The 72,089-nt window shown below is 41.6% G+C and overlaps 2 protein-coding genes across 5 annotated transcripts in view; both read right to left on the reverse strand.

Moving 5' to 3' along the window:
- Positions 1-1,791: 1,791 nt before the first annotated feature.
- LOC118400916 (transmembrane and coiled-coil domain protein 3-like) lies at positions 1,792-36,555 on the reverse strand. Its single transcript, XM_035797923.2, has 7 exons — positions 36,269-36,555; positions 15,358-15,558; positions 8,617-8,706; positions 8,187-8,491; positions 7,592-8,035; positions 6,747-6,882; positions 1,792-6,409 (listed from the first exon to the last, which is right to left on the reverse strand). The coding sequence occupies exons 1-7, from the start codon at positions 36,332-36,334 to the stop codon at positions 6,107-6,109; spliced, it is 1,545 nt and encodes a 514-aa protein (XP_035653816.1). The 5' UTR covers positions 36,335-36,555; the 3' UTR covers positions 1,792-6,106.
- An 18,405-nt stretch (positions 36,556-54,960) lies between these two features.
- Positions 54,961-72,089, reverse strand: part of LOC118400914 (nuclear receptor subfamily 2 group C member 1) — a 21,966-nt gene continuing 4,837 nt past the window's right edge. For 2 of the 4 annotated variants that reach the window (XM_035797916.2, XM_035797917.2), the window contains exons 2-14: positions 70,686-70,815; positions 70,175-70,411; positions 69,747-69,825; positions 69,464-69,643; positions 67,840-68,008; positions 66,603-66,699; positions 65,481-65,674; positions 62,342-62,495; positions 61,887-62,008; positions 59,838-59,980; positions 59,220-59,357; positions 56,599-56,704; positions 54,961-56,369 (exon numbers count right to left, since the gene is read on the reverse strand). In XM_035797916.2, the coding sequence (XP_035653809.1) occupies positions 56,198-56,369; positions 56,599-56,704; positions 59,220-59,357; positions 59,838-59,980; positions 61,887-62,008; positions 62,342-62,495; positions 65,481-65,674; positions 66,603-66,699; positions 67,840-68,008; positions 69,464-69,643; positions 69,747-69,825; positions 70,175-70,411; positions 70,686-70,754 (1,860 nt within the window). In that variant the 5' untranslated portion in view covers positions 70,755-70,815 and the 3' untranslated portion in view covers positions 54,961-56,197. The remainder of the gene's footprint in view (positions 56,370-56,598; positions 56,705-59,219; positions 59,358-59,837; positions 59,981-61,886; positions 62,009-62,341; positions 62,496-65,480; positions 65,675-66,602; positions 66,700-67,839; positions 68,009-69,463; positions 69,644-69,746; positions 69,826-70,174; positions 70,412-70,685; positions 70,816-72,089) is intronic. The other 2 variants (XM_035797919.2, XM_035797922.2) reach the window with 2 other exon arrangements.

Below are 72,089 nucleotides of genomic sequence, written 5' to 3' on the forward strand. Positions count from 1 at the left end.
TAATAAAACCGGGACAAACTTTGTTATAATAGAGGGCGAGGTGAAGATAAACATGTGCTGTTGCTATGACAGCATCAACAGGAAATAGGAAGGGTCTTATACTGCCAGAGCAGTTTAAATCATCGCCTGAAAGTTGGTTGGCGAGGTCATAACTTTCCCATCTGAGAAATAAACACACACACACACAAATTAAGGGATGGCATTGATGTAACATCAAAAAATGATTTTGATTTGACAATGAATTTGCACACATTGTCTAAACTTTCTCTACGAAAAAATAATCTCACCCTCACCCCATTCTCCTCCAGTAGCGCTTTACAGTGCTCACTTCCACGACCCATCCCCTGGCCTGCTGTGGTCACCATGCCAACCTGAGGAGGCTCTCCAGCCCCTCTGCACTGCGGCTTTGTCCTAAATTGCACCCCATTCCCTATATAGCGCGCTAAAGTCCATAGGTTCTGGTCAAAAGTAGCGCACTATATAGGGAATAGGGTGCCTTTTAGGATGCATCCTCTGTGTGTGTCTGTAGAGAATTGATGAAGTCCCAGGATAATTACTAGCTCATTATGAAGCAGAGCCAAGTTAATAGGCTGCAGCCAGCCAGCCACACACACACACACACACACACACACACACACACACACACACACACACACACACACACACACACACACACACACACACACACACACACACACACACACACACACACACACACACACACACACACACACACACAGCTGGGAAGTAATGAATGGAAAACACTCAACGATGAGGTTACATCCAGACAGCTCTCGCTCTCTCTTGCTCTCTCTCTTTATGTGCATAATAAACACAGCTTTACAGAAAACAGATTGGAGAGAATTGAGAAATGATTGCCCCTCCATTTATACCCACTACTTCATCTCTTAATCCCTGTGTCCCAGAGTGTGTGTGTAGCTCGTAGTCATATCCATGCTCATATCCATGCTCATACACATCTGAGATGCTTGTGTTTTCCCCTAGAGGCCTTCGCTGTTCCACAAAGCCAACCAGAGCTAGTCCACCCACACAACACACACAAACTGAGAGTGTGTGGCTGGCTGTTTTAAGCTCCAACCTCCCAGTCTATGGCTCCCATCCGTCACAGAGCTAGATAGAGCTATTACATGGGTACCAGTGATCCACACAGTCAGATACAGCTAGCTACAGTATCTTATTTTACTTTTTTGATACTGCTATCTATCTAGAGTTAGAACACTGTACTCATACATATCTATGTACCATCCTCATTCCTTCTCTCTCTCTCTCTGCACTTATTCCTGACATGCCGGTAGTCACAAATTCGGTCACGCAGGCTCAAACATACACACACACGGCACTGCCAGATAGGTGACCCACATCGCAGAGGCAGAGGAAATCTGTTTTCTTACCCCCCCCCGCCAGGCTAAGCAGCATCTCTTTCTGTGAACATCAACACTACACTAGAAACCCATGGATGGCCGCCCTGTTGGAGACAACACACACACCCCGAGAGAGAAAGAGGGGTCATTTTTGCCATAGTTACACTGGAATCGATCCACGGACAGACAGACCTTGATTCACTGCAGTGTTAGACGGAAACTAGACGGGAGAGAGCTTAGTAGAGGAATCATGTCATGATATATCATGGCCAGTCGAGGATGCTGTTGCACTGTTCAGGTAACTATTCATCAGGATTTATGTTGAAGCACTTACACCCCCTTGTGGTTATAGAACAGACCTGGACAGTTGACAGCTCAACTTTATCAATGGAGAAACCTCAGACATGAATGAACTAATAATTACTTTATTTCATTAGTTTATTCATTATTTTGACCATTACTGTCATTCATACCACTAAGGTGGTATTCCTGACTTTAATTTTTTTTTTAATCATAGGCAAATATCTGACAGGCAAGCACAAAATATCCCACTCGCTCAAATATCATGGAGTGGTTTGTTGACTACATTTTTTTGTTTAATTTAAACAGAATTGTTGCATACAAGAAGGCACATAATGTATGAGAGCAGATAAATCATATTATTATGCAGTGAAGATGAATAAGAGTCTGTAATGAATCTAATCCATGTTCACTGTAGATGAATAAGAGTCTGTAATGAATCAAATCCATGTTCACTGTAGATGAATAAGAGTCTGTAATGAATCAAATCCATATTCACTGTAGATGAATAAGAGTCTGTAATGAATCAAATCCATGTTCACTGTAGATGAATAAGAGTCTGTAATGAATCAAATCCATGTTCACTGAAGATGAATAAGAGACTAATGAATCTAATCCATGTTCACTGAAGATGAATAAGAGACTGTAATAAATCTAATCCATGTTCACTGTAGATGAATAAGAGACTGTAATGAATCAAATCCATGTTCACTGAAGATGAATAAGAGACTAATGAATCTAATCCATGTTAACTGAAGATGAATAAGAGACTCTAATGAATCAAATCCATGTTCACTGAAGATGAATAAGAGACTGTAATGAATCAAATCCATGTTCACTGAAGATGAATAAGAGACTAATGAATCTAATCCATGTTCACTGAAGATGAATAAGAGACTGTAATGAATCAAATCCATGTTCACTGTAGATGAATAAGAGACTGTAATGAATCAAATCCATGTTCACTGAAGATGAATAAGAGACTAATGAATCTAATCCATGTTCACTGAAGATGAATAAGAGACTGTAATGAATCAAATCCATGTTCACTGAAGATGAATAAGAGACTAATGAATCAAATCCATGTTCACTGAAGATGAATAAGAGACTAATGAATCTAATCCATGTTCACTGAAGATGAATAAGAGACTGTAATAAATCTAATCCATGTTCACTGTAGATGAATAAGAGACTGTAATGAATCAAATCCATGTTCACTGAAGATGAATAAGAGACTAATGAATCTAATCCATGTTCACTGAAGATGAATAAGAGTCTGTAATGAATCAAATCCATGTTCACTGTAGATGAATAAGAGACTGTAATGAATCAAATCCATGTTCACTGAAGATGAATAAGAGACTAATGAATCTAATCCATGTTCACTGAAGATGAATAAGAGACTGTAATAAATCTAATCCATGTTCACTGTAGATGAATAAGAGACTGTAATGAATCAAATCCATGTTCACTGAAGATGAATAAGAGACGAATGAATCTAATCCATGTTAACTGAAGATGAATAAGAGACTCTAATGAATCAAATCCATGTTCACTGAAGATGAATAAGAGACTGTAATGAATCAAATCCATGTTCACTGAAGATGAATAAGAGACTAATGAATCTAATCCATGTTCACTGAAGATGAATAAGAGACTGTAATGAATCAAATCCATGTTCACTGTAGATGAATAAGAGACTGTAATGAATCAAATCCATGTTCACTGAAGATGAATAAGAGACTAATGAATCTAATCCATGTTCACTGAAGATGAATAAGAGACTGTAATGAATCAAATCCATGTTCACTGAAGATGAATAAGAGACTAATGAATCAAATCCATGTTCACTGAAGATGAATAAGAGACTAATGAATCTAATCCATGTTCACTGAAGATGAATAAGAGACTGTAATAAATCTAATCCATGTTCACTGTAGATGAATAAGAGACTGTAATGAATCAAATCCATGTTCACTGAAGATGAATAAGAGACTAATGAATCTAATCCATGTTCACTGAAGATGAATAAGAGTCTGTAATGAATCAAATCCATGTTCACTGTAGATGAATAAGAGACTGTAATGAATCAAATCCATGTTCACTGAAGATGAATAAGAGACTAATGAATCTAATCCATGTTCACTGAAGATGAATAAGAGACTGTAATAAATCTAATCCATGTTCAGGAAAATTCTTCAGGTGTAATCAATAATATATGCCATTTAGCAGATGCTTTTATCCAAAGCGACTTACAGTCATGTGTGCATACATTCTACGTATGGGTGGTCCCGGGAATCGAACCCACTATCCTGGCGTTACAAACAGAGGAACATAAATCATCTCTGTACCCCCTGTTTAGCAGGTACTATAGTTAGAAATGAAAATGTTAAAACGCTAATTACGTAATAATTGCAAAATACCGGTAACTTTCCCCATATCCATGGTTGGAAGATTCCTGGAATCAAAATGGGAATAAGCAGAGAATTGGGAATCCTAATAAAACAGGATTTATGGAAAACATGGACATTTTGGGAAAGTTACCCGAGTCTTGCAAACACTAGAACCATCTTAAACTGTGCTGTAAAATAAAGTATTACCCAAATCTCATACTGTACATACAGTCAGCAGCAGGTAAATAACAAAAACCCCGTCTGTGCGTGACTAGGTCAATACAAACAAACAAATTAGAGGAAATGTTATTACAACAAACAAACATTAGACATGGTCTGTATCTGTCATGTTAAGTCCACATACAGATACTAGTCCTCGTACTAGTCGACCCCCCCCCCCCAGACGTCCCATAAAATATACTCCTTTTATGGCTTATCTTGAAGCAAACCTGTAGGGTCCTCTGTCCACTGTGGAGTATATATATATGTAAGGCTGCTCAATGCTCAGTTGCTTCTCATTGGACTAGAGTAGCTAGCGAGCCTATCACCCACTGGAACAGAAAAAAAAGTGTTTTGAGAGGAACAGTAAAAGAACCCAAAGCCTCATATGACAGTGTTATGGAGAGTCCACTACTTCCTCTAGAAGGTCAACATACATCAATCAAATGGTCAAATCAACCTTATCAGTCCCTCCTCCTCTCCGAGAAATACTTTCTCTATCTATTCATTTTTAACTATTGGCATTCGGTATTATTGAAATATGGAAATAGTAGGGGCGACTGAGAAAAACAAATTGGTGCAATTTCAGGAAGGGTGGCAAACAATAATGCAGGCACTAGGGATGGGGGTGTGAGCATGCTGTTTCCGGGCAGATGAGATGTAGTCATTGTTTGGCTGTGTCTGTAATTTGTTGTTCGTATGTATACGTTTCTATATGAGAAAATATATATATGATTCTTTTTTTTACATCCCCCAAAACCTTCAGACAGCATCCCGTCATTTCTCCATCTAGAGGGAAACAGAGAACATCCTTTCCTATAAACAAACAAACAAACAAGTGGCTGTTAAAAAAAAAGAAGAAGCAATCAAACATATTTCACTTTTAAAATGTATCCAATAAAAGAAGTAAACTAACCAAGTCAACAACAGTTGTAAAAGAAGGCTGACAAACTTCTGACTGCAGGCAAGGTAATAAAGAAGGAATGAGGATTGGCTGTAAGACATAAGCCTTAAGACATAAAAGATCAAAACAAGATGTCCACCTCCCTGACTCCTGTATTGTGGACTGTAAGGCTGAGTTGTGTGTGTGCGTGTGTGTATTGATGGCGTGGATAGGGTGAAGAACCATGAACCTCTGCGACCGTAAGACAACCGTGATGCAACCGTGCCTTCTGATGATTGTGTGCCGTGACCAACCTACCAACCCTCTCAGAGCCATTGGAGATTGTGATCCAGCAATATACTGTATAATGAACAGTCAGTCAGTTAGTAACCATGCTTTACCCAGCTCCCATCTTTCCCCAATCATGCTTTGCTCTATCGCAATTCTTCTGCACTATGCACGTGATCTGACTGTCTGGAAATTATTTGTTGCAGTACGATCTGGACAGCATCCCCTCTTCTGACCAATAGAGAACCTATATGTTGAAGTCAGTAGTCTCTCATGATGGACTTAATACTGCAAGACTTGTTTCTGGGAGCATCGATTAAACCTTACAATTGCGAGAAACAGCATTGATCAAGGATTACAACATTCTTAAGCAGTGTGGTTGTCGTTTCTGTTGTTGTGTCAGTCATTGTGTGTTCATTCACCCCACAATGTCTTGATATTCAGTGTTATTCTACGTGATGTGATTAACCAGTCAGTGACCATGCTTTGCTAGCTCCATTTCCCCCCAGCGGACTTCTTTTGCATTATGCACCTTCTGCATTTTACTACCCCAATAGGCTGTTTTGTTGGAGTTCTGAGATCAGTCCATAGATCATTTGTTGCAGTGAGTGACATGGACAGCATTAGACTATTGTCCCCCCTCAGGCTGGCACGAGGACCCTCTCCACAGCACACTGTAGATTCTCCCAGTTCCTCCAGAACAGCGCCAACAGACACATGCCCAGGAAGGTGCCCATCACGTGGCGACGGCTCCGCAGTAGGGGTGCGGCGAACTTGGCGGCCGTGGAGACGCATACAAGGATCACGGTGACGATGGCGAGCATGATGTTGATACTTTTACCCAGAAGCACCCTGGCATCACGGGACTCAAGCTGTACGGTTTGTTGCTGCTGCTGCTGGAGCTCTAGTTTAGAGACCCGCGTCTGGCATGACTCTAGGGCCTCCTGTAGAGGGGGAGGGAGAGGGGGAGAGAGAGGGAAGGAAGAACGTGGTCTATAAACCCTGTCTAGAAAACGTCGCCTTTGGGTTCAGAATTCAATTTCAACATAGAAGCAAGGATTTGTTTCAAATAAAAGCAGTTTAGAGAGTAATCTAAATTGTGTGCAGTGTTTCCCTATATTAATTTATAGGGGAAACTGCAAAAAATATGATGTCATTTTTTAAATATACATTTCTTTCAATTGATAGTCATTGGCTCTATGACTGGAAGTCTATGGGAACAGCTAGCTGCTGTCATTGTACTGACGACAGTAGCAATGCACCAGTGTGTGTGTACAGTACCTGTATGTCTCTAGCCCTCTCGTAGGCTTGGTAGGCCACTCTCTCCTCAATGCTGGCCAGCTCCTGTTTCAGGTCGGCTGTCTCGGCCTGGTGGAGCTCAGTCAGATCATTCAGCTGGTCCTCCAACCGCTCACACCTACCAGGAAATACAATTATATTTACACTGTGATTGGTCATACCTACCAGGAAATATAATTACAGAAACACTACAATTGGTAAATCCCAGTCTTAGATCAGTTAGGATCACCACTTTATTTTAAGAATGTGATATGTCAGAATTAAAGTAGAGAGAGGGATTTATTTCCGCGTTTATTTCTTTCATCAAATTCCCAGTGGGTCATTTTGCCACAACGTTGGAAGTATGCTTGGGGTCATTGTCCATTTGGAAGACCCATTTGCGACCAAGCTTTAACTTTCTTTACTGATGTCTTGAGATGTTGCTTCAATATATCCACATAATTTTCCTGCCTCATGTTGCCATCTATTTTGTGAAGTGCACCAGTCCCTCCTGCAGCAAAGCACCCCCACAACATGATGCTGCCACCCCTGTACTTAATGGTTGGGATGGTGTTCTTCGGCTTGCAAGCCTCCCCCTTTTTCCACCAAACATAACAATGGTCATTATGACCAAACAGTTCCATTTTTGTTTCATCAGACCAGAGGATATTTCTCCAAAAAGTTTTAGTTTTGTCGTCGTTATAAGTTATTGTGTGTAGATTGATGAGGGAAAAAATGATTTCATCAATTTTATAATAAGGCTGTAAAACGTAACAAAATGTGAAAAGAGCCATGGGGCCTGAATACTTTCCGAATGCACTGTATAGTGTATATAACTGTGACCTGACCTGTATCTCTCCTCTTGCAGCGTTTGGGTGATGAAGCTGTAGTCTTTCTTGAACTGGGTCTTGAATCCCTCCATGTCCTCCTCCAGCTGCCCCTGGGCCTCCCTGATCTCCCTAACCTCTTCCGTGGTCAGGCCCAGCCTCTCCTGGCTGTCCCCAGACTCCAGGATCTGCCCTGGGGTCATCACCGCCCCGACACCCACTTCTAGACCCAGGCCAACGCCCAGAGCCATTGCGTTCCCGTTGCTGTCCGCCGACAGGGACGTGCCCGAGGAACACTCATCATCGCTGGTGTACTTGGGCGTGGACGTGGCGGCAGGGGTCTTCCCACTCACTAAGGTGGCACTCCCACTCAAGGCCCGCCCTGTTCCTTCAGAGTGGAAGGGAGAGGGCGTGTCGAGGTAGGTCTTCAGGTGAGCGATGTTGTCGGCACTGCCAAACTTGTTCCTGAAGAAAAAGAGAAAAAAGAAGATGAACTATTATCTATCGTCAGAGATGAACAAATCTGTGTCCTATGGTGGCCTGATGAATCCATATCCACTGCAGCCACCGAGGATGTGCGATTCTGTCTGGTCAGCATGCAACACTGCATCGGTACCTGATGAGGTTGGCAAAGTCCCGGGGCTTGCTGAAAAAGAAGGGTGGCGAGAGCGAGACGCCAGGCCCTACTGTCTTGATCTTGTCCAGTGGGTGTCGTCCACTACCACTGCTCACGTTGCTCATGGTGTGGCTTAGCATGTCCTTTGAGCTCTCTTTAGAGATGCTGTGGTGTTGGGAGCTGGCGTCCTTCTCGCTGCTGTCCTTCATCTTCTTATGATACTGCTCAAGCTTTTTCTGCATGTGGGCAATGCTGTGAGCTGACTTCTGGTTCTTCTTCTCAAAGACATGCTTGATGCGCCCCACCTGCATCAACATTTACATAAGGGGGACACTTAGCAATCAGATTGTATTCTTGTAATAAAATACGAGTGTGAGTGCGAGTGCAAGAAAGAAAAGAAAGCACAAGCGTTAAAATGGTAAACAAACACCTGCTGCTTGTCGACACTGTTCACCAGTTTCAGGTACTCTATCACATTGTCGTCCCGTGACTCCTTCTCAATCTTCAGTTGCTCTGTCACCTTGGGAAGGAGAAGAAGGATACTTTATGGCCCATGTTCTTTACAGAAAAAGGTTTGTGGTCATATGCACATCTTTAAAAACGGTAGGTGTTGGGCCAATGAGGAATACATGTACCAATGAGGAATACATGTGCCTCATGTACCAATGAGGAATTACATGTAAAGAACAGGAAAGGCCTGCACACTGTTTAATGCTCCAAATTCACCGCTTTATTGACAACATTTCCACTCGAAATGGATAGTCATCAGGTCAAACAGACAGCGCTCGCATCGCAAAATATACACACTTCATACATGGCGGTGTGGAAACAATTCAATTCACTTTTGCGCATAGTCAATCATAATTAATCACAGAGGTACATACAGTGCATTCGGAAAGTATTCAGACCCATTGATCATTTTGTTACGTTGCAGCCTTATTCTAAAATGTATTCAATGTATTTTTCCCTCAACAAACTACACACAATACTCCATAATGACAACGCGAAAACAGTTTTTTGGAAAATTTTCCTAATGAAAATTGAAATGAAAAAAAAAAATTAAATAGCTTAGTTACATAAACTACCATTCAAAAGTTTGTGGGATATGCTTAACTTCTTATGGCTGGGGGGCAGTATTGAGTAGCTTGGATGAATAAGGTGCCGAAAGTAAACAACCTGCTCCTCAGTCTCAGTTGCTAATATATGCATAGTATTATTAGTATTGGATAGAAAACACTCTGAAGCTCCTAAAACTGTTTGAATGATGCCTGTGAGTATCACAGAACTCATATGGCAGGCAAATTCCTGAGCTTTGTATGTATTCACCAGAGTCCCCAATGAAATCCCCTTGAGATATTAATGTTGTTGCACTGCCTAGGGGTTCCACTAGATGTCAACCAATAATATACATTTTAACGAGACTTCTATGGTGTTGTGAGAGTGAATGGGAGCAGAATGTATCAGGTGTCTATCAAGCAGCCATTTTCTGATCACGCTTATTCCTCATGGTACCCACTTGCGTTCCCATGAAGACAAGAAGGAATACTCCGGTTGGAACTTTATTGAAGCTATATGTCAAACACATCCTAATGATTGATTCTGTACTTAGTTTGAAATGTTTCTTCCAGCTGTAATATAACTTTTTGAAGTTTTTGTCCGATGTAACGCTGACCAGAATGAGCGTTTGGATATGTATACCAAACACGCTAACAAAAGAAGGTATTTGGACATAAATAACGGATATTATCGAACAAAACAAACATTTACTGTGGACCTGGGATTCCTGGAGTGCTTTCTGATGTTGATAATCAAAGGTAAGGGTATATTTATCATGACATTTCTTGTTTATGTTGACGCCATCTTGCGGCTGTGGTGATTTTTACTTCGGAGCGCCGTCTCAGATTACTGCATGGGTTTCTTTTTCCGTAAAGTTTTTTTGAAATCTGACACAGCGGTTGCATTAAGGAGAGGTATATCTATAATTATATGTGTATAACTTGTATTATCATCTACATTTATGAGGAGTATTTCTGTTGAATCGATGTGGCTATGTAAAATCACTGGATGTTTTTGGAACTAGTGAATGTAACGCGCCAATGTAAACTCAGATTTTTTTAATATAAATATGACCTTTATCAAACAACACATGCAAGTATTGTGTAACATGAAGTCCTATGAATGTCATCTGATGAAGATTATCAAAGGTTAGTGATTCATTTTATCTCTTTGTGCTTTTTTTCCTCTCTTTGGCTGGTAAAATTGGCTGTGTATTTTAGTGAGTTGTTGGTGACCTAACATAATCGTTGGTGGTGCTTTCCCTGTAAATCCTATTTGAAATCGGACACTGTGGTGGGATTAACAACAAGACTACCTTGAAAACGATATAAGATACAGTGGGGCAAAAAAGTATTTAGTCAGCCACCAATTGTACAAGTTCTCCCACTTAAATATGAGAGAGGCCTTGAATTTTCATCACAGGTACACTTCAACTATGACAGACAAAATGAGAAACAAAATCCAGAAAATCACATTGTAGGATTTTTAATGAATTATTTGCAAATTATGGTGGAAAATAAGTATTTGGTCAATAACAAAAGTTTATCTCAATACTTTGTTATATGCCCTTTGTTGGCAATGACAGAGGTCAAATGTTTTCACAAACTGTTGCTGGTATTTTGGCCCATTCCTCCATGCAGATCTCCTCTAGAGCAGTGATGTTTTGGGGCTGTTGCTGGGCAACACGGACTTTCAACTCCCTCCAAAGATGTTCTATGGGGTTGAGATCTGGAGTCTGGCTAGGCCACTCCTTCATTGCCCGGGCGGTGTGTTTGGGATCATTGTCATGCTGAAAGACCCAGCCACGTTTCATCTTCAATGCCCTTGCTGATGGAAATATCACGATACATGGCCCCATTCATTCTTTCCTTTACACGGATCAGTCGTCCTGGTCCCTTTGCAGAAAAACAGCCCCAAAGCATGATGTTCATGCTTCAAAGTAGGTATGGTGTTCTTTAGATGCAACTCAGCATACTTTGTCCTCCAAACACGACATGTTGAGTTTTTACCAAAAAGTTATATTTTGGTTTCGTCTGACCATGTGACATTCTCCCAATCTTCTTCTGGATCATCCAAATGCTCTCTAGCAAACTTCAGACAGGCCTGGACATGTACTGGCTTAAGCAGGGGGACACGTCTGGCACTGCAGGATTTGAGTCCCTGGCGGCGTAGCGTGTTACTGATGGTAGGCTTTGTTACTTTGGTCCCAGCTCTCTGCAGATTTTTGCTCACCGTTCTTGTGATCATTTTGACCCCACGGGGTGAGATCTTGCGTGGAGCCCCAGATCGAGGGAGATTATCAGTGGTCTTGTATGTCTTCCATTTCCTAATAATTGCTCCCACAGTTGATTTCTTCAAACCAAGCGCTTACCTATTGCAGATGCAGTCTTCCCAGCCTGGTGCAGGTCTACAATTTTGTTTCTGGTGTCCTTTGACAGCTCTTTGGTCTTGGCCATAGTGGAGTTTGGAGTGTGACTGTTTGAGGTTGTGGACAGGTGTCTTTTACACAGATAACAAGTTCAAACAGGTGCCATTAATACAGGTAAAGAGTGGAGGACAGAGGAGCCTCTTAAAGAAGAAGTTACAGGTCTGTGAGAGCCAGAAATCTTGCTTGTAGGCCAGTTGAGAACAAGCTCTCATTTACAACTGCAACCTGGCCAAGATAAAGCAAAGCAGTGCGACAGAAACAACAAAACAGAGTTACACATAAACAAATGTAAAGTTAATAACACAATAGAAAAATATACAGTGGGGCAAAAAAGTATTTAGTCAGCCACCAAACAAAATGAGAAAATAAATCCAGAAAATCACATTACATTTGTAGGATTTTTAATTAATTTTGAATTAACCTCCAAATAAAGGTGAAGTAAATAAAGAAAAAAGGGAACCAAGAAACCGATGGTCACTCTGACAGCGCTCGAGAGATCCTCTGTGGACATGGGACAACCTTCCAGAAGGGCAACCATCTCTGCAGCACTCCATCGCTACTAAAGGTGCTTCAACAATGTTCTGAGTAAAGGGTCTGAATAATTATGTAAATGTAATATTTCCATTAAATTTGTTTTATTTTAATAAATCAACGTAACATATTCATGTAAGAAATGGCCTGACATCAAACTCTTGGTTCAGACCTTTAGGAGACATGTTGGAGTCCAATACAATTATTTCCTCAGTGATAGATTATCAGTATCTCCCCCCTCCTAGGAGCCTTAACATGTTCGATACCAATGTATCTCAGAGAGCTGATGTGACGAGCCTCCATGAAATGCGCAACCACAGGCGTTTTCTGATCAAGAGTCCTGATTTTACTCCTGTGTTCTGCATCCGGTGAAACATTTGATCTCAATACAGTTCTATGTTTTGAAAAATAGAATCTGTTTTGAACAGAGTGGGTTTCAAAAAAGTGTGTTGTTAAGAAGAAGTGCAAAGGATAATTCTAATATTGCACATGTGCACTTCAGAGTAGGACTTCACTAACGGAAATATGCAAATACATGCTAGAACGAGCCAATAGGCGTAATTCCCACGTTCAAGGAGTGTTCCGTTTTGATTTCCAAACGCCTGAAGGTACCAAGTTCATCTGTACAAGAAATAGTATGCAAGTATAAACACCATGGGACCATGCAGCTGTCATACCGCTCAGGAAGGAGACGCGTTCTGTCTCCTAGAGATGGACATACATACGAAAAGTGTAAATCAACCCCAGAACAACAGCAAAGGACCTTGTGAAGATGCCGGGGGAAAAAGGTACAAAAGTATCTATATCCACAGTAAAACGAGTCCAATATCGACATAACCTGAAAGGCCACTCAGCAAGGAAGAAGCCACTGCTCCAAAACCACCATAAAAAATCCAGACTACGGTTTACAACTCCACATGGGGACAAAGATGGTACTTTTTGGAGAAATGTCCTCTGGTCTGATGAAACAAAAATCAAACTATTTGGCCATAATGGCCATCATTATGTTTGGTGGAAAAAGGGGAGGCTTGCAAGCTGAAGAACACCATCCCAAAGGTGAAGCACGGGGGTGGCAGCCTCATGTTGTGTGGGTGCTGCTGCAGCAGGGACTGGTGCACTTCACAAAATAGGTGGCATCATGAGGGAGGAAAATGATGTGGATATATTGAAGCAACATCTCAAGACATCAGTCAGGACGTTAAAGCTTGGTCGCAAATGGGTCTTCCAAATGGACAATGACCTCAAGCATACTTCTGAAGTTGTGGCAAAATGGCTTAAGGACAACAAAGTCAAGGTATTGGAGTGGCCATCAGAAAGCCCTGACCTCAATCCTATAGAAAATGTGTGGGTAGACCTGAAAAAGCGTGTGCAAGCAAGGAGGCCTACAAACCTGACTCAGTTACACCAGCTCTGTCAGGAGGAATGGGCCAAAATTCCCCCAACTTATTGTGGAAAGCTTGTGGAAGGCTACCCGAAACATTTGACCCAAGTTAAATAATTTAAAGGCAATGCTACCAAATACTAATTGAGTGTATGTAAACTTCTGACTCACTGGGAATGTGATGAAAGAAATAAAAGCTGAAATAAATCATTCTCTTTTCTATTATTCTGACATTTCACATTCTTACAATAAATTGGTGATCCTAACTGACCTAAGACAGGGGATTTTTACCAGGATGAAATGTCAGGAATTGTGAAAAAAGGAGTTCAAATGTATTTGGCTAAGGTGTATGTAAACTTTCGACTTCAACTGTGTCATTTTTCATTTTATCCTTGTATTTAATTATAAGTAAGTCACAATTGAATTACAAGTATGTGCAATTTATAGACTCTTAATGATTTAATACAACAAAATGTTGTTTAAATGTTGAGCTCTTTATGTCCCTACCAGCCTATTGTGTCGCACTCGCAAATCTTTCACAATGTACTATAGCCTATATATAGCCTTGAAATAATATAGCCTAAATAATATTTGTTGTGTTCCTTCTTATGCTCCCTGTCTGGCTCCTGACCTATTTGGAGTGTTTATGTACTGTTTAATATGAAATGTAGTCCATTTAAAATGATGTTCGCTTCTTACATTCACCTTTTCATGTTTATTCAAATACTTTTCATTCAAACCCATATGGTTTGGTTTCAATACCTAAAGACAATTGTAGGTCCAGGTAGTCACAAAAAAAGATGGGTGTTAATTCAATTGTGATTTTAATTAATGGAGCAAATTTGGAGCCGGAGTTTTTTTCCTGTGAGCGTGGAGTGATTTTTAACGGAGCGGTAGGAAAGGACATGGAGCACCGGATCAGTGTCAGGCGGTGGTCTATTTGGGTTAGTTATGTAAATCTTTGATAATACCGTTTGTCTATTTTGTAGCCAGTATAAACTTCTTCAAAATAGTCAAGTAATCTAAGACGACTAAATAAATGTAATTTTAAAAAATAATAAAAAATTGATGAAGTAATCTTAGTTACGCAATTTTACATCTAACTAAGATGTTTGGTGCAGTATTTCTCAATGAAAAAATGTGCGTGAAAACGAGTTGCCTCTCGTTGAATGATAACAAAGACTTTATTGATGAATCCCTACTGTTGACCAGTCATCGGCGAAGGGTAGTAGACTTCAGCTACCGACTTAAGGCATGCTCTGAGAAAAAAATGTGTGTGCCCGAACAGCCATAAAAACACTTACTGAAGAAGTCCAAAACAAAGAAAAACGTCACAAAATGTTGTCATAATATATACACAAACTCTTTCGAACTGGGAAGCATGCGGACGCCTGGTCATACGAGGTGTAAATGTGTATATTTTGCGAAGTGAGCACTCAGTCCGTTAAACCTGATGAAAATTTGTTTCCGATCGAAACGTTGTCAATAAAGCATTAATTGGGAGCATAAACGGGCCTTCTTGTTCTTTACCATGTTCCTTACAGTACACAGAAATTCATTTTGATTTTAGCCAAACCTGCTAGGCACACAAACACGTTGTATAATGGCAGGGTATAATGGCAAGCGATTACATCTAGGATACTTATGCCAGGAACCCTCTTGCGGCCCACAAGATATTCCAATCGGCCTTTGGATTTGAACCAGCATCCCTCCCCCCTGTTGCTGGCCCACCACTCTAAACTCTAGGAAATCTTTATAGCCATTAAACAACAAACCCTGAGGATCTTCTGCTGCAAGCTGTTGAGTCCGGGGGGCAGGGAGCGGTAGGAGGAGTCTAGGCTGCGGTGGGAGGAGTCGAGGTAGCGTTGGGAGTCTGGGATGCCGCTCAGGTCCAGATCGAGGTTGTTCTCCAAGCTGCCGTGATGCATCGACTCCGGAATGTTCCGGGAGTTCCCTTCGCCACTGCTCCGTTCCGCCTGCCCGAGACAACCACAGAACCTTCAGTCAGACAGACACAATGCTATACAATTCCTCTGTATTTATCCATTATACAGAGACAATTGAAGTTGTTATTTTTCCTGTCACAGTACCCAGCCCCACCACACAATGGAAGTGTTTTGTCACACTTTAGATAAGGTACATAAGTATACTTTACATAAGGGTTTATAAACTAATCCACAGAGAGCTGCATAGGGCTGGCAACAAGATTAGACAATATTACAATGTAACATTCAATCCCCTAAATGACATGAGACATATTCCAAATGCCACTGGAAAGCTCAACCTTATCTACATTGACACAAAGGCTGTTTAAAAAATGTGTTCCAAACACCTATTTTTCTGGTGCTGTGTGTAGCTCGGTCATTATCTTTGACCTAGATGTACATGCTGCATTTCTCATGGTCCTTCTGTGGCTCAGTTGGTAGAGCATGGCGCTTGTAACGCCAGGGTAGTGGGTTCGATTCCCGGGACCACCCATACGTAGAATGTATGCACACATGACTGTAAGTCGCTTTGGATAAAAGCGTCAGCTAAATGGCATATATTATATTATTATATTATTATTATATTATAATCATAACACACAATATGACCGTCATATTTGTTGGACGCTACAGCGCAAGCAAATTAGAAGCTGGGTCCCAAAATATAACAGGTGCCAAATAAGGGTTTTACACACACACACACACACACACACACACACACACACCCTGTTCTTCTATCCCTATGGGCACCTAAAATGGATTTCTATTCAAAATCCTATTTTATAGGATAACCCTTTACTTTAACCCTAACCTACTATAACCCTAAACCTAACCCCTAACCCTAATTGTAACCCTAACCCCTAAGCTTATAATATCTGTTGTCATCATGGGGACGTGGGAAATGTCCCCACAAGGGATAATTTTCCTTGTTGGGACTTTTGGGGATGTTTGGTCCCCACAAAGATGGAAGAACCAATCTTCCATCCTTCGGTATGACACAGTGTTATTATTTTCCTATGGAATCAGCACATTGTTATCACGTTGATCCTGTAAGACAAGTAATAATGTTTTTAGATAAGTAAAATGGTGGTACTAATCAGATATTTACCTACCAGGCTGTTGGGCTATGGTTGGGACTAGAATCTACACCACAACTGACTAGAAACAACCATTGGGGTTAGGGTTTTTGTTGTTGCCAGTTTTTCAGTCTCTTGTTCATATAGCTTTCACTAAACTACAGTATCTTGTTCCTCACAGAGTTGAAGTGAACCATCTTGGCAAAACCTTGTGTGAGAATATTAAGTATGTGACAAGTTCGTCATTACGAGAAAAGAGAATAATTCACACTTCCGAAGTCATAGTGTTAATAATTTATTTACTGACTAAATATCAAAGCCATGTGAGATAAAAAGGCTTAAACTATCGATTTATATAATTACTGAAGCATACAAGGAAAGAGAAAAAAACACCCATAAAACTACTTCAGAATGCTGAAGCCTAATCCTTGATCAATATAGGTTCCCAACGGCACTTACTTTTAACCATTTTATAACACTGAATACCACCAAGGAAATGCGAGGGGGAAAATCACATAAGGGTCAGGGTTAATCCTAACCCTGTTGTAGCCTAACCCTTGATCAATGGACTAAAAACACAACTTGACATCTAGAGTTAAAGCTTCCCCTCTGCCCCATGACTGTCAGCTGAAACATTGAGAGGGTTCAGAAACAGCCTGGTTAAGTTGTTTTGACACACACACACACACACACACAAAGAGAGAGACACACAACACACAAACACACGCACATTCAGATACACACTTTCAACTCAGCGCTTCCTTTTTTCATTCCCATCACTGTCGGTACCAGTATTTTGGTATTTTGTAAAACTGTGTATCAAGCTCTTAGTATAGCACCAAAGTTGCTGACAACCTTATCTTTGTCTTCATACAACATTTATACTCCCACAAGGGTTAGATGTGTTTCGCAAGAACACAACAGAAGCCTACTCCTGCTTGGTTTTGAAACAGCAACATTTTAGTCTCTTTGACTCTCACTGGCACTTACTATCTTACCCTCAGTTACACTCAACTTGTCACACTAGGTTTCTTTTTTTTGTGATCAACTTTTTATAACTTTTTTTGTTGACAAGGCGCGTTATGTTCAGAAATCCACAAGCTCGAGCGGTCACGACGGGGCAGACAAATTCCAAATACTATCTATAAAGTTTGTAGAAACATGTCAAACGTTTTTTATAATCAATCCTCAGGTTGTTTTTACAATAAATAATCAATCATATTTCAACCGGACCGTAGCTTTTTCAATAGGAGTGAGAGAGAAAATGTCTGCTCCAAGCTGCTCACGCATGCAAAACTCTGCTGGCACCCAGCCATCCAATGACACGATGTGATCTTTCTCGCTAATTTTTCAGAATAAAAGCCTGAAACTGTCCAAAGACTGTTCACACCATGTGGAAGCCATAGAGAAAGGAATCTGGTTGATATCCCTTTAAATGGAGGGAAGGCAGGCAATGGAACAGAGAGGTTACAGGAAAAACAGCACTTCCTGGTTGGATTTTCCTCAGGTTTTCGCCTGCAGTATCAGTTCTGTTATACTCAGACAATAATTTGTCCGTTTTGGAAACTTTAGAGTGTTTTCTATCGTAATCTGACAATTATATGCATATTCTAGATTCTGGGCCTGAGAAATAGGCAGTTTCATTTGAGTACATTTTTCATCCAAACATCAAAATACTGGCCCCTAAGTAATGATTTCATACTGCCAAGTGTTGTTGTACACATGTTAATATTCTCTGATTTTGCAACATGCAACCGAGAGATCGAGAGTTCAACTTGAGCTATGTCCATTAGTAAATACATTTCTGATGTGGCAGAGTGTCTTGGCTGCTGTTGGGCCGGCAAGCCAAATCTTTCTCTGCCTGTATGTTATGATCAGTGAAGAGTCGTCATTAAACAGAAGCACATTAGGCAGACATGGGATGGTTTAGACAAAATGCCTGATAGTGATGAAGCCACAGAATGCCTAAAGGAGAAAACCTCTGGGCACTTCCAGACCATATGAATAAATGTGCCAAGAGTACCCTGGGGGCAGAGCATACAGACATATGTTCATCTGGAAAGTTTTGGGGAATCGCATAACTCATGGGCAAAATTATAGTGGGCGTTTTGGGTTTCTTGATGAAAATGTGATACTGGACCAGAGGGTACTGCAGTTAATATCTACTGCTGGTATATCTTTGTTCCATTATGAACAGATGTTTGTTTGAGTTGGAATATATATACAGTGAGGAGAATAAGTATTTGATACGCTGCCGATTTTACAGGTTTTCCTACTTACAAAGCATGTAGAGGTCTGTCATTTTCAACATAGGTACACTTCAACTGTGAGAGACTGAATCTAACACAAAAATCCAGAAAATCTCATTGTATTATTTTCAAGTAATTAATTTTCATTGCAGTAGAGTCCCAGGATGCAATGAAGCATTCAGCCGTGGTAATGTTCTGGAAGGTTAGCTGCTCTGTCGCCCGAGTCAACTTGATGGTTAATGGGTAGAGGAGGAAGGCTTTGGTAGCCGGCCTCCCGTGCCTTGTTCATCAGAGGGTAGCAGGAATGGTGTCTGCTCCTGGTGTGCGCACTGAAGTCATGGGCAAAGAGCACGGCTTGGCCGCAATATCCAGTGATTAATCCCTGGAAGCCTTGACCATGTGGTCGGCGTCAGTATACCGGAGAAGCTTCATTATCATGATCCTCTTCTTGTTAGGCCGAGGTATGCCTATGTGGTGACAGCACATACTTTAAGTTCTATGGGAGAACCAGACAGCAGTGGGAACAATTTGGGGATATACTCTGTTAAGTAGGAAATAGCATTGTTCTTTTCAATTCCTTCTTCTAGATTGATTGAGCAAGGAGAGAACCTTCTTTTAATCTTCCATCTCGAAAAGACTGGATTCTAGAAGTTCAAGCATGGGTTCTAGGGGTTCAAGTGACTTTCTGTGTTTGGTAATAGTGGCCTCGGATTTTCCCACGAGCTTTTGGACAAAGAAACACAGTCATCGCACAGCTCTTTGATGTATTTCTTGTATTCATTCAGGCCAGATTTCAGCTCATCCAGGCAGGCATTGAGGCTCGTGCGAAGTGTTTCTCCAGCTTCAAAAGAATTGGATAAAGTCTCTTTCTCGCACGATTCCATGCTGCGGGCCTCATCGAGCGTTTCTGGGGCATGTGCGTAATGGGGAAGGCTGAGTTTCCGTTGGCTATAACTGAAAGTGAATCTATTACTGCAAATAGCTTGGTGGTAGTTCAAACTATCATTTGGAAGACAAAGGGGTAGAGTAGCCTACGAGGAACTGCTAGGATGCCGTCTTTCTCAGATCGCGTCAGCTGATGCCTCTCCTTCCTGATGCCACACACTAGGTTCCTGTGTGATACAGCGAGAAAGCGTGAAGTTATGAACATCATGAAGACTATAACGTAGGTCTGCACAGATCTTGGTAGGATGTGGGGTTGAACCATTATGGTTTTACAGATACACTGTGAGAACTACTACCTGCAGCAGCCTTTAGTTCTTACGTATGCATCTACTCAGGCTTTATCTGCCATTCTATAGTAGCATGTGGCTCCTGTATATGTATAAATACTGTAGAACAAGAGACTGAACAGAACACTCTCTTCACAACCACATCCCTGCCTCCCTCTCTTTCTCTAGCCTCTCTCCCTCTCACTGCGTGTCAAGCTTCCCTAAACAGAGGCCTCATTCTTTGCAGAGAACAATTCATTGTCCAGCCTCTGTCCAGGACTGTGGTCCAATGGCCCAGCTAATGCATATGGATCATCTGTCCTGACTCAATCAGTGTCTTCTGACATATGGGCCCTGGGTGGGACAAGTTTAATCTTATTTTAATATCTAAGATGGTGCCCCAATACAACACTGTATTTTAATCCTTCAGAAACTCAAAATGGTACACTCTGTCAGACTCCGAGAGAGAAGCTGTCCTCTTTGATGAGGTAGTGCAGAGAAGTGTGTGCGTGTGTGTCTGGTCCGATTACCAGTGGTGTTTTTGAGTTCAGAGACAGACACAATGACCTGTCTGTTTCTGCCCCAGAGTTACCCAGAATGCACGGCATGTTAGTCTGGCTCTGGAACCACTGGAAAATGTTTGAGGCAACAGCTCTTTTCAGTTTGAGGACAACCCGTTTAGGCTATTTCTGGTTTAGATTGAAGCGTGAAGCTGCCATTGCAGTTATAGTACTGAACGGTGCCATGATGTGGAACGTAGAAATATAAATAAATTAAGGGAGAGGTTTGGTGCTCGGATTACTTCTATATTGATGACTCTTGGCTTGCAGCTGGGGCAAAACCTGACATGAGTTGGTGATCTTGGAAAGAATAGTACTCATCAGAAAAACAAAACAAGTAGGCTACATTCACCTTTACTGCACACCTGCTCCTTGTCGCGCTATAACTTAAACTGCCGTTCGTCTCGCGTTTCTACACAACTGACTCTCAAACTGCTTCTCAATCTGTACTTCTCTTTGGATGAAAGACTCTTAGAAATGAATAAGAAAGTGTACTGACTGTACTCCCAATCTGCCTTGGAGCTACTCTCATTTTCACCCAGTTTTTTCCGAAGGCTGCGCAGAGGTACAGTGCCTTGCGAAAGTATTCGGCCCCCTTGAACTTTGCGACCTTTTGCCACATTTCAGGCTTCAAACAGAAATATATAAAACTGTATTTTTTTGTGAAGAATCAACCACAAGTGGGACACAATCATGAAGTGGAACGACATTAATTGGATATTTCAAACTTTTTTAACAAATCAAAAACTGAAAAATTGGGCGTGCAAAATTATTCAGCAAACTCTCTCCAGAAGTTCAGTGAGGATCTCAGAATGATCCATTGTTGACCTAAATGACTAATGATGATAAATACAATCCACCTGTGTGTAATCAAGTCTCCGTATAAATGCACCTGCACTGTGATAGTCTCAGAGGTCCGTTAAAAGCGCAGAGAGCATCATGAAGAACGCCCAATTTTTCAGTTTTTGATTTTTTTTCAAGTTTGAAATATCCAATAAATGTCGTTCCACTTCATGATTGTGTCCCACTTGTTGTTGATTCTTCACAAAAAAATACAGTTTTATATCTTTATGTTTGAAGCCTGAAATGTGGCAAAAGGTTGCAAAGTTCAAGGGGGCCGAATACTTTCGCAAGGCACTGTATACTATTGGTGAGGAGGGAAGTTGGGGAGGCGAGTGGAGGTCCCTGGGTGAGGACCTATAGAAATGAAACAGAGAAGGGAGAGGATTCTACTGATGTAGGAGACAGCGATAGGCGAGTGATGTTGGGGCCTCACTGGGTCCAGTCTTGTGGGCCATTTCCACTGGAGGGATTTAAACCTGTGCTTGGTCTAAAAAGACTCAGACGTATGTGTTTCCATCATGGCTGAAACAGGGGGGGCCAGCCATGCATGGCCCTACTCTAACCAATAGGGTTATCACAATAGCAGTATCGCAATACATGGATATATTGTGGCAAGGAAACAAAACATGAAGCAGACTTATTTACCTGAGAAAAAACATTATAATGTTGCAAACACACCGCCTTCTGTCACGTGTCACATTTGTATTTTTCCAAGCTATATCACACAATATTTTACATACAGCAGGTTTTTAAAGGAACATAGAGGTAAGTCTGCTTTGTGTTTTCTTCTTTGCCATGGAAAAGCAAGTATCATGGTATCGTGATACTGGTATCGTTACCAAGATTGAGGACTTTCAGGGGAGGGAGCCTGCCTCGGCTGTAAAGGAGTATCTGCCTGCTCTTCTGTCCACTAGCAAGCAGTCTCTTCTCTGGCACAAGAGGCCCTGCTCCACACAGTGTTTACCAGTCAATTATAGTGATTCACATTGAATCACACACAGTTCAACGAAGGTGAGGTTTCTTAGTTTCAGGCATGGTTACATCTACCTGCCTGAACAAAACACATAACACACACGCACAAACACACACAAAAGCACACACAGATACACACTCGCTACAATTTTCAGTTCAGTGTGTCAGTCAGTAGTAGAGATGTCACATCCTGATCTGTTTCACCTGTCCTTGTGCTTGTCTCCACCCCCCTCCAGGTGTCACCCATCTTCCCCATTATCCCCTGGGTACTTATACCTGTGTTCTCTGTTGCCAGTTCGTCTTGTTTGTCAAGTCAACCAATGTTTTGCCTCAGCTCCTGCTTTTCCCCAGTCTCTCTGTTTCTTGCCCTCCTGGTTTTTGACCCTTGTCTGTCCTGACTGAGCCTGCCTGCTCCTGACCCTGTGCCTGCCTGCCGTCCTGTACCATTGCCCACTACTCTGAATTATCGACCCCTGCCTGCCTTGACCTATCGTCCGCCTGCCCCTGTTGCTATAATAAACATTGTTTCAGGTCTTACCTGAAACCTGATAGACAAGCCTGTGCAGACAGGGTGCACTGAGGCCAGACAGGGTGCACTGAGGTCAGGAGAATGTGAGCATGAGTGATGATTGTAATCCGGTGACTGTAATCAAGGCTGCGTCAATCAGACCAAACCCAGCACTACACAACCTTCCTAGCACTAGTCTTGACTCACACACTGAAATGAAGATTGTAGCGAGTGTGTCTGTGTGTGTTTTTGTGTCATTTTAACTCAAATAGAAAAACACATCAGGGACCACTTTTGTGGTCTGGGGAAAACAACAACTCAAGTCCATTGACAGACAACCTGTTCGGGTATATGGTCAGGGGCAGTATAGCACTAGAAGATATTGCTGTAATATCCTGTGCTACAATGAATCCCTTCTTGGATCAATGATCTGAGTTATAATCCAATTTCATGCAATAACAAACATTTCGCTCATGTGGACACAACAATGGAGCATTGAGAGGGGCCAGTTATACTGCTGTCGTAATCGGCTATTTACTTCGTTTTGATGCTATTAGAGCACAGAATCTGTCTGAATTGAAGAAGAACTTGCAGTTGATAATTCATATGCTTTCCCAACCCTACACCTTCAAAAAATGTGTGTAAGGACTAAGCTATTGAGTTGAGCAGCATAACAATTCTTGATTCTATCAATTGAAGCAAAAATACCAGTCAATTGAGCAGAGGGCGTAATAGATAGAGTTATGGAACAAATATTGAGTAGTGCAAAAAAAATGGTGTGAAAAAGCCATATACTAGGGGTGTGGTAACATATTGAGCTGTGTGATAAATATTGAGTAGTGTGTGGTTCGATGCTGACTGTGAGAATCTGCACAGTGAATCCATTGCTCCTCACCAGGGGGACGTTTCAGTAAAACACACACACGAAGCTGGCATCTCCCAGAGAGAGACACACACACACACACACACACACACACACACACACACACACACACACACACACACACACACACACACACGGGGGAGAGAGAGGAAGGATCCTGTGGTGCTTTATTGGTATTGCTACCAGGCAGCTGGCCAGTGCTGATCCTCATGGTGACACACACCACACTCCCCCCGCTGCTAGAGCCATCCTGCTAGTCTCAGTGGAAGACAAGAGAAGGAGAGAAGCGAGAAACAGACACACACACTCCCCCACCAGAGACCGAGCCATCCCGCTAGCGAGAGCGAGAGAAAGACAGAACAAGAGAGAGGAGACAGAAATATGGGCTAGCCTCCTCAGCACATGGTGCAGCGAGCAAGCAGCGGAACGAGAGGGGGGCAATTTCCTGGTTTCAACAGAATGATGCCGAGACAGATTTTTTCACTTTAAAATATATGACAAACAAAAAACATTGATTGCAAAGTTAAACGAACCATACTTAAAACAACCAACTCCATGCACAAGGACTACTTTCAAAAATGTCCACAAAAATGTTTACAAAAACATATACTTGAAGAACAGTGCTGATGTTACATTTTGTAATAGAATTAAATTAAAATCTCCCACTGTTTTTTTTTATGTGAACAAGATTTTCAAAAACTCGTTCACAAAAACATTTCTAAATGTAGTTAGACTGCATCTGTGCTGTATCTGTGACTCTTCATCCCCCGTCCCCTCTCTTTCCCACTCTTCCTCATGTGCATCCCGCAGCTGTCATTTCCAGTGTCATACTCATTATAAAACACCTTGTATAGTGTAGAGGACAAAACATGAATAACGAACACCACAAAATAAAAAAATAACAAAACTGCACTTGTGTAGTTATTTAACATTGTGCAACACACATTTGACTTAGACTAACTAAGGGATGCAAGAGAAAAAGGGAGACATCAGTTGAAGTGTCGAAGTTTCCTAACACCTAATGACAGACTAATTCTGAATAATGTAAGCACTTTTCCCAGAGTGGAATTTTATTTAGGCAAGTTAAATACGCCGCTGCTATCTCTAATAGATTCAATTAAAGTAAAACACTTTTTAAAAAGGGGTGAGTGCCACTTCATAGTTTAAATGCTCTACTCTAAATGTTTATCATCCTCTGTTTCCACACTGTCTACGTCAAAATGTGAATATGAGTGAAATACTGATTCCACGTCTTTAATAAACAAAAGCTGGAAAAAGGGGGATGAATGCTGCATTGAGACAGCGGAAAATGAAGAGTCAGAATATAGGCTAGGCCTAGACTAGTCTTGCATTGCCATACGTCCACAATCATGTCGTGGTCACGCCTCCCTTGGAAGTCTGGAGAATTTTGTAGTACATAAATGGATTGTCCACTCGCACCCAGCGGCAAGATTTTGATTGGGTGTTACATTTCACTGCTGAAACACACGTTTCAAGGTGGCGAGATTAGACCAAGTAGACGAATGAATCACCACATCGTCAAGGTAAGCAGTGCAATTTGCAATAATCGGTATCGGAGATGAAAAATCATAATCGGTTGACCTCTAGTTCTCAGTGTTAAAGATCTCATGAATGAGGTCGAGAGCCGAGAGTGGACGGCTAGGCTAATCTGACACCGACACAAAAGCAGGAGAACGTTCCACGAGAGAGAGAGAAGGAATAGGAGACAGGACATGGGAGAGTTGACAGCAACTTTTCACACAAGTGCGAAGGAGGAGTTACAATGTATATTCTGTGACAGAATGGATCACAAATCCAAATACTGTAATGAGTTAATGGTGGAAATGAGAAAAGCTGAGGAGGCAAGGCAAGTGTTGTGTGTCTAGGTACAAGACATACATCACCGAACAATCTGCACTCAATCAGCCAATCAGCGCCCAGAGTACCCAATGCGCAGAGACTCGCCAAGAATGCACAGGCCAATTGCGCACAGAGACATGCCGTGGAGAGCACATGGACACATCAGATGCTGTAGTTTCTATTTCACCAGGAAACAGTGAAGGTAGCACAGTATTACTGCAAACAGCTACAGTGTTTATACAAGTGCCTAAACAGAGTCAAGTAGCCAGGTGTTTTCTAGACGGGGGCGGCCAACACAGTTGCATTAAAAGACATTTCACGAGCACTTAAATTACCTGTAGTAGGACAGGAAGTCTTGAATGTGCATATGTCCGGCTCAGTTACACCCAAGAAAATAATCTACAGGAAAGTAAGGGTGCGTTTGAGAAATCTGAAAAATAGCCGCGGGGTAGATATAAAGCTATTGGAGACACCCCAAGTGTGCAAGTCAAATATGAAATTGGCAAGTGAAAAGATGAGAAGAAATCTTCGAAGAGAGAGGACTGCATGGGGCCCAACATCCCAATCAGAGGTATGAACACAGAAGAGTTGTCTATTCTAAGAGGAGGTGATCGTTATTGAAAAATTGCAACGGGAAGAATTGAGAGACTGAACGAAGGACTAGTGGCTCTGGAGAGCACAATTGGATGGCAAGTGCAAGGCACAGAAACATCCGTGTTATCAGTCACATATGAACCTCAAGACATTGGAGTAAGTTAACCTCTTGAACCTCTGGGGGCAGTATTTCATTTTTGGATGAAAAACGTTCACGTTTTAAACAAGATATTTTGTCACGAAAAAATGCTCGACTATGCATATAATTGACAGCTTTGGAAAGAAAACACTCTGACGTTTCCAAAACTGCAAATATATTGTATGTGAGTGCCACAGAACGAATGCTACAGGCGAAACCAAGATGAAATTTCATACAGGAAGTGAGACAGATTTTGGAGGCGCTGTGTTCCAATGTCTCCTTATATGGCTGTGAATGCGCAAGGAATGAGCCTACACTTTCAGCATTGTGACGTATTTAGGCATATCATTGGAAAATTGACCATAAGAGACTACATTTACCAGGTGTCCGCTCGATGTCCTCCGTCGAAACTATTGCGTAATCTCCAGGTGCGTGCATTTTTCCATTTTGAACAGAGGAGAAACCAAACTGCAACGAGTGATTTATCATCGAATAGATGTGTGAAAAACACCTTGAGGATTGATTCTAAACAACGTTTGCCATGTTTCTGTCGATATTGTGGAGTTAATTTGGAAAAAAGTTTGCGTTGTAATGACTGAATTTTCGGGGGGTTTTCTTAGCCAAACGTGATGAACAAAACGGAGCGATTTCTCCTACACAAATAATCTTTTTGGAAAAACTGAACATTTGCTATCTAACTGAGAGTCTCCTCATTGAAAACATCCGAAGTTCTTCAAAGGTAAATTATTTTATTTCAATGCTTTTCTTGTTTTTGTGAAAATGTTGCCTGCTGAATGCTATGCTTAATGCTATGCTAGCTATCAATACTCTTACACAAAAGCTTGTGTAGCTATGGTTGAAAAGCATTTTTTGAAAATCTGAGATGACAATGTTGTTAACAAAAGACTAAGCTTGTGAGCCAATATATTTATTTCATTTCATTTACGATTTTCATGAATAGTTAACGTTGCGTTATGGTAATGAGCTTGAGGCTATAATTTCGCTCCCGGATACGGGATTGCTCGTCGCAACAGGTTAAATGTGGAAGAAACATTTCAGTTGAATGCATTCAGTTGTACAACTAACTATGTTTTATTATCTCAATGCCATACTGTGTTTAACTGTGTTCGATCTTGCCAAGTCATCTTGTTTCAAGAGGACCACAATGGAAATAAGTCCCAGACTTTGTGTGTTATCCTCTATGATTTTACTCATGTGCATGTTTGGCCTTTCCCAGTTTTGTGTGTGCTTGTTTTTAAAAATGGTTTAATTAATAAACAGAACTAAACTAACACTAGGGATCCCCCTTTCCCTAATGCACATGAGTGGTGGAGAAGAGCAAGCGCTTCTGAGCAATAGCGCACATTTTGGGAAACGGAATCTATCGGTATTCACATGGAAAAAGAACAGAGTGCAACACAGTTGAATCAAGACACACTATAGAAGTTTGAAGGGAATGTGATGCACATCCACAGGAGATATCAAATGAGGCTTCAATCCAATTATGTAACTGCAGAAAACAGATTACACCAGCTGATGAGAAAGATGTTTCTCTGCATTACAGATGTGATTCAAGACTATATAAGCCAAGATATTGTAGAGCAGGTGCTTAGTGATCATTCAGATATCCCTCAGAGTAGTGTTTGATGCATCCTCGCATGAGAGAGATACTTTTGTATACAAAGTGTATGTGGACACTCCTTCAAATTTGTGGATTCGCCTATTTCAGCCACAACCGTTGCTGACAGGTGTGTAAAAATCGAGCACACAGCCATGCAATCCCCATAGACAAACATTGGCAGTAGAATGGCCTTACTGAGCACAGTGACTTTCAACGTGGCGCCGTCATAGGATTCCACCTGTCCAACAAGTCAGTTTGTCAAATTTCTGCCCTGCTAGACCTGCCCTGGTCAACTGTAAGTGCTGTTATTGTGAAGTGGAAATGTCTAGGAGAAACAACAACTCCGCGAAGTAGTAGGCCACACAAGCTCACAGATCGGGACAACCGAGTGCTGAAGCGCGTAGCGCATAAAAATAGTCTGACCTCAGTTGCAACATTAACTATCGAGTTCTAAACTGCTTCTGGAAGCAACGTCAGCATAAGAACTGTTTGTCGGGAGCTTCATGAAATGGGTTTCCATGTCCGAGCAGCCGCACAGAAGCCTAAGATCACCATGCGCAATACCAAGCATCTGCTGGAGTGGTGTAAAGCTCGCCGCCATTGGACTCAGGAGCAGTGGAAACGCATTGCCTTGAGTGATGAATCAGACTTCACCATCTGCCAGTCCGACGAACTAATCTAGGTTTGGCGGATGCCAGGAGAATGCTACCTGTTAGCACAAAGCCCTGACCTCAACCCCATCAAACACCTTTGGGATGATTTGGAATGCAGACTGCGAGCCAGCCCTCATCGCCCAAAATCTGTGCCCGACCTCGTTAATGAGCATCGTTCGTTAAATGACTGCTTACTAACAGGTTCAAATCTAAACCCTGACCTGTTGAGTATCCTAATTAACTTCAGGCAGCACAGAGTAGTGCTAATGACAGACACCACGAAAGCATTTCTGCAAATCTCACAAAACGAAATGTACAGATACGTATTGAGATTCTTATGGACAAGTGAAATCCCCATGTTAAATGAAGAAATCAAGATGTACACTCTTGACGAGAGTTCCATTCAGAGCACCTGCAAGCCCATTGCTTTTAGCAGCCACAATCTGAACAAGTATGAGGGGGTCTATACAGACATGGTAACTTTACTGATGGAATGCGTGCATGTTGACGACCTCATCTGCAGAACAGAGGACAAAGAAACAGCCTCTGATATAACCATGAAGGCTAAAGAGAGCATGGACAGCACAAGCTTGAAACTATGCAAATGCAAAACAAATTCACACTAGATGCAAACTGAACGGACAAAAGGAGAAAGTAATGGGGAAAAAATGTAAGCGAAAATTCAAACTCCTTCGAAAGTACTAGGATTAACATGGAGAACAGGCACTGACAAATTAGTGTTTGAAATGAAAGATTTGATTGAATTCCTGAAAGACAAGAAAAAAGCAAAATGAGGAGTACTTCTGCTGAACGAATATTTGATCCTATCAGATTTGCATTGGGATCAAGTGTCTATTCCAAGAAATGTGGCAACAGGGCCTGTCATGGGACGAAGAGCTTCCACAAAAATGTACATACATGTAGGCTTACATGTATGTACATTTCATCATTGCAAAGAAAAAGGCGCAACGTTCGCTCACCATTGAAAAATCTTTGTTTTATTCAAGCAAGGTTAAAAGATCAATGTTTTGGCCTACAGTGGCCTTCATCAGAATAACACTCAGATGAATACAGTCATGACACAAAGATGTTCGTTGTCGGCTTGTTCACAGAAAGTACAGCTTCTGAGCAGAAGACTAATTGAATCCTACAGACGAAGAACCATATATGTGACATTTAAAAAATATATATATTTTTAAAGAGAGATATACATGGAAAATCATTATTGGACACCCTTTTTCTATAGTGAACCGGTTTCACAAGCTTTCCACACGCTAATTAACAACCATTTTAAATTTAAAGATAGAATAACCGTTTATGTGCACCACTCAGAATGGACGGACAAGCGCACAACTTTTCGGTTGCTGATGAAAATCGCCGAAATGTGGGAAAACAAAACTAAAAGAATGGAAAGACAGGCAAAGGAAGATCTTACGGGATGCGGGAAAACCCTATTACAAATCGTAAGGGTCAAGAAAAAAACAAGAGGTATGTGGAAGAACCGTATATCAAACAATCAAGCTAGCTAGCTATAGAGTACAGTAACTGACATGTATGTTCTGGGTTGTCTCATTTGTAACTATAGAGAAAACATATTAGCTAAAGTTCGTTGGCTACTAACTTATACTTTATCGTTACAAATGTTATTGCTAGATTATAGAAGAAAACATAGCTAGCTACTTTTTCTCCATCCACCGGATGATTCGACATGGCTACAGTAGCTAGCTAGTTATATGTAACGTTACACTGTGTCCTGCAGGGAAGAGCGTGTTCCACGACGTGCAGAAAGGATTGTGGAAAGTTGACTGATGAGCGCAAGCTGAATCTGTTCAACAGTTTCTACACTGTCCCATACGAGAAACAACCAGCGTTGATTCTCTCCGGCTTAGAACAGGTTAGAAATAAGACAAAACGCCTATTATTATAATAGCTATATTGAACACTTGCATAGTTTAACTTTGACAGTAATGATACGTACATTAATGTTAACTCTAAAAGTGCAGTGTTACACAATGGTGCAATACAAACTCATTCTGTGTATAGGTTGGGAGTGTGTGAAAGATGGAGGTCCTGATCGAGCAATACCCTGAATGCGCTACAGTATATTCAATTCTGAATTTATCATTGTCAATTTTTATTGCAGCATGAGGTGAAACTGAGACGTAAAACCTGAGGATTACAAAGGAGAACAAACGACGGAAACAAACATTCAAATACCATGTACAGCAAGCAGGCCAGAGATTGAATGTGGAACAAGGTCACAAGTTACTTATTTACTGCTGCCACCTCAGTACAGAAGGGCATTTCTTGCCTTTAGCATGGGTTTAACGCAATTCAAAACTGAATTGCTGATCATAGTGTTAAACGCAAAGAGAATGGTTTTCTGAACGTTTTGTAATATTGACCTTAGGGACCTGCATAATGGACGTGCATATTGGCACATCACATTGATCCATATTTGATATGTACAAGTTGTGCTTGTTTTGATTTAATTAATTTAATTGTATTCTATTTTTGTAGTTATTCTGTGGTATGTTCACATTGAGGGCTTCATTTTAAAATGAGACTAAGATTTCAATACTCAACTTTTCAGAAAAGTCATCAGTGCTAAAGTTGATAGACCACCTTTAAATGAATCTCCATACAAATTAATTAACTACATATTGCATTTAAGTTATTTACATGAAGGGCATCAGTACTTGAAAGTACTTAAAAGAGGGCCACCATTGTTCCTGTTCCCAAGAAAGCTAAGGTAACTGAGCTAAACGACTACCGCTACCGCCACTTCCGTCATCATGAAATGCTTTGAGACTAGTCAAGGACCATATCACCTCAACCCTACCTGACACCCTAGACCCACTCCAATTTTCTTACCACCCAAATAGGTCCACAGACGATGCAATCAGCAGAGGGAACACCCCCCTATCCACATCGATGGAACAGTAGTGGAGAGGGTAGCAAGTTTTAAGTTCCTCGGCATACACATCACAGACAAACTGAATTGGTCCACCCACACAAACAGCATCGTGAAGAAAGCGCAGCAGCTCCTCTTCAACCTCAGGAGGCTGAAGAAATTTGGCTTGTCACCAAAAGCACTCACAAACTTCTACAGATGCACAATCGAGAACATCCTGGCGGGCTGTATCACCGCCTGGTACGGCAACTGCTCCGCCCACAACCGTAAGGCTCTCCAGAGGATAGTGAGGTCTGCACAATGCATCACCGGGGGCAAACGACCTGTCCTCCAGGACACCTACACCACCCGATGTTACAGGGAGGCCATAAAGATCATCAAGGACAACAACCCCGAGCCACTGCCTGTTCACCCCGCTATCATCCAGAAGGCGAGTCAGTACAGGTGCATCAAAGCAGGGACCGAGAGACTGAAAAACAGCTTCTATCTCAAGGCCATGAGACTGTTAAATAGCCATTACTAGTACAGAGGCTGCAGCCTACATACAGACTTGAAATCATTGGCCACTTTAATAAATGGAACACTAGACACTTTAAAAATGTCACTTTAATAATGTTTACATAACTTGCATTACTCATCTCATATGTATATACTGAAACTATACTATCTACTGTCTCACAGTCTATGCCGTTCTGACTTTGCTCGTCCATATATTTATATTTTCTTAATTCCATTCCTTTACTTTACTTATTTGTGTATATTAGGTATTTACTGTGAAATTGTTAGATATTACTTGTTAGATATTGATGCATTGTCGGAACTAGAAGCACAAGCATTTCACTACACCCGCAATAACATCTGCTAAACAAATAAAACTAGATTTGATTAGCAGGCAGTGTTAACATGCATGCATTCTGACATCACGTGCAGAAAGCAACTCACGCCGTTAGATATTTTTGGAACTCATGTGTGAAGAAGCTAACCTCACATTTTATCTGAGAAAAGTAGGCTGGCTATACCGAGAAAAGTACAAAACACAGACCTAGCATGCTTCTTACTGTAATTTTTGCGCAGCATCAAACAAATGTTGTGCTTCAGGCTCACTTCTCCAGAAAAATGCAAGATTAACTTTCAGCAAAACATTAGGAAATGTAGCTGGTTACATTCTCTCTATGATAAACATTAGAAATATGATGGCGATGCATCGTTTTTGAAAAAAAAACGGAATGTTTCACTAATGTATTTTCTGTGAAGGGAAACTATAGTTGCATGTCCCTCATTACTCTATTGAAGCAAAAAAACAACAACACTTTCAATATAAAATGCAACCCCTGGCTGGACACTGCTGGACTCACCTGCTCCCACTTTCTCCCGTTGTGCTATTTACAAACAAACACGTTACTGGCTACACTGTTCTGGGGAACTAAATGAAGATCTCTCCTCCACTTTCAGCCAGAAGAGTTTGACATGCATATTATTAATATTCGCTCTTTGTGTACATCCAAAGGCCAGCCGTGCTGCCCTGTTCTGAGTCAATTACAATTTTCCTAAGTCCTTCTTCGTGGCACCTGACCACACGACTGAACTGTAGTCAAGGTGAGACAAAACTAGGCCCTGAAGGACCTGCCTTGTTGATGGTGTTGTTAAGAAGGCAGCGCATCGCTTTATTATAGACAGACTTCTCCCCATCTTAGCTACTACTGTATCAATATGTTTTGACCATGACAGTTTACAATCTAGGGTTACTCAAAGCAGTTTAGTCATCTCAAGTTGCTCAATTTCCACATTATTTATTTAAAGATTTAGTTGAGGTTTAGGGTTTAGTGAGCGTTTTGTTCCAAATACAATACTTTTAGAAATAATTAGGGCTAACATATTCCTTGCCACCCACTCTGAAACTAACTGCAGCTCTTTGTTGAGTGTTGCCGTCAATTCAGTCGCTGTAGTAGCTGACGTGTATAGTGTTGAGTCATCCGCATACATGGACACTCTGGCTTTACTCAAAGTTAGTGGCATGTCGTTAGTAAAAAATTTAAAAAGCTGTAAAAATCTGTAAAGAGACTGAAAGTAGTGATATGCTGCTGGCAAGTAAATTAAGCAGCACTGCAGTTAGCCTACAGCTTGAGCAGTGTTGCATAACAGAGGGCCCCTGATCCCCTTATGCATCTAGTTTGTTTCAGGAAAAAGTGCACAGTCATTATCTGCAGAAAGAAGGGAAAAATGGAAAGAAGGAACGCATGAATGCAAGGTAAGGAAGAAGCAGCACCTGTCTGAGAACCAATCAGACAGACAAAACCTTGACTAGGCAGGTATAGCCTAGGCCCAGTGCATTTTAAAGTGTTGCCGTAACCCTGACTATTGGAGATTAAGTGCAGTCCATTCATTAGCTGCAGAAAGAAGTAAAGGAAAGCATGAATGGCGGGTAAAGAAGCAACTAAGAACGTAAGATGAAGAAGTATGACCCAGTCAAGACAGTTTACTTATGTGAAGCTCTTAAATTAGTGGCATTATCAAGTGGTATAACTGCTGGTAGAGCTTTAACTTTTTAAAATGTTGAGCTGTATGGCACAATGCCCTGTAAGGAAGAAGTATGAAAAGGTTTGACGGCTTGTGAATGTGAAACTTTTAATCAGTGGGGGATTATCAAGTGGCATAACCGCAGTGTGAGTTACAGCCATAACCTTTCACAATGTTCAGTCATATTGCACCCTGATTAAAAGTTGTCAGATTGGCAAGAACATAACTACATATTAAAATGTCTACATATCTGATTGCATCCCAGTGCAATGCATTAAGTGCATTGGTGTTACAATGTATTCATAATCCTTGACTGATTCCACATTTTGCTGTGTTACAGCCTGAATTAAAAATGGATTAAAAAACATTTTTTATTACCCATCTTCACACAATACCATAATGACAAAGTGAAAAGCAGAAATACCTTATTTACATAAGTATTCAGACCCTTTTGCTATGATACTGGAAATTGAGCTCAGGTGCATGCTGTTTCCATTGATCATCAAGGCAAAGGGTGGCTATTTGAAGAATCTCAAATATAAAATATATTTGAATTTTTTTAACACTTGTTTGGTTACTACATGATTCAATATGTGTTTTTTCATAGTTTTGATGTCTTCATTATTATTCTACAATGTAGAAAATAATGAAAAATAAAGAAAAACCCTTGAATGAGTAGGTGTTCTAAAACTTTTGACCGGTAGTGTATATTGCGAAGGAGAGGTGAGGCATTGAGTGCAGCAATCAAGGAACGTGTACTTGACACTTTAACAACCGGCTCAAGATGACATCCACCTCATGTTCAAACATGATAAACAGCTTGGAAATAACCAGTCAGCCAAACAGTCAACAGACGAACTGGCTAATCCTCAAAGGTGTGTGGTTATTTGGCCAGCAGGCATGATATCCTCCAGGATAAATAGAAACAACATGCTCTCTCTTTGACAGTTGAGTGATTTTTTTTTGGTTTTCACTGAGTGTTCACACATAACCATGGGACACACCGTGCTCCAGGCTCGAGGGAACGGGCATTCCAATGTGTGTGTGTCACTGTACTAGTACACTCGGTGTGTGTGTGTGTGTGTCTCATTAGGCCTACGAGAATACCAATCTGTTTTTAAATTTGTACAGTGGACTAGTATTAGGGACAATTTTCAACAGTGACACAACTATTTCCTTAAAGGGCCACTCTGTGATATTTCCATCCTTGTAAACTGTCTAACCCCATCATAAGCCAAAACATATGGTTGTTTTATACTCTAATGTTTTATACTCTATACTCTAAAGGGGTAAACTATCAATAAATGATCAAGTACTCCAGTCATTTACATGATGTGCACACGTCCATGTTATTCAATAGTACACTGGGGTTTCGATAATGCTTGTACAGCTGCAACATTGTAATAACATGGAATAGCTAACTGTATCCCACTGTGAGCCATATTTAACATTTTTATCTGAGTGATAACAGGTCTATCCAGCTGTCAATCGGAACAGCAACAACAGTAAGGTAACAGAACAGATAATAGAGAACAGAACATTGCTTTGGACACTAGAAAGTCATATTGGACCAAAACCAAGTGAGCGGTTTTCGTGGTGAGCTGCTAATCCTTTATATTCTATTGTGTTCTTTCAACTTTTAAAAACGGTAACAATTTATTTTTATGAAAGACCAATTAAACACAATTGTGTTATTTGAAATGCTCAAATAATAATCCAAATTTATATTAGGCAATACTGAACGGCATGATTGTGTTATTAAAATCCGTTGAAAATATTAACACGGTTATAAAGAATAGACTCCTCCAATCCCCCCTCAACATTTATATGAAACACAAAACAATAGTGTACACAGTGTAGCATACAATCGCGTAACGTTACTTAAAATTGCAACTAAACCCTATTCAGGGCAATAGTCGCATAGGCCATAACCCAGTGAATGATCAGATATGAGCGAGAAGTAGGACAACAGATGTTCACATACGGAGGCATTCGATCCGTTATGATGACGATTCAGTACAATGCCTCCAATGTTTGAGCAGCCTAACCCATAAACTATGCTGAGTAGAAGAAAGGGAAAACAAAAAAGTCGTCAAGTTACCATATCGTTCCGGCTGTTGAGGTATTTTTCGACTTGTGATAAACGTCTCACTGCTGCGCTGGGCATAATCACCGTGTTCGTCTCGCGGTCCGATTTAGGAACTATGATCGGTCTAGTGTTCCGTTCTCAATGTTTCATCATCTGTACTCTCCCACCATGTCGACCAACCCTTCACACACTGAGCTGACCACTCTCGTTTCTCCTTTCCAAGACCTAAAATACAAGAAAACAACGTGCACTCCGACACCGCCCACTTTAAGGTCTGCCGAACGCGAGGGTGATGAGTTCAACTATCGTTCCACCCTTCACCTAGTCCTAGCCTCTGCAGAGTGGTCGCAACTAGTTACCACCCTTTCTTTTCAATTTCTGCCTAAAATGACATACCCAAATCTAACTGCCTGTAGCTCAGTACCTGAAGCAAGGATATGCATATTCTTGACACCATTTGAAAGGAAACACTTCGAAGTTTGTGGAAACTTGAAATGAATGTAGGAGAATATAACACATTAGATCAAAAACATGCGTTTTCAAAAATGCAGCATCTTTGAAATGCAAGAGAAAAGGCCATGCAGTTATAGTTTTAGGTGTCGTTGGGCTGTTGGCCACCCGATGGCCGTAGTGTGTGTGCAAAGTTTCAGACTGATCCAGTGAAGCATAACTACATAACTATATAGAACATACGAAAATGCTATAGTAATAAAAAATGTAAGTCCACACACTCCTAGGAATGTCATACATGATGGATAATTAACATCCCTACAGAAAATACACTAACCTTTACACATCTAGATGGCCGGGAGGGGTGGGTGTTTAGGGCCTGAGACAGCAGGGGTTCAAACTGTAGAACCCAGTTACTACATTTGAATCTAAAAGGGGATTTTAATCAAACAAAACTATGCTACCTACCTTTTATCTCTGGGAACCTCAGGATCACAAATCAGAGCAAGATTACTGAATGCAAGTACATTATTTACCTTCAGAGGTGAATGTAGCAAACCAGTTGCAGTGATAAGTGTTTTGTTGTTGTGCACTCTCCTCAAACAATAGCATGTTATTTTTTTCACAGTAGTGACTACTGTAAATTGGATAGTGCAGTTAGATTGACAATAATTGAAGCTTTCTGCTCATGTCTATGCCCTGGAAAGTTGGCTGTTTACTTACGACATTCTAGTTACATTAGCGCACATTAGCAACAACCGTCCTGGTTTAGGGACACCAATCCCGTAGGATGTCATATTATTTAGTAGATTCAATGGTTGTAAAGATGGGGAGAAGTCTGTTTGTAATAAAGATATGCTTAGTTTTTTTGACCCCACACTCCACGAAGCAAGTCCTGCAGGCTCTAGTTTGATCTTATCTTGATCATTGTCATATGGTCAAGCGTTGCAAAGACCTGGATTAGCTGCAGTTGGCCTGGAACTGAGCGGCACATCTTGCTCTTCATTGTAATCAGAGGGCTAATACTAATGCTATGCATCCCAGTCTCTCTTGGCTAAGAGTTGAGGAGAGACTGACTGCGTCACTTCTCGTTTTTGTAAAAAAAAACATGTTGTTTGAAAAGTCCATTTACACTCGGCACAGACACAACACACTTACCCAATCAGACATGCCACCAGGGGTGTTTTCACAGTCCCCAGGTCCGGAACAAATTCAAGGAAACGTACAGTATTATACAAAACCATGAGTGCATGGAACTCCATTCCATCTCATAAAGTGCAAGTGATCAGCAAAGCTGGTTGAATTTTTTTATTTTTTTAAAGCACCACCTCTCCCCCATGTGATCTACTTGTGTGTATGTACTGAGATGTATGTGTAACTGATAGATGCACACACACTACACGTTCATGTTTTTCAATGTATGTCAATTGTAAAGTCTTTTTTGTCTGTAAGAATAGTTATGGCCATTGGTGTCGGCTAATGAGGATATTACTAAATCAAATCAAACGCGAAGGACATAGAATATGCTGGGACGGATCCTGCAACACAGTCAGCTTGCCTCAGCCGTGGGGAACCTGAATAATATATTTTCAGGTGTGTTTTAACTCCACCAGTTACATGCCATTTGATTGGGAACTATTATGGTTGTCTTGCATTGCATTTGATGTGATACTGTACAGCTACAATGTATTTGTGTATTAATACTTCTCATCCCTTCCTGTGCAGTGCCTGAGTTAGCGGCAGAGCTAATGTAGGGCCACCGCAAGCTCATGAACCCGGAGGGCTCATGGAATGACCTCATGTACGATCAGCACTGCATGGGCATCAAGAACACGCACAACATGAACCTCATTCAAAACTACTTTAGCAAAAGTGCAGGGCCTCTCGGGACGACCTGGTCAAGCAATTGTGTATAGTGCTGCAGTGCACCATGAGCAAGGCTGGAGGCCACAGTGAGCAGGGAAGTTGGTGCAGTGCTTCCCAACAGGTTCTTGACAGGTTCTTCAAGCTCTACCACAACACTGTGTCCATCAGGGTGCAGGAACTGGCTGCAGAGGACCTGGCAGCAGAGGACCTGGCAGCCGACACGATCGTGTCCCTCCTCACCTGGTCCTCAATTAATACTTACAAAAGTAAGTCTGTACTGCCCTCGGTGACTCATGTAGCATCAGAGATATCTACACACCAGTCCAATCATTCCTTGCTATGCTAATGTTGCTGACAGTGGCTTTTACTAACTGCGTAATAACACAATTTGGACTGATGCCCAGATATCGCCTGCAGGAACTCTTTTGGAGGACTCTGATGATGAGGACTTCCCTGGTTTTGAGTAGTATGAACCTCGCCTGCCAAAGCCTGCATTGTCTCGGTTTCTACAGGCATGGTTTTTTAATGTGGGGGAGGAGTGTGGCGAAATCCTGCACAGAGCCTTTACCGTGCGTTGCCACTTTAAGAGTGCACCCGCTGTCAGGAAGGAGGAAGTAATACAGTTATCCTACCTGTGTGTGTGAGCTCTCTGAAAACTGCTGCGCTGACAGTGTCTATGCAACTCAGTATTGGCGTATTTAGATTATAAAAGGTAGTTCGCCTGTGTTATCGCTCTACTCTCGACGTGTTTGGAACCTGTTGCGGTCGTTCAGTCATTTCATCTAATGGATTACTCATGTGAGAATGCTGTTCATCGACTACAGCTCGGCATTCAACACCATAGTACCCTCCAAGCTCGTCATCAAGCTCGAGACCCTGGGTCTCGACCCCGCCCTGTGCAACTGGGTACTGGACTTCCTGACGGGCCGCCCCCAGGTGGTGAGGGTAGGCAACAACATCTCCTCCCCGCTGATCCTCAACACGGGGGCCCCACAAGGGTGCGTTCTGAGCCCTCTCCTGTACTCCCTGTTCACCCACGACTGCGTGGCCACGCACGCCTCCAACTCAATCATCAAGTTTGCGGACGACACAACAGTGGTAGGCTTGATTACCAACAACAACGAGACGGCCTACAGGGAGGAGGTGAGGGCCCTCGGAGTGTGGTGTCAGGAAAATAACCTCACACTCAACATCAACAAAACTAAGGAGATGATTGCGGACTTCAGGAAACAGCAGAGGGAACACCCCCCTATCCACATCGATGGAACAGTAGTGGAGAGGGTAGCAAGTTTTAAGTTCCTCGGCATACACATCACAGACAAACTGAATTGGTCCACTCACACTGACAGCGTCGTGAAGAAGGCGCAGCAGCGCCTCTTCAACCTCAGGAGGCTGAAGAAATTCAGCTTGTCACCAAAAGCACTCACAAACTTCTACAGATGCACAATCGAGAGCATCCTGGCGGGCTGTATCACCGCCTGGTACGGCAACTGCTCCGCCCTCAACCGTAAGGCTCTCCAGAGGGTAGTGAGGTCTGCACAACGCATCACCGGGGGCAAACTACCTGCCCTCCAGGACACCTACACCACCCGATGTTACAGGAAGGGCATAAAGATCATCAAGGACATCAACCACCCGAGCCACTGCCTGTTCACCCCGCTATCATCCAGAAGGCGAGGTCAGTACAGGTGCATCAAAGCTGGGACCGAGAGACTGAAAAACAGCTTCTATCTCAAGGCCATCAGACTGTTAAACAGCCACCACTAACATTGAGTGGCTGCTGCCAACACACTGACATTGACACTGACCCAACTCCAGCCACTTTAATAATGGGAATTGATGGGAAATGATGTAAATATATCACTAGCCACTTTAAACAATGCTACCTTATATAATGTTACTTACCCTACATTATTCATCTCATATGCATACGTATATACTGTACTCTATATCATCGACTGCATCCTTATGTAATACATGTATCACTAGCCACTTTAACTATGCCACTTTGTTTACATACTCATCTCATATGTATATACTGTACTCGATACCATCTACTGTATGCTGCCCTGTACCATCACTCATTCACATATCGTTATCTACATATTCTTTATCCCCTTACACTGTGTATAAGACAGTAGTTTTGGAATTGTTAGTTAGATTACTTGTTGGTTATCACTGCATTGCCGGAACTAGAAGCACAAGCATTTCGCTACACTCGCATTAACATCTGCTAACCATGTGTATGTGACAAATAAAATTGGATTTGATTTGATTTTGAGCAGCATTGTTGTGAAGCCTAGAGAGAAAAAGCGAGAGCACAAGAACAGTTCTGAATATTGTCAGACTGCATCTGTGAGACTCTTGAGCAGTTTACAGACATTAACAAGTGTCTGACAAATGGCTCAGCCTATCCTATCACTACTCCAACCGTAACAAATGTGCAACAACTGAAACGGATGACACCATGGTAAAATTCTGAAAATCTGAAAGGACAAAAGCAGACTGACACTTAATCTCTATCTCTCGCTCGCATACACAAAAACACATACATACACACACACGTACACATTTCACACTCACTTATCCACTCATTATCTAAACCTCCACACCCATAGCCTATTCCCCCCGAAGCCAGTATCAACCAAACACCAAACAGAGCCCTCAAAGCAATTAAGGATTAAGGATTTATCAGGACATTGGCTTGAGTGTTAACTCTTTGCTCAGAGACCCACCCTACCAGGACCAGAGTCCATGGGATTGGGAAAAGGCCAGCCATTCCAGACTAGTTTATCTTGCATCATAAATTGCTTAACTTTCTTTACAAACAATTGTTACTGTTCTTAGATTTGAAGGTGTTTGAAGGCTTACTACCTGAATAGGATACCTTATCTGGAGTTCAAACAGACATGCTGTTGTTACGACGTCTCCTGTTCTGTTGGCGAGGCTTGGGTTGTGTCTGAAATGCAAAACTTCTTATGAGTGAGTGGTCACCAGTATGGACACAGACAGAGAACAGGGCCCATACTCACAAAGAGTCGAGGTGCTGATATAGGATCAGTTAAGTATGCAACAGGTCAAACATGTATGACAATTGTGAGACACAGTAAGCAGAAAGAGACACATTAAAATTACACTACAATCATAATGAATATGATTGATTATATGGACAGAGAGGACGTGATCTTACTCAGAGATGCTTCGTGCCCAGTGCAGTAAAATAATAGTTCCAATGCCAAAAGGGGCAAAAGGGAAGTTGATTGATAATAGGGATATCCTTGTCACACCAATGTGCCGGTAGGGATATCCTTGTCACACCAATGTGCCGGTAGGGATATCCTTGTCACACCAATGTGCCGGTAGGGATGTCCTTGTCACACCAATGTGCCGGTAGGGATATCCTTGTCACACCAATGTGCCGGTAGGGATATCCTTGTCACACCAATGTGCCGGTAGGGATGTCCTTGTCACACCAATGTGCCGGTAGGGATATCCTTGTCTCATCGCGCACCAGCGACTCCTGTGGCGGGCCGGGCGCGGTGCACGCTAACCAAGGTTGCCAGGTGCACGGTGTATCCACCGGCACATTAGTGTGGCTGGCTTCCGGGTTGGATGCGCGCTGTGTTAAGAAGCAGTGCGGCTTGGTTAGGTTGTGTATCGGAGGACGCATGACTTTCAACCTTCGTCTCTCCCGAGCCTGTGTAGCGAAGAGACAAGATAGTAGCTACTAACAATTGGATACCACGAAATTGGGGAGAAAAAGGCGGTAAAATGTATTTATTTTTAAAATAAAAAAAATAAAATTAAAGTATAATATGATCGGCGCCGTGCAGAAGCGGTAGAATCAGATATGAGGATATTAGATCCCTGGTTACGTGACAATGGAATCTAAAAACAGAAGCCAGCAATGTATTCACTAGGTCATCAAGTTTTAATGAGAGTTCTATTTTTAGGAGACATTCACCAGGTGACAACAGCAAAACAGGGCTGACATATGTCTGTGCTTGTATCACTACTACCCCATTTGCATCAGCCTGATAAAATATTGATCAACCAATAGGACTAACTTCCACTTTAAGACATTTGACTCGGATAACACAAAGCTGTTAGGCATGTAAAGACATGTAAATCATCTAGGCCTATGTGAATAACATTTACTGCTGTTCATTATGGTACCAACATAATAATGCTGAGTTTAGACAGGCAGACCAACTCTTTTTTTTTCTCTCCAATAATTGGTCTTTTGTCCAATCACAATAGATCTTTCACATCAGATCCTTTTCAGAGCTGATCTGATTGGTCAACAGATTTCATTCGTGAAAGAAAATGACGGTCTGCCTGTGTGAACACAGACCAAGAGCTGTAACGTAATCTGGATCTGGGGAGACTTGCCTATTTGTATCGAATTGGTCACCATTTATCACCTCTTTGCAAAAACAATAATAGATATTCATACCTCTGGCATAGTCCGCTGCAAGAACAACGTCACAACAGGATAAGCCGCATAGTCATAAGAAGGTCAAGATTATCTACACACAGTATAATAAGCAATTATACTATATATTCTTCTTGTTTTGATGTCATAAGGTGAATGCACCAATTTGTAAGTCGCTCTGGATAAGAGCGTCTGCTAAATGACTTAAATGTAATGTAAATGTAAGCAATGCAATCTGAACAGAAAACCCCCCAGAAAAGTCAGTCAATATTATTGGGGAATATGGTAATCCAGGTCAGAAATAGCCTCTTGGACCTTGGGAAGGTGACTGCATTGTGGGTAGATAATTGCCCCTTTTCTGATACTCACAGAGAAACCTTTATGGTGCAGATTGTTGACCTTCTCAATTTATTGAAACAGTGGGTACGCAACATCAGTCCAGCAGCATGATCCATAGAAATGGCAATTTCTCATTCTGTGTCTCACCTACTCAAACCTTATTGAATGACAAATTATTTTTGTGACATTCAGCACTATCAATTCTCTCAAATTCTGCAGCAAATCACATGCGTATAGCTTTTTAGCTATACTCTTATAGCCTATATACACCTATAGCTGCTTATATACATTCTTAGCTAAAGCCTCTCATAATACAAGTGAGTGTATGGGTTGATGGGACACTTGGTATTACCATTTAGCTGAGAGCATGTGGTTAACTCCATTTCACCTCATGTAGAGATCAATATCAGCAACAATGAAAATACACTTGACTCCAGGGAGTCCATTAAGACATTACATACTATACCTTTTTGAATATGAATAAAAGCTTGGGGTCACCATCAATTACTTCTACATGCAGGTTCTCTCAACACAGACTTAAGCATAGTCCTGGATTTTTAGTCCAGGCTTAATCTGGATTAGATTTAATCTGTGTTTGGGAAACCAGCTCCATATGTAAAGCAATTTAACTCTGGAATCTCCCCATTCCTCTGCCTCATTTTCTACGGATTTACATTGAATTGACCTGGAATTACTGCAATTCATTCATTTAAATTAGCCTGTACAGACCAGGGGCCAGTTTTTCAAAAATGATCTGCTAGGATTTCCCCAAATGTTAGAATTGGGTTTTCAAAACTGAAAAATGTGATTCTGATCATCTGGATAGGGATAAGGATTGGGTCATCCAATCTCACCTTTAAATCAGGATTAAATGTTGTTTTTACATTTTTCAAAGCTCTAAGGTAGTGATTCGGATAAAATGCACATTGAGAAAGACACCAGTGATAATGCCTATGGAAGGGCAGAAGAGCAGACTTGTTGGCTGAAGATCAAGTTGTCATGCTCCAACAAAGAGACAAATCTTTGCATTCGCTTACTCCAAGCACACTTGAAAGATGCCCAAATTGCGTTTTCAGATGATAATATGTATTTAGAATGAGGTGGTGATTTTTCAAAGCACTGAAAATCCAGATTGTAGGACGTTGATATTGTGACATCTGGATCAGAATGATCCACAAGAGGTTGGTGGCACCTTAATTGGGGAGGATGGGCTCCTGGTAATGGCTGGAGCAGAATCAGTGAAATGGTATCAAACATGGTTTCAAGGGGTGCTGCAGCATCCTCTGCACCCTTACTTCCCTCAGCTACAGTGGGGCAAAAAAGTATTTAGTCAGCCACCAATTGTGCAAGTTCTCCCACTTAAAAAGATGAGAGAGGCCTGTCATTTTCATCATAGGTACACTTCAACTATGACAGACAAAATTAGAAAAAAAAATCCAGAAAATCACATTGTAGGATTTTTAATACATTTATTTGCAAATTATGGTGGAAAATAAGTATCTGGTCACCTACAAACAAGCAAGATTTCTGGCTCTAACAAACCTGTAACTTCTTCTTTAAGAGGCTCCTCTGTCCTCCACTCGTTACCTGTATTAATGGCACCTGTTTGAACTTGTTATCAGTATAAAAGACATGTCCACAACCTCAAACAGTCACACTCCAAACTCCACTATGGCCAAGACCAAAGAGCTGTCAAAGGACACCAGAAACCAAATTGTAGACCTGCACCAGGCTGGGAAGACTGAATCTGCAAATCTGTCTGAAGAAATCAACTGTCCCATATTGTCATATGGTCAGATGAAACCAAAATATAACTTTTTGGTAAAAACTCAACTCGTCGTGTTTGGAGGACAAAGAATGCTGAGTTGCATCCAAAGAACACCATACCTACTGTGAAGCATGGGGGTGGACACATCGTGCTTTGGGGCTGTTTTTCTGCAAAGGGACCAGGACGACTGATCCGTGTAAAGGAAAGAATGAATGTATCGTGAGATTTTGAGTGAAAACCTCCATCAGCAAGGGCATTGAAGATGAAACGTGGCTGGGTCTTTCAGCATGACAATGATCCCAAACACACTGCCCGGGCAACGAAAGAGTGGCTTCGTAAGAAACATTTCAAGGTCCTGGAGTGGCCTAGCCAGTCTCCAGATCTCAACCCCATAGAAAATCTGTGGAGGGAAATGAAAGTCTGTGTTGCTCAGCAACAGCCCCAAAACATCACTGCTCTAGGGGAGATCTGCATAGAGCAATGGGCCAAAATACCAGCAACAGTGTGTGAAAACCTTGTTAAGACTTACAGAAAACGTTTGACCTCTGTCATTGCCAACAAAAGGTATATAACAAAGTATTGAGATAAAATGTTGTTATTGACCAAATACTTATTTTCCCCCATAATTTGCAAATAAATTAATTAAAAATCCTACAATGTGATTTTCTGGATTTTTTTTCTTCTCATAGTTGAAGTGTACCTATGATGAAAATTACAGGCCTCTCATCTTTTTAAGTGGGAGAACATGCACAATTGGTGGCTGACTAAATACTTTTTTGCCCCACTGTATGTCTGTCATAGGATGCTGCTGAGGGTAGGATGGCTCATAATAAATGGCTAAAATGGAATGGAAACCACGTGTTTGAGTATGATACCATTCCATTGATTCGGTTCCAGACATTACTATGAGCCCGTTCTCCCCAATTAAGGTGCCACCGGCCTCCTGTGATGAGTGTGCAACTTCTGCAAGCGCTTATGCTCTACTGCTCTGTGCCACTACGCAAAAGTGATGAAAATGCATGCAATGCTTTATTATTCAGTATGGAGACAAAGTGGAGTCGCAATTCAATGGCTCAGACACGAGATGTATGTAGCAGGGATTCCAGACAATCATGGATTATAAAGCAAAAACAAGCCACGCCGTGGACACTGACATCTTGTTCCCGGGCAAGCTAAACACCTTCTTCACCTGCTTCAAGGGAAACATAGTGCCACCACCGCCGACGTAAAACATTTAAGAGCGTTAATCCTTGCAGGGCTGCCGACCCTGATGGCATCCCTAGCCGCGTCCTAAGAGCATTCGTAGACCAGCTGGCTGGAGTGTTTACGGACATATTCAATCTCTCCCTATCCCAGTCTGTTGTCCCCACTTGCTTCAAGATGTCCACCATTGTTCCTGTAACCAAGAAAGCGAGAGGTAACTAATTGACTATCACCCGTAGGACTCACTTCTGTCATCATGAAGTGCTTTGAGAGACTAGTCAAGGATCATGTCAACTCCACCTTACCCAACATCCTAAACCCACTGCAATTTACATACCGCCCAAATAGATCCACAGATGACGCAATTCGCCATTGCGCTGCACACTGCCCAATGCCATCTGAACCTACACTACCGTTCAAAAGTTTGGGGTCACTTAGAAATGTCCTTGTTTTTGAAAGAAAAGCAGATTTTTTTGCAGATAAAAATGACATCAAATTGATCAGAAATACAGTGTAAACATTGTTAACGTTGTAAATTACTATTGTAGCTGGAAACAGCAGATTTTTATGGAATATCTACATAGGCCCATTATCCGCAACCATCACTCCTGTGTTCTAATGGCACGTAGTGTTAGCTAATCCAAGTTTATAATTTTAAAAGGCTAATTGATCATTAGTAAACCCTTTTGCAATTATGTTAGCACAGCTGAAAACTGTTGTCCTGATTAAAGAAGAAATAAAACTGGCCTTCTTTAGACTAGGTGAGTATCTGGAGCATCAGCATTTGTGGGTACGATTACAGGCTCAAAATGTCCAGAAACAAATAACTTTGTTCTGAAACTCGTCAATCCATTCTTGTTCTGGGAAATTAAGGCTATTTCATGCGAGAAATTGCCAAGAAACTGAAGATACAACACAGTGTACTACTCCCTTCACAGAATAGCGCAAACTGGCCCAAAACAGAATAGAAAGAAGAGTGGGAGGCCCCGGTGCACAACTGAGCAAGAGGACAAGTGAATTAGTGTCTAGTTTGAGAAAGACGCCTCACAAGTCCTCAACTGGCACATTCATTAAATAGTACCCACAAGACACCAATCTCAACATCAACAGTGAAGAGGAGACTCTGGGATGCTGGCATTCTAGGCAGAGTTCCTCTGTCCAGTGTCTGTGTTCTTTTGCCCATCTTAAGCTTTTATTTTTATTGGCCAGTCTAAGATACGGCTTTTTCATTGCAACTGTGCCTAGAAGGCCAGCATCCCGGAGTCGCCTCTTCATTGTTGACGTTGAGACTGGTGGTTTGCGAGTACTATTTAATGAAGCTTCCATTGGAGGGCTTGTGAGGCGTCTGGTGGAGTGCTCCAGAGATGGTTGCCCTTCTGGAAGGTTCTTCCATCTCCACAGAGGAACTCTGGAGCTCTGTCAGAGTGACCATCAGGTTCTTAGTCATTTCCATGACCAAGGCCCTTCACCCCAGATTGCTCAGTTTGGCTGGATGGCCAACTCTAGGAAAAGTCTTGTTTGTTCCGAACTTCATCCATTTAAGAATGATGGAGGCCACTGTGTTCTTGGGGACCTTCAACGCTGAATACATTTTTTTGGTACCCTTCCCCAGGTCTGTCCCTCGACATAATCCTGTCTCGGAGATCTACGGACAATTCCTTCGACCTCATGGCTTGGTTTTTGTTCTGACGTGCACTGTCAACTGTGGGGCCTTTTTATATAGACAGGTGTGTGCCTTTCCAATTAATTTCCAATCAATTGAATTGACCACCGGTGGACTCCAATAAAGTTGTAGAAACATCAATGATAAGCAATGGAAACAGGATGCACCTGAGCTCTGAAAAACATATGTAAAAGAAGATATTTCCATTTTTTATACATTTGCAAAAATTACAAATAAACAGTTTTCACTTAGTCAATATGGGGTATTGTGAGAAGATGAGGAAAATTATTTAATCAATTTTAAAATAAGCTGTAACGTAACAAAATGTGGAAAAAAGAAAAGTGGTCTGAATACATTCCGAATGCTCTGTACAGTCGGGGTGAAAGGTTTTCAGAATGACACAAATATTAATTTTAAAAGTCTGCTGCCTCAGTTTGTATGATGGCACTTGTTGGCTGCTTTCCTTCACTCTGCGGTCCAACTCATCCCAAACCATCTCAATTGGGTTGAGGTTGGGTGATTGTGGAGGCCAGGTCATCTGATGCAGCAATCCATCACTCTCCTTGGTCAAATAGCCCTTACACAGCCTAGAGGTGTGTTGGGTCATTGTCCTGTTAAAAAACAAATGATAGTCCCACTAAGCGCAAACCAGATGGGGTGGTATATCTCTGCAGAATGCTGTGGTAGCCATGCTGGTTAAGTGTGCCTTGAGTTCTAAATAAATCACTGACAGTGTCAACTGCACTCCCACACAATTACACCTCCTCCTCCATGCTTCACAGTGGGAACCACAATGCGGAGATCATCCGTTCAACTACTCTGCATTTCTCAAAGACACAGCAGTTGGAACCAAAAATCTCAAATCTGGACTCATCAGACCAAAAATGACAGATTTCTACCGGTCTAATGTCCATCGCTCGTGTTTCTTGGCTCAAGCAAGTCTCTTCTTCTTATTGGTGTCCTTTAGTAGTGGTTTCTTTGCAGCAATTCGACCAGGAAGGCCCGATTCACACAGTTGATCTTAAGATATATTATTATTATTATTATTATATTATTATTATATATATTATTATTATAAGATATGTCTGTTACTTGAACTCTTTGAAGCATTTATTTGGGCTGCAATTTCTGAGGCTGGTAACTCTAATGAACGTATCCTCTGCAGCAGGATAAGTGGAATGTGGTAACTCTGGGTCTTCATTCCTGTGGCGGTCCTCATGAGATCCAGTTTCATTACAGTGCTTGATGGTTTTTGCTACTGAAATTTTCCGCATTGACTGACCTTCATGTCTTAAAGGAATGGACTGTCGTTTCTTTTTGCTTAGTTGAGCTGTTAAGCCATAATATGGACTTGGTCTTTTACCAAATAGGGCCATCTTCTGTTGAGTGAATGCCTAGAGTGTGCGAAGCTGTCAAAGGCAAAGAGTTGCTACTTCAAGAATCTCAAATTCAAAATATATTTTTATTTGTTTAACACTTTGGTTTCTACATGATTCCATAGGTGTTATTTCATAGTTTTGATGTCTTCACTATTATTCTACATGTAGAAATAGTACAAATAAAAACCCTTGAAAGAGAAGGCGTGTCCAAACTTTTGACTATATTATTAATTTATACTCCAGACATTGCTCTACCTAATATTTATTCATTCCATTACTTTACTTTTTAGATGGGTATTGTTAAGTATTACTGCACTGTTGGAACTAGGAACACAAGCATTATGCTCCACTCGCAATAACATCTGCGCCGAATACATTTGTATATTTTTTTCATGCATTCACAGCCCCCTCCCCCTTATCACACTCACTTTTTGTTCTGACACCTCCCGATTTACAAATTAAGCACTGCCATGGGCACATGTAGGGAGGGTACATTCAACACCAAGGCACATACGCTGACTTCTCACAAATGCACACATTCAGGTTACAGACTAGGCCCAAGTTCGCTAGACAAAGCAAGTGCAACAATATTAGCAGGCTAGTTCTTGGTTTCGTAACAATAGCTTCCATTGGAGGGCTTGTGAGGCGTCTGGTGGAGTGCTCCAGAGATGGTTGCCCTTCTGGAAGGTTCTTCCATCTCCACAGAGGAACTCTGGAGCTCTGTCAGAGTGACCATCAGGTTCTTAGTCATTTCCATGACCAAGGCCCTTCACCCCAGATTGCTCAGTTTGGCTGGATGGCCAACTCTAGGAAAAGTCTTGTTTGTTCCGAACTTCATCCATTTAAGAATGATGGAGGCCACTGTGTTCTTGGGGACCTTCAACGCTGAATACATTTTTTTGGTACCCTTCCCCAGGTCTGTCCCTCGACATAATCCTGTCTCGGAGATCTACGGACAATTCCTTCGACCTCATGGCTTGGTTTTTGTTCTGACGTGCACTGTCAACTGTGGGGCCTTTTTATATAGACAGGTGTGTGCCTTTCCAATTAATTTCCAATCAATTGAATTGACCACCGGTGGACTCCAATAAAGTTGTAGAAACATCAATGATAAGCAATGGAAACAGGATGCACCTGAGCTCTGAAAAACATATGTAAAAGAAGATATTTCCATTTTTTATACATTTGCAAAAATTACAAATAAACAGTTTTCACTTAGTCAATATGGGGTATTGTGAGAAGATGAGGAAAATTATTTAATCAATTTTAAAATAAGCTGTAACGTAACAAAATGTGGAAAAAAGAAAAGTGGTCTGAATACATTCCGAATGCTCTGTACAGTCGGGGTGAAAGGTTTTCAGAATGACACAAATATTAATTTTAAAAGTCTGCTGCCTCAGTTTGTATGATGGCAATTTGCATATACTCCAGAATGTCATGAAGAGTGATCAGATGAATTGCAATTAATTGCAAAATCCCTCTTTGCCATGCAAATTAACTGAATCCCCCCAAAAACATCCCCGCTGTATTTCAGCCCTGCCACAAAAGGACCAGCTGACAACATGTCAGTGATTCTCTCATTAACACAGGTGTGAGTGTTGATGAGGACAAGGCTGGAGATCACTCTGTCATGCTGATTGAGTTCGAATAACTAGCTTCAAAAGGAGGGTGGTGCTTGGAATCATTGTTCTTCCTCTGTCAACCATGATTACCTGCAAGGAAACATGTGCCGTCATCATTGATTTGCACAAAAAGGGCTTCACAGGCAAGGATATTGCTGCCAGTAAGAATGCACCGAAATCAACCATTTATCGGATCATCAAGAAATTCAAGGAGAGCGGATCAATTGTTGTGAAGAAGACTTCAGGGCGCTCAAGAAAGTCCAGCAAGCGTCTGGAGCGTCAGCTGCGGGATTGGGGAACCACCAGTACAGAGCTTGCTCAGTAATGGCAGCAGGCAGATGTGAGTGCATCTGCACGCAGTGTGGCGAAGACTTTTGGAGGATGGCCTGGTGTCAAGAAGGGCAGCGAAGCCACCACTTCTCTCCAGGAAAAACATCAGGGACAGACTGATATTCTGCAAAAGGTACAGGGATTGGACTGCTGAGGACTGAGGTAAAGGCATTTTCTCTGATGAATCCCCTTTCCGATTGTTTGGAGGATCCGGGAAAAAAGCTTGTCCGGAGAAGACAAGGTGAGCGCTACCATCAGTCCTGTGTCATGCCAACAGTAAAGCATCCTGAGACCATTCATGTGCAGGGTTGCTTCTCAGCCAAGGGAGTGGGCTCACTCACAATTTTGCCTAAGAACACAGCCACGAATAAAGAATAGTACCATCACATCCTCCGAGAGCAACTTCTCCCAACCATCCAAGAACAGTTTGGTGACGAACAATGCATTTACCAGCATGATGGAGCACCTTGCCATAAGGCAAAAGTGATAACTAAGTGGCTCGGGGAACAAAACATTGATATTTTGGGTCCACGGCCAGGAAACTCCCCAGACCTTAATCCCATTGAGAACTTGTGGTCAATCCTCAAGAAGCGTGTGTACAAACAAAAACCCACAAATTCTGACAAACTCCAAGCATTGATTATGCAAGAATGGGCTGCCATCAGTCAGAATATGGCTGAGGTCCTTGATGATATTCTTGGCCTTGCTGTGACACCGGGTGCTATAGATGTCCTGGACCCCAGGTGATGCTTTGGGCAGGCGGCTCCACCCTCTGGAGAGCCCTGCGGTTGCAGATAGTGCAGTTGCCGTACCAAGCGGTATACAGCCATACAGGACTCTCTCAATGGAGCATCTGTAAAAGTTTGTGAGGGTCTTACGGGCCAAGCTGAATTTCTTCAGTCTCCTGAAGTTGCTTTTGCACCTTCTTCACCACAATGTCTATATGGGTGGACCATTTTAGATGGTCAAATTGTGTACGCCAAGGAACTTTAAGCTTTTCACCTTCTCCGCTGATGTGTGATGCTCCCCATCAGGCCTAGGCACATGACAGCCCACTTGGAGTTTGCCAAAAGGTACCTAAAGGACTCTCAGATCATGAGAAACAAGATTCTCTGGTGGGATGAAACCAAGATTGAACTCTTTGGCCTGAATGCCAAGCGTCACATCTGGAAAAAAAACCTAGCACCATCCCTACGGTGAAGCATGGTGGTGGCAGCATCATGCTGTGGGGATGTTTTTCAGCGACAGGGAGACTAGTCAGAATCGAGGCAAAGATGAACGGCGCAAAGTACAGAGAGATCCTTTATGAAATCCTGCTCCAGAGCACTCTGGACCTCAGACTGGGGCGAAGGTTCACCTTCCAACAGGAAGACCACCCTAAGCACACAGCCAAGACAATGCAGGAGTGGCTTCAGGAGTCCTTGAGTTGCCCAACCAGAGCACAATCAAACATCTCTGGAGAGACCTGAAAATAGCTGTGCAGCGACGTTACCCATCAAACCTGACAGAGCTTGAGAGGATCTGCAGAGAAGAATGGGAGAAACTCACCAAATACAGTGGTGCCACGCTTGTAGCGTCATACTCAAAAAGACTAGGAGGCTGTAATCACTGCCAAAGGTGCTTCAAGTACTGAGTAAAGGGTCTGAATACTTATGTAAATGTGATTAGTTTTTTATTTTTAATAGAGTAGCAACAATTTTTGTTTAACCTTTTTTTGCTTTGTCATTATGGGGTATTGTGTAGATTGATGATTTTTTTTAAAAAATCAATTTTAGAATAAGGTTGTATCGTAACAAAAAATTGCCACACTTTGCCTTGATGACAACTTTGTACACTCTTGGCATTCTCTCAACCAGCTTCACATGGAATGCTTTTCCAATGGTCTTGAAGGATTTCCCACATATGCTGAGAACTTGTTGGCTGCTTTCCTTCACTCTGCGGTCCAACTCATCCCAAACCATCTCAATTGGGTTGAGGTTGGGTGATTGTGGAGGCCAGGTCATCTGATGCAGCAATCCATCACTCTCCTTGGTCAAATAGCCCTTACACAGCCTAGAGGTGTGTTGGGTCATTGTCCTGTTAAAAAACAAATGATAGTCCCACTAAGCGCAAACCAGATGGGGTGGTATATCTCTGCAGAATGCTGTGGTAGCCATGCTGGTTAAGTGTGCCTTGAGTTCTAAATAAATCACTGACAGTGTCAACTGCACTCCCACACAATTACACCTCCTCCTCCATGCTTCACAGTGGGAACCACAATGCGGAGATCATCCGTTCAACTACTCTGCATCTCACAAAGACACCGAGGTTGGAACCAAAAATCTCAAATCTGGACTCATCAGACCAAAAATGACAGATTTCTACCGGTCTAATGTCCATCGCTCGTGTTTCTTGGCCCAAGCAAGTCTCTTCTTCTTATTGGTGTCCTTTAGTAGTGGTTTCTTTGCAGCAATTCGACCAGGAAGGCCCGATTCACACAGCCAGATTCACACAGTTGATCTTAAGATATGTCTGTTACTTGAACTCTTTGAAGCATTTATTTGGGCTGCAATTTCTGAGGCTGGTAACTCTAATGAACGTATCCTCTGCAGCAGGATAAGTGGAATGTGGTAACTCTGGGTCTTCATTCCTGTGGCGGTCCTCATGAGATCCAGTTTCATTACAGTGCTTGATGGTTTTTGCTACTGAAATTTTCCGCATTGACTGGCCTTCATGTCTTTAAAGGAATGGACTGTCGTTTCTTTTTGCTTAGTTGAGCTGTTAAGCCATAATATGGACTTGGTCTTTTACCAAATAGGGCCATCTTCTGTATATCACCCCTACCATGTCACAATACAACTGATTGGCTCAAACGCATTAAGAAATTCCACAAATTAACTTTTAACAAGGCACACCTGTTAATTGAAATGCATTCCAGGTGACTACCTCATGACGCTGGTTGAGTGAATGCCTAGAGTGTGCGAAGCTGTCAAAGGCAAAGAGTTGCTACTTTGAAGAATCTCAAATTCAAAATATATTTTTATTTGTTTAACACTTTGGTTTCTACATGATTCCATAGGTGTTATTTCATAGTTTTGATGTCTTCACTATTATTCTACATGTAGAAATAGTACAAATAAAGACCCTTGAAAGAGAAGGCGTGTCCAAACTTTTGACTATATAATTAATTTATACTCCAGACATTGCTCTACCTAATATTTATTAATTCCATTACTTTACTTTTTAGATGGGTATTGTTAAGTATTACTGCACTGTTGGAACTAGGAACACAAGCATTATGCTCCACTCGCAATAACATCTGCGCCGAATACATTTGTATATTTTTTTCATGCATTCACAGCCCCCTCCCCCTTATCACACTCACTTTTTGTTCTGACACCTCCCGATTTACAAATTAAGCACTGCCATGGGCACATGTAGGGAGGGTACATTCAACACCAAGGCACATACGCTGACTTCTCACAAATGCACACATTCAGGTTACAGACTAGGCCCAAGTTCGCTAGACAAAGCAAGTGCAACAATATTAGCAGGCTAGTTCTTGGTTTCGTAACAATAGCTCAAACGGATCTGGAACCAGGCTACAACTGAAGTGGTCATCAAAAAAGGTCACCCCATCATTGAAAAGTATGAATAATTCTATAATACATTTGATTGACCATTGAAATTTCATTTTATTTTGAAATGACTTGACAATTGTTTTAGCAACTACATTTACATGTCAAAAAGCTGAAAATTCTTGTAATAAGCATCTTTTGTCCATGATAGCTTTTTCTCCACATATTTCTATATACATATTTACACATACATACATGATATACTTTGAGTTCCAAGTTAGACAAGAGTTGACTCATGCTACAAGCCTTTTCCTTCGGATTAGCAAACAAATACAATAAAGGTTATAACCTTAACTGATCACATCATGGCAAACCAGCATTGACAAAAAGTTTCTCCAATTTTTTTTTGGGGGGGGGGGGAAGAATAATACAAGTGCATGTTGAAACCAGATGAGGTGGGCACTCGGAAAAAGTAAAACAGCTCCTCTGTCCGTTCATCAAAATACAAACGAGATCAGAAGCACAAAATGAAGGGATATAAAGAACACAGATGAAGGATCTTAATTTGAGCCAGTTTGCAACAGCAGGAAAATAATCCGGCTGAAACAGGAAATGTGAATAATGTGGACAAAATAAACCTGTAGGGATTGATTTTTAAAAAATGCTGTCAAGGCAAATCAAGTCGGACATTTTAAAGCGGAGAGTACAAACTTCAGAAGCCTTTTTAAACCCTGAAGACACAAGTTTGCATTTCCTGTTGTGCAGGAAAATTCTCAGCAACAACAATTGATCCTACATATGTAAATGTACTGTACATTACTAAAGAGCACAATTTACGAAGCTTGATTGACTCACTCAAAGTTCATTTGTTGAAGCTGAGGATAACATTAGGCGTGGCGGCTGTATGTGTATGTGTGTGTGTGTGGACTACAGTCTTCCTTCTTGAGTTATAATCAGGTTGTCAAAGAAGAGGATTGTTTCAGCATTGAAGGTCATCTGATTCCATTGAGAAAACCTTCAGATTCTGTTTAGGGAGGTGGACACACAGCAATGCAGCCAACCTGGGTTGTGTTCAGTAGGTACGAAACGGAAAGAAAACCGTCCAAAATGGAGCGGGGAAAAAAAGAAAACATGGGAGGCACGATCTGAACTTCCCAAAGATGTTTGTTTTTTTGCTAATGGTGTGCCCTAATGAACACGACCCTGCATTTTTACCTTGGAAGCTCACCTACAGCCCTACAGTTGGCCTGCAGGTGAAGTTGCCATGGTGACCAGGAGACGCTTCTAGGTTGCTGTGGCGACCAGGTCGGAGTGGGTCAGGTCAAAAGGTCAGACTCCAGTGGCCACCTGGCTGTTGTAGTCGGTGGACTCCATCTTGAGGATGTACGGGATGATGCTGTCTATCTGCACGTTGCCGATGAGGCCAGCGAAGAACAGCTCCTCTGTCACCGCTGCACTCATCAGCCGCAGGGCCGGGAGACGCAGCAGCAGCTTGGATAACCTGACAGGTAGAGACATTTTAGAATGTTATGGATCTTTGCTTTGGCAATAATATTCATGTGCATGTCATGCCAATAAATCACTTATAATTGAAGGCAGGAAAGCATTCGAATTTGACAATTTAATCGAGGGAGGCAAAAACAGTGGCCGAGAAACAGAATTGGAAGATGAATAATCGAGTAAATGATGTTATAGTTGGATTTAGTGGTAGAATGTAGCGAGTTACTGACCGATAGGAGTCTTCTGGGTAGGTCCTGGTAACATAGTCCTGTAGCTCCATGTAAGCCTTCTCCTGGAACCGCTCGATCTGTAAGGTGTTGTCAATGCCTGGGTGGTCTATAGCATGCACACACACAGAGAACAAGTTCATTAAACAAAAGGAACGGTACCGCATCAGACAATCACCATGGTACCAAACAACCTTCACTGACTATCTACATGTTTCTATTTCACTGCTGTCTTTTATACACTGAACAAAAATAAAACGTATGTAAATGTGTTGGTCCTATGTTTCTTGAACTCAAATAAACGATCCCAGAAATTCTTTATACGCTCAAAAAAAATATTTATCTCAAATGTTGTGCACAAATGTGTTTACATCCCCCCTTTGCCAAGATAACCCATCCACCTGACAGCTGTGGCATATCGGGAAGCTGATTAAACAGCATGATCATTACACAGGTGCACCTTGTGCTGGGGGAAAATAAAAGGCCAATCTAAAATGTGCAGTTGTCACAACACAATTCTACAGATGTCTCAAGCGTCGAGGGAGCAAGCAATTGGCATGCTGACTGCAAGAATGTCCACCAGAGCTGTTGCCATATAATTTAAATGTTCATTTCTCTACCATAAGCCGCCTCAAACGTCGTTTTAGAGAATTTGGCAGTACGTCCAACTGGCCTCAACTGCAGACCACGTGTAGTATTGCGTCATGTGGGCGAGCGTTTTGCTGATGTCAACATAGTGGCATTGGGGTTGTGGTATAAGCAGGCATAAACTACAGACAATGAACACAATTGCATTTTAGAAATCGATGGCAATTTGAATGCACAGAAATCCCGTGATGAGATCCTAAAGCCCAATGTGAGGCACATTTCTTTTAAGGTATAGGTAACGGGATGCAAATCTTTATTCCCAGTCATGTGAAATCCATAGATAAGGGCCTAATTAATTATTTAAATTGACTGATTTCCACATATGATTGAAATGGTTGCGTTTATATTTTTGTTCAGTATAGTTCTTGGCAAAGACGCAGAACAAGTAGATTAAGCAAAAGGAAAGGGTGCAACTCCGCATTTATAATAACTCTCCCTTTTATGTACACAGCAAATCCATGGGGAGTCATGGTCCAGTGTACTTTCTTTAGTTTAAATAGTTTGCTGAGGATCTGGGAACTGTTGTCTGAAGGGCAGCACCTAACTACACTAAGAAGGGGCAAGCACCTATTCGCCGTGTTACTGCATGGGGACAGACTCACCATTGAACAAGCTTAATAGTAAAAAAAAATATATGTATAAAAATATTTGGTTTAAATTCTAAATAAATATATAGGCATAATCTGTGTCCAGGAGGTTGGCCCAATGAACGTAATCGTGTGACAACATTTTTCATGGAAGTGAGTCAAGTCATGCAACAGTTTGTCATTTACGCTACATTGCCAAAAGTAGGTAGACTCCTGCTCGTCGAACATCTCATTCCAAAATTCTGGGCATTAATTTGGAGTTGGTTTCCCTTTTTGCTGCTATAACAGCCTCCACTCTTCTGGGAAGGCTATCCAATAGATGTTGGAACATTGCTGAGGGGACTTGCTTCCATTCAGCGACAAGAGCATTAGTGAGGTTGGGGCACTTAGGTTGGGCGATTAGGCCTCGCTTGCAGTCGGCATTCCAATTCATCCCAAAGGTGTTAGATGGAGGTTGAGGTCAGGGCTCTGTGCAGGCCAGTCAAGTTTTTCCACACCGATCTCAACAAACCATTTCTGAATGGACCTCACTTTGAGCACAGGGGCATTGTCATGTCGATATAGGAAGCACAGAATCGTCTAGAATGTCATTGTATGCTGTAGCGTTAAGATCTCTCTTCACTGGAACAAAGGGGCCTAGCTCAAACTATAAAACAGCCCAGGCCATTATTCCTCCTCCACCAAACCTTAGTTGGCACTATCGGGCAGGTAGGATTCTCCTGGCATCTGCAGGCTCAGATTTGTTCGTCGGACTGCCAAATAGTGAAGCAAGATTCATCACTCCAGAGAATGCGTCTCCACTGCTCTAGATTCCAATGGCAGCTAGCTTTACGTCACTCCAGCAGACGCTTGGTATTGCGCATGGTGATCTTGGGCTTGGGCGGCTGCTTGGCCACGTAAACCCATTTCATGAAGCTCCTGACGAACAGTTCTTGTGCTGACGTTGCATCCAGAGGCAGTATGGAACTCGGCAGTGAGTGTTCCCATTCTGTGAGCTTGTGTGGCCTCTCACTTCTCAGCTGAGACGTTGTTGCTTCATTTCCACTTCACAATAACAGCACATACAGTTAACCGGGGCAGCTGTAGCAGGCCAGAAATTTAACAAACTGACTTGTTGGAAAGGTTGCATCCTATAACGGTACACCTGTCAACAATGGGTGTGGCGGAAATGGCCAAATCCACTAATTTGAAAGGGGTATCGATATACTTTTGGCCATATAGTGCATCAGCACTAATTTCAAAACTAACACATAAAACGCTAAAGTTCCTATCTTTTCCCACTCTCCATGGATGCTTTGTACTGTCTGGAATGTAACCAATTACTCTTTGCAACACCGAGTTACATTATGCATCAGTCCCTCTTTATCACTCTCTCCAGCCAACACTCACCAGGGCTAAAGAGGACGATGGCTTTGAGGTAGGCGTATTCATACGAGTCAGGGGACAGTTTGGCCATGCTGTTACAGAACTCCTGCATCCTCCAGATGTGTTCCATCACCAGCTTCACTCGCTCTGGGGACAGCTTCTCTATAGGGGGGGAAACAGGGGAGCGTAAATCATTTAAAATACTATAAACACCCCCGTGTTTTCCCACAACAAAAAGCCTACTGTGGCTCTGACTCAGCAGATGCTTCTCTGCAGGGGGGGGGCAGGGAATGAACAGAAGAGGAAGACTGGAGAAGGACACTGGGGCTCTTTGTCTAGAATCCTTCCTCTCCTTCATATCCACTGATCTTTCAACAACAAAAAATTACCAGGTGAAAGCTAGCCTAATGAGCTTCCCTTCCACCATATTGTTTTTCCCAGTCAATTCTTTTCGAATCAGTCCAGATTATGATAAAGAGAAGACAACGAGGAGGACAGATTTTTATCAATTGAGCCTGGAAATATGTTTGCTGCATAAATCACACTCTCCATACTGGAAGGCGCTTTGGATAAAAATCTGCTGGCAATTATTGTAAACACTGTGATAAATATGTATTCATTTGTACAATCCACCTCCTGTACCTTCTTGTAGGCTGGTTTGCAGGTGGTTGATGATGGCAGCCAGGATGGTGGCGACATTCATAACGTTGGCGCACTGAGCCAGGCCCAGAGCAAACAGCTCGTTCCAACACGCCTTCATCAGGTTAATGTCATTATCGAGACCACTATGGAGAAAAGACAACATTCGAAATGTTGGAGCGTCGAGCCAGGCACAGGGCAAACGGTTTGTTCCAACAGGACTTGACCAGGTTAGTGTCAATATCACTGGGAAATACAGGATGCATTTAATTTATTAAAATGCATGCATGGAGAATATATTAATATACACTGCATTTAAAAATCATAGAGGTTGACACCTGTCAGCAATATAATACATTTCCATTTTGGTGCTCTGGCCAGTAGGAAGAAAAAGGCTGACTGATACACACGGCAGTTTGCATATACCGTGCCGTCGGAAAGTATTCAGACCCCTTGACTTTTTCCACATATTGTTACGTCACAGCCTTATTCTAAAATTGATTAACTTGTCCCCCCCCCCCAATCTACACACAACACCCTATAATGACAACGCAAATACAGGTATTTAGACATGGTTGCTAAATTTGAAAACTGAAATATCACCATTACATAACTATCAAGACCCTTTAAATTAGTACTTTGTTGACGCAGTGATTACAGCTTCGAGTCTTCTTGGGTATGACGCTACAAGCTTGGCACACCTGTATTTGAGGAGTTTCTCCCATTCTTCTCTGCAAATCCTCTCAAGCTCTGTCAGGTTGGATGGGGAGCGTTGTTGCACAGCTATTTTCAGGTCTCTCCAGAGATGTTAGATCGGGTTCAAGTCCGGGATATGGCTGGGGAACTCCAGGACATTATGAGACTTGTCTCAAAGCCACTTCTGCGTCGACTTGGCTGTGTGGTTAGGGTCATTGTCCTGTTGAGGTCCTGAGCAGGTTTTCATCAAGGATTTCTCTGTACTTTGCTCTGTTCATCTTTGCCTCGATCCTGACTAGTCTCCCAGTCCTTCCTGCTGAAAAACATCCTCACAGCATGATGCTGCCAACACCATCCTTCACCGTAGGGATGGTGCCAGGTTTCCTCCAGACGTGACGCTTGGCATTCAGGCCAAAGAGTTCAATCTTGGTTTCATCAGACCAGAGAATCTTGTTTCTCATGGTCTGAGAGTCCTTTAGATGCCTTTTGGCAAACTCCAAATGGGTTGTCATGTGCCTTTTACTGAGGAGTGGCTTCCATCTGGCCCCTCTACCATAAAGACCTGATTGGCGGAGTGCTGCAGAGATGGTTGTCTTTCTGAAAGGTTCTCCCATCTCCACTGAGGAACTCCAGAGCGTGACCATCATGAACACCTGACCATCAGGTTCTTGGTTAACTCCTGACCAAGGCCCTTCTCCCCCGATTGCTCAATTCAGCCAGGCGGATAGCTCTAGGAAGAGTCTTGGTGGTTCCAAACATCTTCCATTTAAGAATTAGAATTATGGAGGCCACTGTGTTATTGGGGACCTTCAACAGAAATGTTTTGGTACCCTTATCCAAATCTGTGCCTCGACACAATCCTGTCTCGGAGATCTACGGACAACTCCTTCGACCTCACGGCTTGCTTTTTGCTCTGGCATGCACTGTCAACTGTGGGACCTTACATAGACAGGTGTGGGGCTTTCCAAATCATGTCCAATCAATTGAATTTACATCAGATGGACTCCAATCAAATTGTAGAAACATTAAGGATGATCAATGAAAACAGGATGCACCCTGAGCTCAATTTCAAGTTTCATATCAAATGGTCTGAATACTTATGTAAATAAGGTATTTTGTTTTGTTTTGCAAAGACTTCTAAAAACCTGTTTATGCTTCATCATTATGGGGTATTGTGTGCAGATTGTTGAGGTAAAACATTTATTTAATCCATTTTAGAATAAGGCTGTAATGTAACAAAATGTGAAAAGGGTAAAGGGGTCTGAATACTTACATCTTCCATTTACTTACATCTTCCAATTCAGTGGAAGAGAATTAGAGACACAGAATGAGAGCAGTAGGTAGGTAGGGACTCACCCCAAGGCTTGAAATGCAGGTATGGAGCGCGCCCAGTGCATGGACAGGAAGAGGAGTCTTGAGGCCGACTCACAGATGTAGTTCACGTTTAGGTACTCAGGCATGGGCAAAGGCATCATCAACTAAAGAGCGTGAGCAAGAGACATCATGATTGAGAAAGAATGGGCCTAGACATTAGACTTTAAAAATATATATTTAAAAAAGTTGATTAATGAATTATATTTATTAATCCCTGCAGGGAAATTAAGTTGCCATAGCAAATGAGTTCAGGGCCTCTTGATTCTTTAAGCACTCTATGACGTACTGAGAATACATTTCCATTTTAAGATAACACCTGATTTAAAAATGGATTAAAGTTATGGTCAGCCCCTGGGCCTTTGAGTAGGGTAGCGTCCCAAGTGGCACCCTTTTCCCATTATAGTGGACTACTTTTGAGCATGGCCCCTGGACCTCACCTTGAAGGGGACGTGGCTGTCTGAGAGAAGGGGCCCCTCCAGCTCCACCACAGGGCCTGACTGGTCCCCTGACATCAACTGCAACGTGGCCTCCAGAGAGTCTCCCGCTGAGCCATCACCAGGATTCAAGGCCTTGGCCAGGGTGTCAAACGCTCTGGTGAGGTGGGAGAGCGAGACAACAAAACAAGTCAATCAACAAATTAGTGCTCGATTCACACTATAGTGCAGACTTAAACTTCTGGCTCTGGTGTTTTATTTTCTCATTGTCCTTTCCAGCACGGTTCCATCAATTATGGTGGATGTGTAATCAGGCCAGCTCAGTACATCTCTGTTTTGGCTCTGTAGTGTAGAAGCCCTTTACACACACACACACACAAACAAGTCAGTTCAAACTAGTACACGTAGTGCCTTCAGAAATTACTCAAAACCGCATGACTTATTCCACATTTTGTTGTGTTACAGCCGGAATTCAAAATTGATTCAAATAGATGTTCTATATCACTCTCTACACACAATACCTCAACGACAAAGTCTAAACATGTTTAGACATATTTACACATTTAGTAAAAATTAAATACAGAAATCTAATTTACATAAAAGTATTTCAGCGTAAATCAGAGCTTTCAACACCTGGATTATGCAACATTTGCCCATTATTCTTCCAAAAAATTATTTAAGCTCTGTCAAATTGGTTGTTGATCATTACTAGACAACCATTTTCAGGTCTTGCCATAGTTTTGACCTAAATCTACCTCGGCTACTCAGGAACATTCACTGTCTTCTTGGTAAGCAACTCCAGTGCAGATTTGGCCTTATGTTTTAGGTTATTGTCCAGCTGAAAGGTGAATTAATCATCCCGTTTCTGGGTAAGCAGACAACCAGATTTTCCACTAGGATTATGCCTGTGCTTGGCTCCATTTAGTTAATTTTTTTTATCCTGAAAAACTCCCCAGTCCTTAGTGATTACAAGCATAGCCATAACATGATGCAGACACCACTATGCTTGAAAATATGGGGAGTGGTACTCAGTAATGTGTTGTATTTGCCCCAAACATTACACTGTATTCAGGACAAAAAGTTAATTGCTTTGCCACATTTTTTGCAGTATTACTTTCGTAATACTTTATTTATATTTACTTTATTGCAATCAGAATGCATGTTTTGGAAACAAAATTATTCTGTACAGGCTTCCTTATTTTCACTCTGTCAATGAAGTTAGTAACTACAATGTTGATTAATCCTCAGTTTTTTCCTACCACAGTCATTAAATCCTAATTGTTTTACCATTGGCCTCATGGTGGAATACCGGAGCAGTTTCCTTCCTCTCCGGCAACTGAGTTAGAAAGGACACCTGTATCTTTGTGGTGACTGGGTTTATTGAGACACCATCCAAAGTGTAATTTACCCATCTACCAATAGATGCCCTTCTTTGCAAGGCATTGGAAAATGTCCTTGGTCTTTGTGGTTGAATCTATTTGAAATTCACTGTTTGACTGAGGCATCCTACAGATATTGTATGTGTGGGGTATAAAGATGAGATAGTCCTTCAAAAATCATGTTAAACACTATCATTGGACACAAAATGAGTCCATGCAACTTACTATGAGACTCGTTAAAGCACAGTTTTACTCCTGAACTTATTTAAGCTTGCCATAAGAAAGGGCCTGAACACGTATTTATTGTCTCATGACATTTCAGCTTTTCATTTTTTATTAATTTGTTTAAAAAAATTAAAAACATAATTCCACTTTGATATTATGAGGTATTGTGTGTAGGCAAGTGACCAATAAATCTCAATGTAATCCATTTTAAAATTCAGGCTTTAACAACATAATGTAGAAAAAAATTAAAGGGGTGTAAATACTTTCTGAAGGCACTGTATTCATCTCTAAAAGTACTTATATTGTCTTTACTTTCTTAGAGGTAAAAAGGTCTATTAGTGTTGAGGTTCAGAAAGTGATACAGAAATAGACTGCAGAAAGGAAAACAAGTTTCAAGCTTGACAGATCTTGGGATAGGAAATATCTAACCAGCACGAAACCTAATTAACTGAGGCAGGAACACAGGAACCACATGGCCCTTGACTGGAAAAAATTCAATTTGAGCCCCATGATATACAGAAAACACAACCCCTAAGTTCCTTCTGATACACTCAGAACATTTATCACCTCTAAAATCAGCACTGCTGATAGTCAATTCAATCCAAGCAGATGACATATTACCTATTAAAATTCTTTAAAGACGCTGGGAAAGGGGGGATGTTAAGCTGACATATGGAATTGTTTTAAGATGTCCACAATATGGATCATTTAGCTATTTGATTTGGAATTGTAGGTAGATTTTGGCCTTTACTACTGAAGCCCATAGAAACACATTGAATAACACATTCATAAATGGCAAAAAGGACAGTCAAAATAAATAACAAGGTTTTGAAGTGTCCGTCTTAAATCTAGAAGATGTAAAAACAAAATAAAATGTAAAAAACAGGAAATATTTTGTATAATTTATTTTATTATACATATTCAACCCCTTTTTTGAGTAGGAACAAAACTACCTTCATACTTCCATTCGTTTTTTTTTTTTTAAACGGTACCTTCAGACGAGTCCAGTAACACTTGTGGTGATCCTTGAGCAAAACAGAGCACCATTGTGTTTGTGAGAATCTCCCCTTTCCACAGTGGGGTCCCATTAGTTTATAGCCCAAACGGTTCACAGTACCAAACAGAAGTCGGCACATCAACGGTACCGACTTCGGACGGGTCTCCTCGTAGAGCAAAACGGAGAACACCATCGTGTTCGTGAGTCTCCCCCGTAGGTCAAACCATACAGACACTGTAGACATTTACATAAGAAGGCCGATTTTAGAGATGTATCGTGGTCTGACAAACACCACTCGAACTCTGCCACCTTTCACCGCAGATGCGGAAGTGCGACACTGGCGGATGCGATAGATTTGAGATGCAGCCAATTTAAAAAAAAAACACAATTTAAACTGACAGATTTTTATGTTTTTTGTTGTTGTTATGTAACTTTGATTTAAGCGACTCCAGGGGGTTAAAAATAGATACAATCTGGGATCTGAGAATAAAACGAAATTCCAGAAAGTGGCTTTAAAACCCTGTATAAGAAATCTCCTCACCGCGTAATGTCACTGGCCGTCTGTTCGTCTCCTTGGAGATCCGTCATTGAGCTGTCTCCGTTGCTAAGGGTGTCGTCCACACCCATTAGGTCATTGCCGTCTGTAATGTCGCTCATCTCCCGGGCCTTGTTCAGGTGAGCCAGCGATGTCACCACGTTGGCCAGGGTGCTCAGGTCACCCTGACATGGGTCATTCTATGGAGAGGCACAAGGGAGAATCAGCACCACTATTAATAATGGAGTCCCAATCATTTGCCATTTTAAATATTTGTGAATAGATATATTTCCTTCCTTAGATAAAACCCTTGCCTGAAACTTTAACAGGATGCTCAAATCGGTTCAATCAGACCTCATCACAGACTAACATCCCAGTTGCTTTAACCGGCAGAATATCTATTGTCACGACTGAATTTCCTTTCTGGCTATCGGGAACAAATCCATAGTGCGGTGTCAATAAAACTGCAGTTTCCCCTGATAAAATTAACAATTACATAGAGGGAAAGACGTAGGAAGACTACTCATACCGAACTTTAAAATAGTATTTCTATGCACCCGCAATTTGTCCAATCGTAAATTGGTTTGGACATGATTCTTCCGGCCCGCGGGCGAGTACAAATATAAATACGGTGTCTCCTATTGCCCTGGAAGAGATGGTCTTCACTTATAGTGTGCCTCCAGAAAGTATTCATACCCCTTGACTTATTCCACATTTTGTTGTGTTACAGCCTGAATTCAAAATTCATTATATATATTTTTTTTCTACACCCAATACCCCATAATAACAAAATGAAAACATGTTTTTAAACAGCTTTGCAAATTTATTGAAAATGAAATACAGAAATATCTCAAATCTATTTTACCCATTTAGAATTTAAGCTGTAACCCATCAAAATGTGGAATAAGTCAAGGGGTATGAATAATTTCTGAAGGCAATGGGAGGGTGGCTTTTTACATACTACATTTAACTTTTTGGCTCTGTGGTATGTATGCTTTGTATGTGTCCTTAAAAAAATAGCATTTAAAAAACTCAAAAAGATGAGTTTAGCCCACGGGTGGATCGAGTTTACTATGAAATTAAATTAATTTGTATATTGTGCCCCTCACGTGTGCTGCAGTTACTAACCGATTCAGGGGATGTCGGGAGCAGGATGGTATTCTCCAGCTTGGGGAATGGCTGCTGGATGTTGAGGAGCATGCTCGACTCCAGCAAACTAGTTGATCTGCAAACACAAACACTTCAATTCTACCATCTAATCTCACAGAGATCTCGAAGGGTGCGTTTACACAGGCAGCCTAATTCGGATATTTTGCCCAATTAATAACAAAAGAGCTGATCGGTCAAAAGACCGATAAAATATCAGAATTGGGCTGCCTGTATAAATGCAGCCAAATGGCTATGCAGTCATTCCGTTTACCCTAACCATCCTCTTCATTTACACTAATCTGGAAAAAAGGTTGAAAGCTTGCCTATTTTGGATACGTTTAGAGTCTTTTGACCAATCACATCAGATCTGTTCACATCAGATCTTTTTCAGAGCTTATCTGATTAGTCAAAAGACCAATTATTGAAAAAAATATCAGAACTGGGCTGCCTGTCTAAACTCAGCCAATGTTGAGCTTCCACCCTATTGTTTTCCCCTGCGAAGTATTTTCCAATCGGTGCAGATGAATTGGAGGTCCAATTAGGAACGATTGAGACTGTGAAGCAGTGGTTAGTTTTCTCAGATACTCAAGTGGCCACTCTAACAACAAAAAGAAATGTCTTTAAAAAAAAAATGGAGGGTAGTCAGAGGGCAGATACGCGTGAAAAGTAGTTTTTTTTGCCAAAGTTGCCTGGTTGTCACGTTTCCTACTTATATCTGTGCAACCTAAGCATTACGGAACTTCTATTTGATCAAATAAGCCACGCGTAGCAAATAAGCAATTATATTTTTTTGTTAACCAAATGCAACCCTCTTCATACAAAAACTCATTGCTCGGTGAGTGGGAAAAAAATATTTTTAAAAGCCACCTGCTGGAGAAGACAGATTTTGGGACCAGTTATCCCTCTTGACTTCACCTCTTTCTCTCTGAGTAGACTTTATGGACTGATTTCTACATGGGAACACAGGTGTGTCCACTCCAGCTAATCAGTCACATCAACTAATTAATTAGGGCTCACACACACTGGTAACGCATCCCACACAGAGCTTACGGTGGAGTATGTACCCTGTGCCTTTTGAGGCTGTGTTTGGTGTGACCTCATGCGCCTATATTCCACCACTCCAAACCAACTTCCCAAATGAAATACATAAGAGTTGGTTTTATAATTGTATGCTGCGTTGCTCAATGTGATGGGGCCCTTAAGCCAGCTGCAGTACCTGGCTGTCTCCTTGTAGTACCTGGCGGTTTCCTTGTCTGTGACGAAGGTGGGCGTGGCAGCCAGAGGACTACACAGGTTCTTCCTGATGTAGATCTTCTCCGTAGATGCAGCACAATTGATAGACTTCTCTCTGGATACCTCCACCGGCTTCCTCTCACACTGAACGGCTGAGAGAGAGGAAGAGAACAGTTAACTTTAATCCGCCATGCTTATGTGCATTTTGTGATCGACTACATTGCAGTCGGACTACACAGAACCAGTGATTTACAAGTCACCTTCCATCCCAAATAACTACTAATTATGGCTGTTTATCTTATGTTTACACAGGCAGCTAAATTCAGATCTTCCGCCAATTCATTTGCATATCTGATATTTTCTTAATGTGTAAACAGCAAACGAACCAAAAAAAACACATGGAATCTGAGTAATAAATTGTCTAAAGCTTTGTTCAAACTGCAGGCCATAATGCTTATAAGTTTCGTTTTACAAATCTATTTTTGAATACTGACTATCCAAACAGCAAGTTACAAGTGACCAAACAGGATGTTGGTGTGTTCAGACAGTCGTCATTTGCTGACATATTATGTCTATGCTAGTTGTCATAGCAACGATGGATGTGTGCGCAGTGGTGTAGGCTGATTGGTGGTGGTGCTCGTGCTTCCTATCACTCAGAAGTTATCAAGCTACGGTGACAACAATGCCAGCCATGGACATTTCCCAGTTGCTTTGAGTGTTAAAAATCATAGTGTAAGAACGCTTTTAAAGTTTCAAAGGATAAGATGATCCAACTTTTTGGCTAGCCACAGCAGTCAACTAGCTAGCTAGGTAGGCCTAGCTGTTTAGCACATTCACTCATTTGTTTGTAAACAATTAACATCCTAGTTAACTACCACACGTTTTTGTCAAAACTGTCAACAGCATAGCTAGAAAGCAACAAGATATGCCAAATAACAGTCAAATAAATCAGAGTTGACTGTTCAGACAAGTCGCGTGGCCAGGAATCTGATTTCAAACCACCTTCAAATGTGGTTTGAAATGTGGCTTGAAATATCTAATTCCATGTGCTTTTTGGCTGTTCAGACCGCAGAAAAAAAGAACAGATTTTAAATCAGATATGGAAAATAAATGTTTTGAGTCACTTCAAACTGCCAATGTGAACAAGGCTTTAGTAGATCTGAATCCTAATACAAAACTGTTCCTCCATATGCGACCTCTGCCTTTTAACGCTCAGATCTAAAAATAATTGCTCGGAAGTGTCTTTTTTGCACATGACATGCCTTTATCATGAAAACCATCCCAAAATGTAAAAGTGACAGGAATTTAGCATTGCAACTGTGTGCTACTATGTGGACAGTCAAAGAAATATTGGAATATATAAATGAAATCAGATGATTTGGGTTCTTAGAGTGGGTGTGTAAAACAGCCTTTTATGTGATCAATACCTCCACTTTGCTCAAACTGATCCCCTCAAACATACGGACTAGCAACAACACAGGGCATTGTGGAACATTGCAGATGTTGACAAACTGACACCATTTCTTAAATTACATGTTAGAGAAGCATGTTTGTTTAACATTATATACCTATGTGAACGTCAGTAAGTGATTGGGGCAGGTACTCACAGTCCTGTTTCATGCCCAGGACCATGCAGCGCTGAAGTCTGCAGTACTGACAGCGGTTCCTGTGGTGCTTGTTGATGACGCACTCTCCGGACCCCCGGCATGTATAAACCAGGTTCTTCCTGATGCTGCGCTTGAAGAAACCCTTACAGCCCTCACAGCTCACTGCCCCATAGTGACGACCTGGGCAAGGAGAAGGGAGGGGGGAGGGGGACAGGATCAGTCACACAACGAGAAGAGAGAGTTCAAGAAGGGTCAGACGAGTTCAAGTGCATTTCATTCCTACCTGAGGCCTTGTCTCCACACACCACACAGTACTCCACCACGGGCTTGGAAAGGGCCTGGTCTGACCCTTCTGTCACAAACTGGAAATACAACGCACACAAAAAGCAAAAGAGGCATTCATATCAGATGTCGAAGATACTTCTCGGGGCCTGTTTCCCCTCGCAGATTAAGCATTGTACTGGACTAAATGGACTGTCAATCCTTGCATATAGAGTGCTGTCTAATATGATTTGAGAGGGGTTACATTTCCCTAACCCCATCCCTCAGCTGTATACCAAAACAAATGGCGGGCGGTTGTTTGACTGAAAAACTCATCAGAGATCGTAGCTTTAATCTATGCTAGCGGAACCAGAATTTTGTGGATGGCAATATTCTGAATAGAAGGTAGTAAGAGACTAGAATATTGGTGGTGCAGGCCGAGGCCTCTACCTGGATCTGCTGGCCAGCCAGGTCAGGGGAGGCAAACAGCAGCTGATTTACCCCTGAACCGTCTGGGGCCGCCAGGATCACCTTGCCCGGGGACGAGGCCTCTTGTTTGGCTAGGATTACCTTGCCTGCCGTGGAGTAGTCTGCGTTAGCCAGGATGAACTGCTGCTTCCCACCAGAACCCTGCTCCAATGCAGTGACGATCTGGATCTTCTGGCCCGTGGACTGGTCTGTCACAATCTGGAAGGAAAGGAGAGGAGAATATTCAAGTCAACTTATATGAGAATAACAGAAATACATCAGCCAAATTATGTTGGGTTAGTATACTGTCTGGAATCTAACCCTGATGCTGTACGTTCTGCTATTGTTTAACCTTGAAGTCATATGAAGGTACTAGTCATGCGGATGTTGACTAATAATAGCCTTGACCAATAGTTTAGGGGTAAGGGATAACCTGAGACGTGGAGGTCACAGCCATGTCTCAGAGCAGGAAATGACTTGTCCGTTACACTACCTGGATACGGTGTCCCATCATGCCACCATCAGCTGACACCAGCTGAATCCTCTGAGTCTGTCTGTCCATGACGCCGATTCTGTTTCCTTCTGCTGCTGCTCACATCAAAGCCCCAAGGAGGCACATCAAACTGTGTAGGAAGGAATGTTTCAGTTACTGGGTATGCATTGAAAATCGATGATAAACATATTTGCATCAGAACAAGTTCTCAGAGAGTGAGATGTGTAGCAAATGGGCTTATTAATATCATAGCAAAACACAAAATAGACACAATATAGTTAGTACTAGGCCATACGGATGGGCCAGTAACAGGTCTATACAATGAGAGGACAAACATAGGCCTACATTCTTACATACCATAATTATGGACGTCAAATGTTCAGGCTGCTGCACAGACACTATAGCTCTAGTGTCGAGCGCCCGGTAAAACGTTGTTTGAGAGCATTTTTTAACTCTCTAAATGGTTAAATTAGTGAGAAAACGATGTCATTGTTGCAATGGTTTGTGATTGGGCGACATATACTATCATCTTAATTGACATGTTGAAATAAATACTGCAAACATACTCTGGGACAGTTGTGGGATGTGATAGCCTCATTGCCTTAATTTGGAATCTAATAAACAGATCAGAATATTTAGCTTAATGTTGATAAACTACTGGTCCATTTCTTCACATTATAAGAGCAGCAATGTGCACACAAGCGTGAACGTTCCAAGATGCAATTAGAATGAAAACACTTTTCTAAAAAAGTGACCGCAAATGCGATTATGTATGCTTTATTATAATAATGCTAATAATAAATCATAATGCTTTATTATAAAGGTGAATGTGGTAAAAATGATCTTCCCTAAATTGCATGCCAGTTAGGCTCTACACCGGCTGTAAAGCAAATTAAATGTGCTTAAGTTATTTGACCACTTTAGTTGTGATACAAACCGTATCAGCATATAGGTAGGTCTATGGGCTAGGCTACATGAGGTGTACGACTATGATTTGGAAAAGTTGTAAAAAAGAAAAAAAGAAGGCATGCGCTGTTTCTTGCCTTACTGCACGCGCTGGGAATCATTCACAACTGATAGGCTAATATTGTCACCCATCAGACTACAAAACTACAAAACAAACTTCATTTGTATTGAAAATGAATACAACAACTGTAGACTTTCCTGTGAAAAGTGCTTACTTTACAAGCCCTTAACCAACAGTGCAGTTCAAGAAGAGTATTCATTTAATATTCAAGAAAAACATTTACCAAGCAGACTACAATAAAAAATTTATAACAATAACGAGGCTATATACAGGGGGCACCGGTACCGAGTCAGTGTGCTGGGATACTCAATGTAAATTTTCCGGTGGTGATTTTATTTATTGTTCAGCAGTCTTGTGGCTCGGGGGTAGAAGCTGTT

This window comes from Oncorhynchus keta, chromosome 22 (genome assembly GCF_023373465.1).
Source record: "Oncorhynchus keta strain PuntledgeMale-10-30-2019 chromosome 22, Oket_V2, whole genome shotgun sequence".
Classification (NCBI taxonomy): Eukaryota; Metazoa; Chordata; class Actinopteri; order Salmoniformes; family Salmonidae; genus Oncorhynchus; species Oncorhynchus keta.

Coding starts and splice junctions, on each gene's coding strand:
- LOC118400916 (XM_035797923.2), bottom strand. CDS start 36,334: ATGCCCAGCGCAGCAGTGAGACGTTTATCACAAGTCGAAAAATACCTC. Junction 8,707..15,357: donor TGCAGCAGAAGATCCTCAGG/GTTTGTTGTTTA, acceptor CTCCTTCCCAAG/GTGACAGAGCAACTGAAGAT. Junction 8,036..8,186: donor GACTTTGCCAACCTCATCAG/GTACCGATGCAG, acceptor CTTTTTCTTCAG/GAACAAGTTTGGCAGTGCCG.